The 72,089-nt window shown below is 39.6% G+C and overlaps 1 protein-coding gene across 2 annotated transcripts; it reads right to left on the bottom strand.

The window, feature by feature from the left end:
• Window positions 1-20,720: 20,720 nt before the first annotated feature.
• Window positions 20,721-57,617, bottom strand: SFSWAP (splicing factor SWAP). Of its 2 annotated transcripts, XM_066561918.1 has the most exons (19): window positions 57,268-57,617; window positions 54,633-54,802; window positions 53,975-54,112; window positions 52,489-52,574; window positions 49,506-49,731; window positions 48,946-49,061; window positions 47,959-48,094; window positions 45,902-46,124; window positions 45,406-45,537; window positions 44,937-45,030; window positions 42,557-42,731; window positions 40,485-40,718; window positions 38,771-38,961; window positions 31,631-31,896; window positions 27,504-27,659; window positions 26,524-26,649; window positions 23,679-23,849; window positions 23,034-23,106; window positions 20,721-21,135 (listed from the first exon to the last, which is right to left on the bottom strand). In XM_066561918.1, the coding sequence occupies exons 1-19, from the start codon at window positions 57,519-57,521 to the stop codon at window positions 21,070-21,072; spliced, it is 3,033 nt and encodes a 1,010-aa protein (XP_066418015.1). In that variant the 5' UTR covers window positions 57,522-57,617; the 3' UTR covers window positions 20,721-21,069. The 2 variants fall into 2 exon arrangements, with proteins under 2 accessions (XP_066418015.1, XP_066418014.1); XM_066561917.1 differs by lacking the exon at window positions 27,504-27,659 and having other exon boundaries at window positions 57,268-57,612.
• Between the last annotated feature and the right edge of the window lie 14,472 nt (window positions 57,618-72,089).

Here is a 72,089-nt window from a genome sequence, read left to right as displayed (position 1 = left end):
CCTGACACTGACAGGTTGAATTAAATCTTGTGTTTTGGGCTGAAATGTTTAAAGGAGCTGAGGAAAATGAACCATGGGAGTTAAGTGATAAGGTGAGAAATCTGCTCAGGAAAACCAACTGCCTCGGGGGTCTCCTTCACATGAAAGGACTTGAGATGGTGCCACAGCAATGGAGAAACAGTGGAGTTCCAGGAGAAATCCCAGAGAGACCTTGTTTAAACTTGGTTTACTTAAAAAAGCAATAGGAAAAGTAGTACAGAGAGCTTTGTGCCCTGGGCCTGCTGACATTCTTACAGGTCCCTATCCTCTCCTGGGGTCTGGCTACTCCCATGGAGGTTGTGTGTGTGTAAACACGTGCACGGCCTGTGCTGGGACTGGGCTGCTCTAATCTCTAAAAATGCTAAAAATGCTCAGGAACTGTTTGAAAGCTTCTGGAAAACTCCTGCCTCCATTCTGCCTGGAGTTGTGTGGTGGGTACCTGTCACTGCTGTGCTACAAAGGTTAAATGCACCTGTGGAAACCCATGCTGGGTGTGAGTTTTGGCACAGTTCTGTTAGAGGAGACATTTAGGCCTATTCTTCCCACTGCTCTCTGCAGTATCCCCAGGCTGGTGGCAAGGCTGGGACCTCGGCTGTAGGAAGCTGTCAGGCTGTGGGAAGGGGCCACCCTGGCTGGGCTGTCCCAGTTCTCCTGCCTGCTGAGCATGGGCTATGCATGTCTTTCCCATGTGCATAGTCAGTGATGCCAATGCATCCAGCTGCTATTTGGGTTTCCCACAGGATGCACACTGAGTGCTCAACATGATGTTCACAGCCAGAGATGGCACAATAATCTGAGTAAGAGGTGTTTGGGGCTCTTGGAAATGTCAGCCTTTTACAGCTCAGGCATGCTGGGGCTGCTTTTTCCTGTCTCAGAGCAAGTAGGGAGTTAAAGGTCAGTACTTGTAAGCCTTCCTTGGCAAGCATCCAGACCTTTCAGTGCATGGATACCCACCTATTCTTCCCCAAAGGTGGACACTGCAGTCTCCATGCTAAGGAAGAAGGAGGTGACCTGAAGGTTTCCAGGATGCTGGAGGCACCTGGGCGGCCATTCTAGGCTTCTTGTCTCTGTAAGCAGCTCAAATCTAGCTGGATGTGCCTAAGTGTTTAGTCAAGATTTGTCCTGCAAGGGATGTGCCCTGGCCTTTGAGAAGCATCCCCCTGCCATGGGACAGGCAGTTCCAAGGAAGTGAGCGATGGCAGGTACATCATGCTGGTACTTGGCTCCTCACCTCCCACCCAGCATCCCACTATGTCCCACTGAAACCAGTCCCCAGCTGCCCTGACCATCACGGTAAGTTTGGCCTCGCTGCCGGAGGTCCATAAGGATGGGAATAACCCTTCGTGGAGCATGGGCTGCCAGAGCCTGTAGGGTAGCACAGCAAATGTCCCAACCCCCAGCACCACTGCCTCTCCAGGCAGTTCTAAGAAGCTTCAAGTTTGTGTCAAATACCAGGCTAGAGGTCTGAGGATCACATCTTCTGACAGCTCATTCTCCTGCAGGCTGGAGATCGGTGCAAACACAAGGAAAGGCGCTGATCCCCATTATAATGCTAATTTCCTCCAACTCCCAGTAGGAGCCGAGCAGCATCCTGTTAATGAAATTATAACCATGGCTCACACGGTGCATTTCTGCTGAACACATCTGAAATCTCTTTCCCTCAGAGGCTACATAACCAACGCCTGGGAGTTATCTTGCTGCTGTTATAGTAGCAACACGATTAGAGTGCTGAAGCTAATTTAAATCCTGTTGAATGATAATATAATGCAGTGAGTAAAGCTGGTATGTGACATGTTTAGATATCCTTAGAGTGGGCACATCAGGCTGGTCCCCAAAAAGTTTAAGGGCTACATTCAGAGACTTCAACATAAATTGAAAATCCCTCATGAGCAGGTTCTATTTGATGAGACTTACAGGTGCTTAAGGAACAAGTCTCATTTAATTGTGTGATGACTCCAGGACTCTTAGCTGGCCCCATACTGAAGTACCTTCTTCTATCTTCAGTTATCCTGAGCATCTTCCATTACTGCAATATCTCTGCTGCCAATGTGAGCAATGTGGGAAACTACTGTGCTAAACTTGAGCACTGGCAGTGAGGCAAAAGTGGAGCTTAACTGTATAGGTCAGTTGTGTTGGGGGTTCTTCTAGTCTTGCTTTATGGGCTTAGGTGGGATTTGGGGTGACTGTGGGGGTTTTTAAGAGCTGCTGCGTTTTGTACCTCTGAAAAAAATGTCTGTGCACCTCTGCCCTGTCAAACAGCAATGCAGCTCCCACGCACAGCCAGGACATCACCCTGGGAGTTACACAGAGGCCCCCGTGCCCCGTGCAGGGCAGCCCTGGCAGCCTAGCTAGTAACAAGCAAACCAAACACAGGGCTGAGAGATTTTGTCTTGACCTTTACAAGCTTCCGCAACACCCCAGAGCTCCAGCAATTGCCACCTTGCAGAGCCTGAGCAAACAACTCTGCAGTGCAGCAGGGAGTGGAATTGGTCCCTATCCCAGCATGACAGCAGACGGCAGCCTCAAGCTGCTCTCCTGAGCCCGACACAGGGAGAAGTATTCCTGACAATCATTTTATCATTGTTCTGGTGATATGGAGTAGGGTTGAGTTGTGCCTTTTCTCCTGTCTTCTCCAGCATACACGAGGGCAGATCACAGGGATGCAGTGGAGCAGAGGGCTCCGGATTTTACCAGCCCCCAGACAGTCACCAGAACCTTTTGTCCCAGTTCAAGTCAGCCCTACCTCTGGCTCTTGGCCATGCCAGACACGGATTTCACATCCCACTCCATTCTCTCCCTTCACCTGTTGCTGTCAGGATGTTCTCTTAAGGCCAGCAGGCAGCATTGCATTGGTTTCAGCCCTTTGTGGGAGCTTTGTCCTGATGTTGCTGCCCCAGCCACACCATGATTTTCTTCTACCTAATTTAGCATCCTACCCCACAAAAATATAAGTGTGTGGAGGGGAAGAGGAAAGAGAAATATCTACAAGGAGCAGCAAGGGAGGGATCCCAAACTCTGTGAGGAGATCATCTGTCACCTGTCTTTATGGCAGTTTTAGAAGAAGATATGGCAAATTTAGTAGCAGCAGCTGTATCTTTACCAAGGTAAAGCAGCTCAGCTCTTTGCCCCAGCACAGGTGTCCTGCAGCCTTTGCAGCCCCAGACTTGTCTCGGCTGCCCACACAGCAGGGTCAGCTCTGGGAGTCTCTGTGTTCCTCTGAGCCAGATGTTCCCTTCCTGGGGCCATTGCCTGCAGAACACAAGACTCCTCCAGACCAAGGTATCAGCCCAGGGTTGTGTGGCAGAGCTGGAAACTCAGTTCTCCTGATCTTTAGAGCCTCTCCATTGCTCTCCATCTTGGCCATCAACATCACCCTGCTCTCTGAGGCCTGCTGTAATTAGAAACAGATAGTGAAGTATTTCAGGAGGGGAGGTAACATCCCCAAATGAACTCATCCTTTCAGTTCATGTGCTAGCAGCACAGGCTGTCACAGCTTTATTTTTAAATGGCCTTTCCCTTTATCACCAGAAAAATTTCTTCCTATTGACCTGAAGAGCACCAGCAAAGTCAAGTGGAATATATATATTCTTTCCTACCCACTGAACACGGTCATTGTTAATCTGAGCATGTTGAAACCAAAAGGGGCAAGATGTGGAAGTTGTTTAACACTAACTTGATGGGAGCAAAGGGGAAGGGGTGAAGACCAACCTTGCTGAAGGTAGAATTAGATGTTTAAAATGGAAGTGAAGAGAGTACCCATCTTAGACATGTGGTACCTGCCTCCATATCCCAGAACACAACTGCAGCACAAAGACACTTGACTGAGAGCACACAGACAGCCACCGGTCTGGTGGAGTTAACAGCAGTCTGAGAAACATGGCAACATGGGTAAAACTGGGAGATTCAGAGTAAAAACCCAGCAAAAGCAGCTTGAACAGTACTGCCAGGTCACTGGGAAAACTCTTTGAAGCCACTTTGAGTCAAGGTAATAGTCAGCTGGGGACTCTTAGCATCTTTTTAAGTTAGACTTCAAGGATAAATTCAAGGCCGGGGAAGGCAATACAGTTTTAATAAGTGGTGACTTATTTTGGCTAGGTTAGCATTAATAAATAGCTATTAGCTATGCAATGGAGCATTTGCATAAGCAGCATTTGAGGGTCAGGTTATGGCAAGACCGTCTCAAGTGAGGATGAAGGGTGGACCAGCCTGGTGCTCATGCCAAGGTTCTTGAAAGAAACAAATTCACCTGAAGCCCCTTCTCTGAAGTGTGCTGGAAATGATCCTACAATGTCCTACATCCTGGAAACAAGGATCTCCCTTTCCAAGGGGAGGGGGAAGAAAAGCCCAGAGGAAGAGTTGGAGCATTCAGCAAACAGAGGCAGGAGTGTTTGAGTAGCTGAGAGAGGACAAGCACACTGTTCCTTCCATACTGAGCACTTTATAGGGATGAAATGTATCTGTATAATGCATTCAAGGCTGGACAGCACTTACATCAGCCTGTGGTAACTGCTAGGAGGGAGAAGGAGGAGTAGGAACTTACAGAGCAGAAAGAATTGAACCCTTCTGCAGGACCCAGAAGGCAGGCAAGTCCTCCCCAAAATCAGTCTCCTCCTATTGGTGTTTATGTGGAAAAATTCAAAAGCAGGGACTAAGGTTGTGCCTTGGAATGATTTCTAACACAGTAAACCCCAATTTTAACAGCGAACTTCATCTACAGGGAAGAAAAAAAACCAAGTGGCAAATCACACCAATCCATCAGTCATAATTGTCTTTGCTGGTACAAACGTGTCTCTCTAGAGGCACACAATGCTAGAGGTTTAGAGCAGAGCAGAAAATCTCTTACAGAGTTTTTTTGTTTTGGTTGTTTTGTTTCGGTTTTTTAATAGTATTTTAAGTATACCACAAAATGTGAGTCTAATTAATCCCTAAAATTGGTAACATTACACTTGATCCCATCCTTATGGAATGAGTGCAAAATGCCACAGGACTGCTACCACTTCCCAGGCCCACAGCCAACTCCCCATCAGACAGTAAGTCTGACCCTGACCCTGCCTCCTACTCGCAGAGAGGGCTCCTTTCCCTTTGGGCATCGCTCCTCCAGACAGAGACTGGGAGATGTTTTAGTGCATTTTCCATCTGCCACCCCAAAACAGAGCACACTTGCGTTTCTTTCAGGATCTATTTCTTCAAGGATTTCAGCTTGATTGATTTCAGTCACAGGTTATGTAGAGAGCAGCAGCCAGCCAGGCCCCTGTGCCTCCACAGTCCTCCTCCTGTGGATGCTGCCCAGCCCCATAGCTCCAGCCACTTCCCAGACACAGCTCCAGCACCCAGCTAAGTCCAGAGACACCTACTTACCTGCTCTGCCAGCTAAGCTGCCTTTGACAGTCACTACCTCTGATCAGGTATCACTAATGATTTTAATAACATGATATGTGATGGCAAGAAAAACCAATAACCTAAACCCTGATGTAAGATGCTTTTGTCACAATCTTGAGACTCCTGCTTGGAGCAGATGCCTTATTAGCCATTTAATTCTCAGCTCCATAGTGAGGCACTGTAATGAGAGGAAATATAAAATCAACAAGGCAGCTGCAACCTAGCTTCATGTTCTCTCTCAAATTTAATAGAGATTCATGAGGCTTTACACTAATGTGCTGAGAGAAAAGGATTACAACAGGCTTCTTGCACCTCGCTTGGGTCTAAGGGAGGTGAATATCAGCAATCACACACAGATGATAAATGTCTGGCAGAAGTTATTCCAAGACCCAACTGTATTAATATCAAACAAGGCACTTCAGCTCACGTGGTGTGTCCAGTCCAGGCCAACCTGTCTCAAAACCACGAGCCCAGAAGTAAAGGAGCAGATTGGTAACAGAGGACAGTGGTATCTGCTCTCTCCAGACTGTGCAGGATCCACGCTGGCTCTTGTTCCACCCTGAGGCTTTCAGCCCTTGTGCACTGGTCCCCCTATGCTCTGAAGCCACTGTGCTGGCAGGCTGCGCCCATCCCACTGCCTCCCTGTCTCCTGCACATCAGCACAGGGCTCAGGGCAATGTCCCCAAGGGCATGATCAGACCCATGTTTCTTCCCCTTCCCTTTCCCCAGCACGCAGCTGATGGCTCCACCAGTTGTGCCCAAAAACCACTGACACAACCGATTTCACTGTGCCAGTACCACTCAGTCACCATTTAGTTCCTTTAACTCCCATCTCTTGGGTATTTCATGCAAGACAAAAAGCAGCTGAGCATTAATCCTGTGGCTGCTGCACTGTGATACTGAGCCCTCCACCTTCCATGTGTCCTCCTCTTCTTCTGCCCCTCTCTCCAAATGCATTTTCCCATGGGGTTCCCAGGCTCCCATCCAGGCCCTGCCAGCAGCATTGCTGCCTGGGGGCAGCAGGAGCAGCTTGGGGTGTGCTGGGCACATTAACAGGTCTGGCTACTGAACTCAGGTCTGAGTCAGTGAGCTGTCAGGCCCAGCAGTGACACAGCAGCAGATGAGAGAGTCCCCTCATGCTACAAAACAGAGCCTCTCTGGGAGGTAATGCCTCTGGAACAGGGTCCCCAGGTAAGTGGCCAAAGCACCAAGCCTGAGTTCAAGAAACATTTGGACAATGCTCTCAGGCACATGGTGGGATTTTTGAGGTATCCCGTGTAAGCCCAGGAGTAGGACTCAGTGATCCTGATGGGTCCCTTCCAACACAGATATCCTCTGATTCTCTGTGCTTTCCAGCACATAAGGAAAATTGACAACATTTTTACTTCAAAATGCAGTTCACTCTGATGAAAAGGAATGTACCTTAAGAAAGACATGCCACTTGCATTCTATCTGTAGCCTCAGTAAGTCAAAACTTGCTGCTATATATTTTCTTTACCAGGCAGGAAAACTTGGCTGCCTTTCAGGAGTGTGACTGGGATGTAATGGTAGCATCCAGCCCCAAAGCAACCTGGACTGTACTCACTGGTACAAAAACAGCCCTGAAAGGGCTTGACTGAGACCAGACTGTACCGTAGCAGTTACAGGACAGCTACTAAGAAAGAATCCTGACCTTCAAAACCTTATTCAGGTAGCTAGCAGGCAGGAGACGGGTTATTTTGGCTCTGGTTTGTTGGTGTGGAAGCTGTTTGACAAAGGATGACATCAATTGCACAAACCTTGAGCTGAGCCAAGAGAGGAGCCTGAGGAATGATTCCGATTTCCTGTCGAACCTGCGATTCTCCTGTCGCAGTGTGAGCAGGTCAGGGCCACTGGCCATGCTGCATTTGTTAAATGTGGGGACATATGTTACATGAGCACACATCCAGAGCTGCTGTAAATAAGGCAGAGCATTACACAGGAGTTAATCCAGCGCTGTTCTGCTGCTCATGTCAAAGATACTGACCTGTTTATGCTCTGCATATCTCTTATTGAAAATAGTGGAGCAGATTTCACCTCAGCAGTATCCCCCCACAGAGCCAGCCTCTGTGCCCTCAGTGAATGATAATAGCTGCACTGCCACTGTCATTCCCATGCAGTAAAGCATGTTGGAAGCTGTTCCTCCTTGTTTGTTCTCAACATGGATCATTGCTCCTTCCAGCACTGCGAAAGCCAGACCAAAAGAAAAGCCAGTGGTTTCCCAGCAGAGGTGTTTCATAAATTTATCACTCTGCTGTGAGGAGATGCAGTCACAAACTGGCACCAGAGGCTCTCAAAGGCTTCAGGACTTCCTGTTGCTGGTGTGGAACAGATGCCCAGCAGGAAGAGGCCACCCCAAATAGCAACAGAAAGCACAGAACATTGGGCATGTTCAGCGCCAGCCAGGGCTGAGGGCACAACAAAAGCTTCTCTTCACTTACTTCTCCGATTTATCAGAGAACGAAGGGGTGCATTGTTGGTTTTCTACATCTGAGGTACTGTCAGCCTTAAGCCAACAAGATATCATGCAAGAATTATTTTGAGCAATTCAAGGTTAGTTTTTGTTGCTTTTTTCTTTAAGTTTCCAGCAGCAATCCATTTTCATTTTGCACATGGACACATTCAATAGCGCAGGCACTGAGTGCTCTTAGGCAAAGCACAGGCAAGAATTCTGATAAAGAAAAAAAAATCTGGGTTTTTGTCCAGTCTTTCAATTAACTTTGTTGGCAATCTGTAACAAAGAATTCATAAAAATCTTGAGGCACTTTTTACAAGCAAGATGGAAAGTAGCTGGTTGGGTTTTTTTCCACCTTGCAGGAAATTCCCTTTTCTGTCTCTGAAGCAAGAGAAAACACATCAATAAAGAATGAATTTCCAAAAACTTTCTTTGACTCAAAGACAACCTGAAATTATACAGCCTAATTCACTTCAAGCACCCCAGCTCAGCCGTGCAAGTGTCATTCCCAGAGGCAAATGCTACGTTTCTGAACGACAATCCATTAGGCACCACCACAGTTCCTCTCCCTGCCTTCCCACACTGGGCTAGACTGCACATCCACTCAGTCTTCTTGCCCCCTTGGCATGCCAACTCCCTTACCTCAGCTCTGACTGCTGGCACGAGCAGCAGAGTTGCCCATGAGCATCACCATCCCTTGATTTCTCTCCTACACACCCAAAATCTCATAATACAGAAAGAAAACCAACCATTCCTGCTGCAAAATACCTGCAGAAAAAGAGCTGGGGACTTTGCTCCCTCCCTGCCCTCCATCAGTGTCTTTCTCTGGGCCTCAACACAAATGTTGTGATGGATGTTACTGGGTAGCCCAGCAGGGACTGCAGTCACACCACCACCAGCTACCACTCTCCAAACATTTCAGTCTCATGAAAACCCGCCAGCAATTACAGTGAATCCCTGGAGCTGAATGCTGAGCCATATTCCAACAAGCTCCAAGCACTAACCAGTTTACTACCAAGGAGATGGAGATTCCATCACACCATCCATATGCAGCCGTGTCTCTCCCTGGAAAAAACTGTTGTTTTCCTCAGTGAGTAGCTCAGAATAAAAAGAAAAGCATATGTTTAACGCCCAGCCTGCTGATTATCAAATTCATTGCTGGTTTGAGAGAACACAAGTTGAACAGAATTAATGAATTGTGCCAGCTGCAAAACTTCTGGCAGATGGAGTAGAAAAATTGCAGCCTGGGATGCTGGGAATGATCTTTACCTCTTTTGAAGGAGATGTTTCTACAATGAATATATTTAGGTGACCAAAAAAACTCTTGTGCAAAGACAATCTTGCTTTGAAATAATTATTTCAAACACAACAGCTCTTCAGAAGATCAAGAGGTAGGATTATAAAAATATCCCAGCACAGATCAATTGCTGCTGAAGAAAGAATGATTACTAAGGCTCAGCTTTCACTTTTTTTTTTTTGTATTAGATAGACACTATTTACAGCCCTGAAAACTCCATGTTTCAAGATCTGAGATGACATTTTTAGCTATGCATTCATCTTTTTGGTTCACATCAACCACGATCATCTGTTGAGCCAATAGTTATCTTCCCTACCTATCTCCGAGATGTCCTGAATGAACCCATCAGTCAAGGAAGTCTTCAGCACTCGTGATGTTGGGAAGAAGAAAAGGCACACACAGATCAGAAGGAATCAGGTGGGAAAAGTTTCTTCATCCATCATCACTGAGCTTGTTTTGTTAATCAAAATATAAACTTATCTCCTTATCTATGTGAAGGTATTTAGGATGCAGAGCCAAAGAAAACTGCTGTGCCATATTATGTGCATTTACTGTTCAGATTTCAAAAGCCAAGCATTTAATCTATCCAAAAGTAAGCCCAAAGGCAATTTTAGCAGTAGGATACAGCTGAAAATTGGGTAAGCTAAGTTCTAGAAAAGGTTAGAGAAGTCTTATGCAGAATCTCTGGCACTAGGAAACATCAGTCCACATCTGCACTACCTGAAGTGCATTTCTTATCAAATGCTGTGATCACACAACAGGGGTGCAGACACCTTGGTGTAGGATTGTACCTGCATTCCAGTGCAGTCTACAGTTTTTAACCTCATTGCAAAGTAAAACAAATATATGACCTCAGAAGTAGAGAGTAGCAATCTGCAACCATACATTACAACCCAGCATCACACTACTATCTCTCTTGGTCTCGGTTTAAGCTTTTCTTTCTTGTCACCTCTGAGATATGCTGAAAGGTTTCAGAAAAAACACACTGTCCTTAAGCCCTTGGTTCTGCACCACTGAACAAAGCCAAGAAGTGAAACTACCTTGATTTTTCTTACATAGAACCAAAGTGATCCATACATCACATAAGGACACAGCTGGAGAGCTGAGATCAGTACATGCTCCCACCTAGAGCCAGCCAAGTGTTCTGGCTATGCCATGGTTCTGCTTTACTTCTAGAGTTCCAAAATCTTCAGCTTCATTTTTCCCTCTTTCAGTTGCCCGGCTTGTCATGTTACTATGCTGTTATAAGGAATAACACTTCAATCTCCTGGTCAGGAAACATGCAGTCTGAGAGTATAGTGACAGATGACAAGCACATTTTGTGAACAGTTGCTAACTATCAAAGCCTTTTGATAATATTTATCCAAATAAACTAACAGGTAGAAAGCTCGGTGCAATTAGCAGAAGTGCCCAAGGCTTGATGCTGTGCACTTGGACAGAGTTTAATTAGTGACACAGCAACATTTTTGTACAAATCCTGACAATTAAAGCCAGCAGCTAATAACATTTACAATGTTAGGCTAAACTGTGCCCAGATAAAAATTGTAATGAATATAAATTAAAACTTAAGCCATAACACAGATTTCTAAAGGCAGTTGCAAATCTCTTTGACCAGCAGCATTTGAGAACAGCAGAGCTGTGTGCTGACAGAGTTCAGGTTATATTTTGGTTGTGGGAGGATTGTTTTGTTATTTTTCTTTTTGCTTTATCTCAAAAAGCTGAAATACCTCTATATTTTGTAGCGGCCAACACAGGAGAAACAGCACACCAATAAAGAACCCTTCTTCATTCCTTTACTTGTAATTTCTGCACTCCTGTTGTTGCCTGTGGCCTCACAAGAATCCTTCCAGCCAGGAGCAGCACGCCCACAAGGACACACTAAAGTAATGTCCTCCTTCACCCATAGAGGATGTAGGCTGAAGGACAAGACAGATGAACTCTCCCTGCAAGCCAACAAGGCAGTGACAACCTGCAGGGAGAGGGGGGAAGCACTCACAGGATCCTCCAGTCCTTGACAGCAGCAACCCCCTTGAGCCTGCTAGTGGGAACCTGTGTCCCTCTCCAATCAAGCTTTTGTTATGAACATGGGTCGATAAAGATAACAGTAGATTCTGAAATTTGGAGCTCCTCTTTCTCACTGAGTTTTGTTACAAAAACTTCGAGCAATGTAATTTAAAATATTACATAGAAAAGGCAAATCCCTCCACTTTTTCTGCAGCAGCAGAGAACTTTTGCCTTCCCTTTGGTGAGGGTAAGCATTTCTGCAGAACATCTTTCAGAACTACTCCAAGGGAATGAGATGGTTATTTTCAAGGACAGCACTAGCCCCTCTCCCTGTTTCCCACTCCATGCAGCATGTAACAAACTACACATGTAAAAATAAAAAATAACATTTTACAGCAAGGAATTAGCCTGTTATGGTTTCTGTTGATAGGGAGAATCAAAAGGGCAGACTGGCACCATGCTACAAATTAGCTGCTTAGTATATTAATTTTCTCCCTTTTGAGTTTTCATGGGCACTTCCAGACACTGCAGAGGCTCATCCTTCAGACAGCCCGATTAAAAAGAAAGATTCAGTGAATCAGTGTTCAATACAGCACTGTTTACAGCATTTTTCCTTGTTATTTCAGGACATAAATGGTGGATAGAATAAAACCCAATCAATTTCATTTTCTGGTCATGGGGCTCACTTTCTCTCCATATGCAGGCTGTTGACCTTTTTGAGAGAAAAACTTTTGTATCGCAATATGTTTCATCTTCTTCATAAAACCAGGATTCCAGGTAGCTGTGGTTACAGTCACACTTGAACCAGGCCTATGCACTTTAAGATTTAACCCATAGCTGTCCCTCCTCTCTTAAAAGAATTGAAGTCTCCTGAATCTTTCAGTTGTCAGCAGTGCTTTCTGAAAGCAGTCCTGAAGTTATTTGTCCCATAAGTCAGTAAGAGCTCATTGCCAGTGTGAAGAGCAGATGTGCAGAGCAGTGCAGCAAACAGAGGCAAGATCTTGTACAATTTATCTTTACAGTGGGACAGGACCACATCCTCTCCTCCCCAGCCCTGGGCAGGCAGTGAATGGCCTCATCCCCAACAGGCATTTCCTTAACCTTTATTTTCATACTGCTTTGACTGGTAAATAAGGAAGACTTCCCTGTTTTCCTGCCATTGTCTCAAGCTCTGCCTAACAAACCCACATATGGAAGTCAAATTACAGCTGCCTTCCAGAAAGCAGCTACCTCTACACAACATCATCTGATAAGTCAAATGATCATCTGGAATGCTTTCCTGAGAGTTGAGCTACGCGCTGAACACTGTAATACCCCTCTAGGAAGGTGGAGGAAAGGAAGTGTGATTCACGTCATTATTATTTATTGGCAGATCATTCACAGTCCTGGGCACCGTGGTATAGACAGAAGGATTTGGAAGGCTTCTTAGAAAGAGCCCCTTCTGCAAAGATCAGGCATTTTCAAGGAGGTTCTGCACAACTTCCCCACTATTAATTTCTGCTGAGGCACTAGACAGTGTATGAAGCGATTTGTACAACAGACTGAACAAGATTTTGGCTGAACTCAAACTATGTGATATGAACAGAAAAGTAACTATGTAAGAATAAGTAATGGGAAGCTGTTTCTTAAGGTAACAGGTCATTTATAGAAGACTGTTGAGAAGATGCTTTTGTGCTGCTGACAATGCCCGAATGAAATCAGAGACTCTTCAGTGACTTTACAGAAACTGCAGATAGAGCCTGCTTTGCTGAAGCATTTATTAAGGTGTAAAACTCATTACTAGCAAAGGGCTAAAAGCTGTAAAACTTTGGTCTTGAAAGTTCTAGTGTTCAGATGATGAAAGACCTTGAAGAACTGCATTTTGAAAGAGCTGTCAGGTTCAGAGTTAGAACGGAGCTTTGAGGTACTCATTAGAAACACAGAAATCCAGGATAGGGTACTACTTTAAACAGAACAAGCTGGACCAGTCATAAGTGAGTCAGTAACCAAGCAGAATGCACATACCACAAGCAAAAAAATACTTAGAGGCTTCTGGGGACTTGCTGGCTTTATCCATGAGAGCTCCACTCACAAACAGAACAACAAATCAGAGACTGCATGGAGATCAACATGTTAAAGGACCAAGAATGTATTTTCCTGAGCATCAAATCAATTGCTGGCTGCCCAAACTTGTTGCTTTTTCCAGATTTGGCAAGATATTTTGAGAATATTCAGCAAGGTGACATGGGAAGGGATAACTTCAAAGCATGAAAAACAGCAGGCAAGTGCATTACCTTGAGGCACGGCTACAGAACACTGGCAAACAGGACCAGTGCAGGCAGGCCACTTACAGAAGGAAATTTTCCACATCGTAAATCTTATTTATGGATAAATAGTAATATTTACTGTATGCATATTCTTAAAGCATAAAGGCAAAGAATATTCTTTCTTTATAAAATAGTTCATATCTTCTGTTCGCTTGTGGCTTGAATAAGACCACCACATTGGTGCTCTTCTGCACTGTCACAAGGGAATACTGAGGTTAGCAAGACAGAAAGCCTAAATTTCAGGGACATTTCAGCACACTGGACACAGTTAAGAGAGTAAGTTGAAACTGTGCACCTGGGGAATCTAAGTATTGCCCTGTCTCCTGGTGAGCAGCCAGTCCAGAGAGCAGAGGTCTCTTACCCATACACATCCTCAATAGCTGTTTCTATTTCTCTCTCTCTGTGAGATGGCACCACTTACCCACAGCAAGGCTAAGCTTGCTTGATTCACCCTTGCCAAAAAAAAAAATCTACCTAAATCAGATGTTACAGAAAGCATATTCCTAGCTTGCCTAAATCAGAACCTCTGCCTTAGGCTGGGAGGACTGTCAGAAAGAGGAAGCAAGTGCAGTGACTCTGAAGGCCAGTAGTTCCATCATTTCCATAAAGAAAGTCTGATTGCATACTGCCTATTATCCACAGCTCCACATAAAGTAGTCATTATTCTGGGAAGAAAACACAGAATTGCTTCTGCCTCTGAAGAAATAAGACTTCATTTGTTGGCAAAGTTGCACTGGCCTTAAAATCCAGCAAATTTTCACTGGTGCAGTATGAGAACAACAGCTTTTCAGCACCCATTATTGTGCCCAAGTTCAAAAAACTATCATGGTATCATCAAAACCATTAGGTTGTCAGACTCCAGTGAACAACTTTTTGCCAGTGAAGAAACACTGGACGACCTCCATCAGATTTGCCAGCATAGCTCACTCAATTTTACAGTATTGTCTTAAATTCAGCACATAAAATCACTCTTTGTCCAATTTGTCTCCTTGTCTACAATGCTTTAAAACAGAAATAGCTTTAGGAAAGGATGAAAGATGTGTTTAATTTCTGCCAAGTGTGATACCATTAAAGTCATTAGCCAATATTGGTTCCAACAGGAGATTATAAACAGCGGAACTTTAACGTGCTCCTTCTGTAGAATTAATAGTTACATGTCTCAGTGTTTCTGTGTGCAGTATAAGCTTAAGGCTGTCAATTTACACCATTTCCTAATTAAAAAGCATCAGACAAGCTTACACCTATTTCAGAAGTACAAATAGAAGATGCAACTGAAGACAAATTTTTATGTGATGTACAAAGGTTTAAAGCATAAGAAATTTTTTGCAACGGGATATGTGGATTCAGGGAGTGTTTTAATTGGATCACAAAGCTGCCAGTGTTCAGCTAAGAGATTCCCCAGATTATACTGGATATTATTTTTAAATATAACTTTTATGAAGGGGAATGAGTTCAATAAAAGCTAATTAAGTTTACTGGCTTTGACCAGACAATTTCTATTGCCTGTTGTGGTAACACACAGGGCATTCAGCTTGGGACTTAACATATCCCTGCACAGCTAGTCCAAAAACATGGGGACAGCTTCACTCAGGATATGCAAGTGGAGGCAAACAGACCCTCTGTGGACAATGACAGCAGCTAGTGAATTAGACTCAAGCGACAAGGGTCATGGAGCATGAGGTCCCTGGAGGAGGGCACTGGGAGCTCAACTCAGCAACACAGGTGGCAGGGCAGGGACGTCTCCAGCCTGAGCACAGCCCTGTGAGCCCGGGAACAGCACCTGGCATCAGTGGTGAAGGTCTCACACAGTCTGCTCAGGACTATTAAGGTCTATTCCCACATCCAGGGCCCTGACAGTGAGAACACAGATGAGCTGGAAATATCTCCCTGCTGATAAACAGCAGCACAACTCTCAGGGCCACTGTGAATCCAAACAGAGAAGGGAACCACACAAGATCATCTATTGCTTGCAATGGCAATTCCAAGAAAACTATTGACTTACTAACTCACAGGTTTTCACAACTCATGACTACACTGAGTAAACTGGTGCCTTCTTATGATGCAACTACATTAAGTGTTTTGTTCCGGGAATATAAAACAATGCACTGGGGTACCAAAAGGACTTCTATTCCTCTGTCATTATTACACCTTTACACTTAAATCCTGCACATCTTACCATAAGAATCCAGGGGAATAAGAGGTTTACAGCTGCAACTGTATCTCTCGAGTAGATCAGAGAAAAGTCCTAGCACATCTTTTCACTCCGTGTTGAGTGTCCACTATGAGAAGGTTTCCAGTTGAGGTCAAGGTGATAAAGCTCTCTAATTCCTCTTGAAGCACAGACATCTTACTGAAAAAGGTCTGCAACGATACCATTGTAACACAGGCTTCACCTAGCCCACCATTTTCTTAAAGCAAAGCCTTATGATTTTGATAAAAATCTTTTAATTGTTGCACTTGGTGATTTATAATCTTCACCGTGCATAAGCTAAAAAGCTCAAAGACCTGCAGAGAGTGTACTTTTAATTGCCTCAACAGCTTAAGGCAGAAATATCACCTATCACTTACTTGACCCAAAGTGGAAAAATAGTCATATTTTCATCGGTGCTTAAAATATAAATTTTTCCTTTCCATTTTATCTTAGAAAATGAATTAGAATTTCAGAAAGGAGGAGCCAAGATTACAGATTTTGTTTCCTTTCTTGTTATAGCAAACCCTCTCGCCTGTTTCTTGATCAATTATGGGTAGTTTTTTTTCAAGCTTTAGCATTTTTGGAGGAGTAAAGCTGTTATAACAAACCAGAGCAGTAATTTAACTGAGAGTGCCCACAATCACCCCAGGTGCCATATCCTAATAAATAATGTTGCAGATACTCATCTTTGGATTGCATTTTAATGAGAAGCCCCATATCCTCCTACATTTGAAGAGAGGAAATATAAGCATATACAGAACTTCTCTCTGGAAAAAGACATCCTTAGGATTATTTTACAGGGAACAGGAAAAGAAACCTCTGAGATCCACAGACAACGCCAGTTTCCCTGCAGTGAGGCATCACATCCGTCACTCTGTGCAGTCTGGGAGATCAGCACCTGCCCTCCTCCAGCCTTGCATACTGGGATTGCTTTTACCCAAGCAGGCAGCTGTATCTGTAACACTGTCAAGTGTCAACAAGAACTCATCTTACTTCCTATGCAGAGATCATCATTTGAACACTCAGTGTAAAGAGAAAAATGAGTTTGTCAGCAGGCAACCATTGCACGTGAAGCCATTTCTTCCTTATCGGAGAAAAGTCCTACGACATCTCCCGAGGAAAGCGTGGCAGCAAGCCAGAGAGCAGATTATCACCATCACTTTTAAAATGGTCTGGCAGAGCTTTTATGTTTGCCATGCTATGTGTTCAGGATTAATTGTTGCCAAGAGATTATCATCTTCATCCAAATTAAAGATATTAAGTTAATACCACGGAAGTTTCAAGTACCCTGAAAGTAAAAATGGATTTTTTATAAATGCTCACAACTTACTTTAGGATTTCAGAAAATGCAGTAGGGTGAATATACCTCCTCTGTAATCCAGAGCAGGGAAAATTAAGGCAAAAAGCAAAGACATGTTTTGCATCAAGATTTCTCAGGAATCCTTCGATGGTTCAAACAGAGTAACAACAGCAATACCACTCCAGCTGCTACCAGAAAGACCAAAAGCTCATCAGTGTGCAGGCAGATTTTAGTTTCCAACCAAATGCTCCAATAAAGCCTTTCCTTTTACATGTAATATTTCACTGAACTACACTTCTGTGCTGAAAGGATCTGTCTAAAAGCAAAACAAGATATTCAGACCGTATTTGCATTTAAATCACAAATAGAAAAATAAAGACACACTGAACTTTTAAAATCTGCATTTATAGAATTTCAGACAAATTTTCATGATATAGCCAAGTTATTTTCATCTTGTAAATTAACAATGTTGAATTAGTGCAATGATGTATTTTATGCTTTCAGATCATAATGGCAAAAGGAAAACTAGCAAAGAAGATGCCTTAGCAGTTTACTAACCTCTATCTACAAGTCGTTTATTTCTTTGCTTAATATAATTAGTTGTTGGCTAGGGGTGGAAGAAGAATAGGTAAGAAATGCCATTTATTAAGTAGAAATTTAATTAAATAGGATTTCCTAATAAAATGTCTTCACAAAAGATAATAGCCATTGCCTTAAATCCAAGAAAACATTTCTTCTAAATGGCATCATTTGTTGCCCCACTGAAAAATGTAGAATATAATTTTGATGTTTCTAATGCAAGAAGCTTACAAGTGAGTACATGTATGTTCCTTCTAAGAGAAAGAGAAAAAATAGGCTATCACATTACAGACAAAAAAGCCCTTCCAAAGTTGTTTGGAAATCCAATATGAACATTCCAAGTCCTAGTTCATTACACTTATGCAGAGGACATTAATAACTCAAAGTACCTAAAACTCAAGAGTTGCCTGAATTATTGTATTTAACTGAATTTAAAGCAAAGCAATCTCACCATATGTAGTTTTCAGACAACTGAGAAACTTGGAAAACCAAAACTAATTACTGACAACTCAAGAGCTGCCACAGCGCTTTCCTCATGGCTACTCAGAGCCTGCTTTCCTCCGTCCAAAGTGCTCCTGATTTTTTAATTCCCTGTTACAGCAATCTTGTGTATTTCTCACCAGAAAAAAGATTCTGGCAATAGAGCCAGGTGATCCAGGACCTTTTTAGGCCTGTTGGTGCATGGAAACACAGCAAGGAATTGAGTACATACAGTTTTGTAGACGGGAGGTGGGCTGCGAGGCGCCATCTGATCCAGAACCGGACCCGTGGTCCCAGACCCTTGGGGATCATGCTGCAAATTCATACCTGGAAAACAGACATGTGAAAATTTCCTAATTTGAAGTTTTTAAGACACTTTCCTGATACTGGTCACACATTCTCCTGATATACCAGACACCTGACATCGCACTCACCGTATCACAAGCTCCGTGCTGTATTTGCAAGTAGCTACAATACAGCCAGTGCCTGTGGTAAGACCAAAAAAAGCTGCATTGCTTTCCAAATGTGAAATTATTCTGGTAAAGCAGTTCCAGCCCTTTTAAAGCCCCTTATTTTTTAGAAAAAAATAGCATAATGAAAACACTACTACTTTTTAGAGAATACAGCTCCCCATGAGACTGCTAGATGCAAACAAACCTCAGTAAAAAAATAAAGACTGTACAAAAATGCAGTTTAATCTAAATTTTTCTGGAGCTAAACACTCCATCTCCTGACATATCACAAAAGGGATTAAGGAAAAGAAAAAAAGACTAGAAGACTTGCTCATAGAAAGAGAAAATATTCTGAGAAGTCAGGCAGCAACCTTCCCAAAGAGAATGAATCTGCAAAGCAGCAGCCAAACAAGCTGCCCAGTCTATTTAATCAAAGATCTGGGATGCTTTCCTATTACTTGGCAAACAACTTGCATCCAAGCTACCAATTATTTAACCATGGTGGGACTTTTAACTCCATTTAGGGGAGAAAAATACAGCTGCTGTAAATTTCAACGTTGCACAACAACCTACAATAGCTGTCCTGAAATCTACTTTATGTCCTTTTTTATCTCTACTAGTACTGTTTCACCAACCGGGGCAGATGAAATGGTGCCTCTCTGGTACCGGTTGAAAGTTATTTTCCTCCTAGTCAAAACACTGCAAATAACTTTGAAATAATTAGGTAAGTGGTGGATAACGTCATTCTACGTGACCATTTAGATGGCTCGGTTTCATCACAGGTTATGAGCACAGTATTTCTTTGCATCAGACCCAGCATTTTGTGTTGTTTGCATGAGTGTGAATTCTACTAATCATTAACCAAAAATTGAAAAGAAACCTGATCAATTACCATTCCCAATGGCTTAAATACTGTGCTTGCATTCCAAGGGAGCAAGTGGCATGCCAGGGACCATTAGACCATCATGTTACTGAAAATTTGAATTATATCAACGCTGTTTCTCCTCTCCTTACTTTGAACAAGAAAATTTTTGCATTAGGGTTGTTTATTTGTGTCATTCTATTGAAATAATTTACCAACTGGTCTACGAGGAAGTGTGAACTTTAATTTCTATAATCTGTTTCCAACCTCCACCTACTCAGATAAAATCTGAGAAAATCAGGACAGTGAGTCACTAAACCCAGAATCTTTCTGACTATAGATTACAGACTTTTTCAGGGATCAGTAAAAGCCATGATCCCATTCTTTATGGAATTAGACAATTGCTAATAATGGCACCTTTTGAATATAACCAACCATTACAAAGCAGGCTTTGGTAAAAATCCACTCATTTTTTTGGTATTAATTTTAAGAGCATTTAAATTAAAACATTAAAAGAGTCTCAGTGTGGAAAAAAGAATGCATAATAAACAAATGTGCAGTTTTACTGAAGACACAAACTTCCTGAAAAAAGTTAGTAAGTCTATGTCAATAAAATACAAGTTAGTAAATATCATTTTCAACAGTATGTTAAATCAGAAAAATGCTGGATTTCTATACAGGATGCCTGATGAATGTCCCAAAATATCCTCTTTTCTGTACCTAAGTAGAGAGAACAAGGTACACTAAGACAATGCAGCTACTGACTGTTGCCATCTTATTACAAATCTCCCTTACCTTCTCACTGATTCCTCATGTGCAGCTCTCCTCACAGCACAGCCAACAAACCCCAACTCTCTCCTCACCGCCCTAACCCCCTCTTTTGTAGCACTCGGCTTCTTATTGGACACAGCTGTGGCCTATTAAGGGCAGGCCTGTTCCTATTCTTTGATGATTGGTACAGCTGCAACTCCTCAGGTGTGAGACCACCTTCTGCACTATCTTTATTTTCTTACATTCTATCCCTCCACAACTGACCATTAGTTACTGACTTTAAAGGGCCAAGCCCTCATATGGAGGCTCCAAGATCTTTCTAACTCATGGACAGAAAATCATGAGTTTTGCCTCAATTCAAAATCATGAATTTTGCCTTGTTCAAAAACTGTCTGCTACTGACATCCAAGTATACAAGCATTTTTCTGAGATCATCCTGTGCATGAAGGAAGATAAACAGAATTTCTCAGCTTAAGGTGGTCAGCAGGCAAGACAGTTGTCAAATAAAAAGCAGAAAATAACAAAAAACCAATTAATTTGTAACAAAATTAACTGCAAACAATTAAGGACTCCACAAAAACTCTAGCTAATGAAAGATGTTTCCTTCTTTATTATTGTGTAATACTTTTCACAGAAACATAGTATTTACAAATATACACATACAGACTGCTGATCATAAAATGTTATTGAAGAATTAGTCAAAAAAATCAATTTACAAAACCCAAAAACTTTTCAAAGATATTCTGGCTGAAAAAATTTAATGAAATTTCAAGGAGATGCTTCTGTACAGAAAGATAGGTTTTAGCTTCTTGAGTTCTGGTAAATTAGGCGAGTTGTGAACCAAGTGAGCCAAGCTCAGCTGTACATTTGAGATGAGGCAGTTCTTTTCCAATTGTTCTTTTCACACAATTTCTTGATGGTCAGTTCCGACAGGTCTCAGGAGGCACTGGTTTGGATGTTTTTGGAAGCTGCAAGCATTGCTCTCACTTTGGCCATAAGATCCTGTAGACAATAAAATGAAAATGATCAGACACGTCTGAGCTTTGAACAGAGCTAAAACACATGACTGCAGAACTCCACCTGAAAGGGTCAGTGTGCATTCCAGTCACGTGGGATACTTGGAGTCATGACTATCAAATGTTTAGCTCCTAGGCGAAATGAGTCCAAAAATTTGGAGAAAGTTCCTATGACAGCAACTGAATTCTGGTTTTACCTGAATGCAACAGTGCTCTGCATAAATATATCAAGCAGTTTCTATACAACAAAGCACAGAAATCACATCAATTGGAATAGAAAAACGATGACCATTATCTTCAAAGAAACCCTGTAATGAACACACAATTACTAACCACTGGAGGTTTAAAATGGGAAAAAAGAAAAGAGAAAAAGAGAGAGAACTGGTAAGAAAAGAATCTAACAATTACTCTAAACCAGAAAGTTTTTTTCCTTGCTTTGTAAATCTGAACCAAAAATTTACACAGCAGAGGCATTTTCTCATATGACAGTAACTGTGAAAGCAAACACTCAGTCTTATCTGAGCATCCAGTTGGAACAGCATTAGAAAAAGAATTGAAATTTCATGTAAACGGCATTGAATAACTGGGTTGCAAAAAATGATGACAAAATAAAAAGTGTGTATCAGTAACAAATCTGAGTTACTTAAACATTTGTTCACAAAGGCAGCATAAATAAATTCCTTAGTGCTTTTAAAGCATTTTGCATCTGAAGTTCTCAAAACACACCAGAGGGGAATTTAGCATCATTATTCCTTCTGCTTTACAGATGGAAGGATCTGAATGAGAAAAAATACTGACTTGGTTAGGATCAGGCAGGACAATGGCAGCACAACAATTTAATAATTAGTTAAATTCCATTTTTTGGAGCCCTTAATGATAAAGAGATGCTTAACTCATCTCTATTGGGAAATATCTTGCAAATTCATCTAAGTTTCATTCCTATTTTTTACTTTTTGCAAATAGCAACCAAGAACTGTATTTTGTTTCAGTAATCATTCCTTCTCTTCCAGCTGTACTTCAAACAAGCAGTCTAATACTAAAATAGGAAATGCTATGCCATAAGGAACATTTAACCCAAAAATGCATAAACCAATGATCTTTGCAGAGTATATGTGTTTGAAGGGTGGGATGTTTACTCTCCTTTGAAGACCATGCTGTAGTTTGTATCTCATTTCTCATGCATTTGTTTGGTAGCAGGAATTCCCATGCATTTGTTTGGTAGCATAAGAAATGCTGTGATATTAACACTCCTTTTTCTTTCTCTGCTGCCTATACTTGTTATTTTTCCTGAATAATCTTGTTTAGGGTTTGTCATAAGAAATGGATCAAATTTTGTATGTAAGGTACTAGACCACTAGTATCAATTTCCAACTAACACTATTTCCATAGCAGAACTAAATTTTTGAACAATATTTATTTCTTGAAAGAGTAACTTATCCACTGAAAAACCATCAGAATATAAAAAGCAGCTCTGATTTTCTACTATAAATTTTTCAAAGCATAATTAAGACAACTTTTCCTTTAAAGTTGGCTTATCCAATTGAAAAAAGTTAAGTATTTCCTTCTTCCATGAAACTTGTAAAGAGCTCTACATGGTAAGATGGGCTGTTGATAAAGGGAGTATTGCAGCATAACATGGACTTTAGCATCTTTACAGTGGATACAACTGCAGCCTAATGAATTTAGCTTGGTCAATGAAAATTGAAAGGACAGCACCTAGGGAAGCAACAAAACTGTTGCTCCCATAAGCAAACAGATTAAAAGACAGTGAACATGTCTCTACATCATACGTGAAGTTCAGAATTGCCCAAGGTGGTAAGAGAAAAAAACAGTATGTTGGACATACTTAATTAGACAATATACTCTGAATTTGCCTGTTTGTACCTGAGTGATTTTACTCTGCACTGATGACACAATTGCTGAAGAGATTTGGCCATCTTTTTCCTGAGAAACTCCCCTAAAAAATAAAATCAGAAATTTATAGTAAGAGTTTTGAAAATGCATTTCAATCACCATCTTGATTTGGGTTTTATTGTACATGTTTCTCCTATGTTAGTCAACAGCTCTCTCAGTCAACCAGAGAATGTAAGTCAGGGTCAGAACAATCACTTGTACAATTGCTCCGACAAATCTGAACAGCAGCTTGAGAATTTTTAACAGGGCTGTTCTATATTCTAGAAATAATTTAATCATGAATCTTGACACATGTTATAATTCAAACCACTCTATTAAAGTTCTACTTCAAAGAGTAATCCCATTTCATGAAAGCTTCCAATTTCCAAGTTAGAAATAGTCTGCAGAATTTTCTGCACCATTTTCCCGTAAGGGTGAGAAATTTACTCCAGAAAGCAAAAGAGATCCAACACGTTTATCAGACTGATTCAGACAGTGCTGTGCTCCCAGTGACTTTTACTTTTGATAAGCACACATTGCACACACACAGAGCTCTCCCCCCACGACTCTGGTCACAGACACCCTGCCAGTCACGAGGCAGCAGCACTGCAGTAAGACAGTACCAGAGCACGGTACCTGGAGCGTTCCTGGCTGGATTCCCTGCTCTCCACAGGAGAGACACTGGTTGAATGTACAGAATTTTTGTGTGTGGATGGTTTGCCTGGTGACATGGATGGGGAGGGAGACCTTGCTCTGGATTTAGTACGTGATCTAGACCGCCTTTTCTTCTTCTTTTCATGGGGACTTCTGTGAGAAGAGAATATTTTAGTGAAGAATATTTAAAGCAATATTACACTAGCTACGCTGAAGTTACTTTGCACACTTCGGTTTCTCTTGCACTCAGCAAGCATTAGTCTTACCCAATACCGCGCAGTTATGGTTGTACAAAATACTTTATCAGAAGCTCTTTTTAATATACTACATTAGGTGACTACCGGTTCCTGAGGTTCTCACTTGGAATGCAGGACAACAACAAAAAGCCTTTCACTGGACATTTGCAGAATAATTTTGCTAGAGGGAAGTTCCTTCCCAAACAACACCAGACACTAAGGATGCAATAAGAAATGTAAGAGTTTATATCCTTTACAATTTTCCTAGCTCATAAAATAAACAAAACATGGAATTATGGCTATGTGAAATATCTACAAGGCAAATCCAGTTTGTTTGGTTTTTAAAACCGAAAAAAATCCCCTTTCTTTGTGATCCAACCGCAATGCAACAAACCACAGGATCAAAATTTTAAATGAGATGGTGTATTGCACTCAGACTAATCTGGACCTAACAGTGTGCCTAAGTGAGAACTGTTTCAGACCTGGAAATTAGATCCACAAATGTTTGTCAGTATGAAAGCTGAAACAAAGGACTTATGGGTACCTGGTGTGTTCATTACTGACAGAAGGGAACAGAGATAGTCACCTCACAAGCCAATATTAAGTTCAAAGAGAATTCAATTAGTAATATATTAAAGATGAAACTATTGAATCTTTTTACCTGGCTATGAACTTATGTCTGTATGATTTACACACTACTATTGATATTACTATAATTAGAGTGATGCCTTAATTAGAGGTAGGCAATATCTCACTATAAGCATCCCTCTCTAGTATGCACTCCTAGAAGTCTATTCAGAGAAATGTTCTTGAAGCTTCTAGAACATCTTAGAACACTAAAACTTTTAGCCACCTTTTAAATATATTATTTATTCCTTTACTTTGAATTTTTGTGGGAATTTTCTACTTTAAAAGGTGCTATACTGTAACGCATTGAATTTCCATATAAACAGCGTACAACTTCCATATAAACTCAGAATTTACTCCACAATTTTTTATACAGAGATCTATTATATTTTATATAGAGACATAATACATATATTTTTATATAGAGAAAACACTCAAGATTTAAAATTGCAAAACCTCCTTACACTTTTCTTGAATGAAAAATGATTAAGTGGCAGACAAAAAACCCCACAGCCTCTAACATTTTCATGACTACACAAAACCATCAACTACAAAGTCAGTTATTCCTTGACTAGCTATGTACTTTACTCGCTTTGTTTCTTAAAACATCCTCACGTAACCAAGCTGTGAACAGATCTCATATTTGACTCTTGAAAATCTTGGCAAACATTTGTCATGCAAGAAAAGTATTTTACTGTAAGCTTTTTCAGTATTTTTCATCTCAGACTACAATGAACAAATAGAACAGCTGAATGATGAAGAAATCTGTTCCATAATTCAACATGGAAACTGGTCCATCACATTTTTACTTGAAAATTTAACATGTCAGGGCTGAAACAGTTTCTGATTTAATTTCTGCAATCAGAGCTGCAAAATATCCTTATCTATGTTTAACTACATTACTCCTTCTTCAGTCTACATCTTCTCTACTTACTGCCATATTTTATTGTGCCACTTTCTGGTTTCCTGTTTGAGGCCTAACAGAAGTTTAAAATTTTGACCTATATAGCAATATTATTCACAATTACCAACTTATAATTTACAAATTGGAGTAGCAAAATTCTAAAAATCCTTTATAGTTTTAAATGCTGAATGCATTTAAAGCAGCAGACACACCAACAGAGCATTAAGAACAGCATGGAGATGTGAAAAAAGCGTCTTTTGTGCATTTATAGGAAAACAAATATTTTCCACTTAACCAAATTTGCATGAATTCCACAGGAGTCTCTATTATCTTCATTTGATGAATGTCAAAAAGTAAATCATTTGAAGTATACTTAGGAAGTTCTCAATTATACCTACCACACATCAATTAATTACAGGCTATCAAGAGATGTTGTCGTAAGAAACAATAGCATTTTTTAAATGAAGCTGAAAGTGATCTCTTTCTTTCTTATTCCACAAGACATATGGAGAAAGAAGTTGAAGGCTAAATGCCATTTTGATTATAATAGTTTAAGAGTGACTGTATGCAGGATGCTCTCAAAATGGCACCATGATTCATACTTCACATTCCAGTCTGCCAGTAAAATAACTGTTAAATAACTGTTTGCTAAATCAGTGTTGCCCTTATGCAGATATGATGTGATGTCAAGAAAGCTGACATCATAGTTGTGCTATGACCTGTACAGAGGTCATAGAGATTGCACAATCACAGCATGAGAAAATGACCCAAAAAGAGGAAAATACGAAACTCCCAGTGAAATCTGAACTCTCATGGCCAGCAAACAGCAGTGTATTAACATCCACCAATTTGACTGTATGGCTGCTGTTCAAACATATGCAAGAACAGGGAAGAACAACAAGTGTGTCCATATTTCTTTTCTCCCGAAAAAGTATTTTTCTATCAAAATAAATCTCCATAACATACAAAGGATACAGTGGTTAAGTTCTAGCTAAGGAGTCTACAAGACATGAGGCTGTTAGGATGCAAGACCCCACTGTCCAGGAGCAGGAGCCCTTACTTGGAGCGGGGCCGTTTCCTGGTGTTCCCAGGACTATTGCTGATGCGATACGCTGTGGGAACGCTTCTCTCGTCTCTCCGCCGTTCTGGTGTGTGAGCCCTTCTCCGGGGTGACCTTGATCGTGACCTGAGGAGAGAAAAAACATTCAAAAGTTTGCTTTTTGTTAATTATTTCAAAACTTTTACTTCAGCGGAATTGTGCTTCATCAAATGCAAACAGCTATTTTATACCAACATGGTGCATTTAGTCTCCAAGACTTGTCAGCTACATAAAAATTTATTGCCTATCCAAGACATTTGAGATGAAGTTATCCATTGCTTTTCATGCCCAACAGGGAGCTAAAAAAAGGAATTATTTTTTGGTCTTTTAAAACTTTCTTTTAGTCTAGCCACCTTTTGTGGCAACACATTTTGCTAAAACTGGTATGTAGAAATCCAACTTGCACAAAGCCTGGGATTGGCAGACCTGACCTCGTCTTCTTAAATTGGTGGTGTGCTTCTAGAACTGATGTCTCACAGAGATAAATGCACATTCTTGATGCAGTGGCCGTCTAACACTGACAAGTCCAGGAAATGTCCCGGATGCTGCAGAACAATCCTAGCACAGCCAATATTTTCACCAGTGCAAGTGACCAACAACCCATTATCAGTGTTGTTTGGCACTAGCACTTTGACTTGAAATATTTTTCCTAGAAAAGTGAGGAGATCAAGAAGGGAAAATAGAAAGCATGCCCAGTTAAGATCAGAGAGCTTTAGGTTCACACAATATAGATAATATATACACGCCTACAAGGTCCTGAGCCATTTCTGTTACTCCTACAACAAAAAAGCCCAACTGAAAAGAAATAATCTCAATGGCAGATAACTGTTGCAAATGAACTGCTTTGACACTTCTAAAATCTGATCTTTACCAAGCCATTCAGAAGGATTGAAAAAAAGGAAAAAAACAACAGATTAAAAAACTTGGGTTCAGTCAGACACCTTGACATTTTACCAGGATCTCCCTCAAAAGAGCTCCAGCAGTCAAATCTTTTCATTGCCCAAGTTGCCTGATAATTTTTCCACTCTGCTGCTGCTGCCACTGATGAGCTGCTCAGACTCGGCTCCATGCTCAGTGTCGCTGTGGATGCTGAGAGTCTGTGATATGGAGGCACACACTTCACATCCAGACTAAAATGTCCTAGTTTTGGTATTAACTAGAATCCTGAAAAGGCTTAGTCCCTTAACCAAAAGCTGAACTTTAGTGAAACACGCCTGTATGGACCAGCCTAAAAAAGTCCAAACAATCAGAAAGAAAAAGACATTAGCTTTATTTTTATGAACTGACATTTGTTGTTCTACAGCATTCTTCCAATCACCAAATAGTAAGAACTTTGGCCACTTGCTCCAAACAATTAGAAGACAGCTAATCAGTTTTACTGCAATATGTAAATTGTAACTTTCATTAGACTGTAATTCCAGAAGGCACTTTGTTCCTTTATGACTTATGCTTAGAAGGGTCCCAAAAGTTCAAAGGGTTATGAAGCTTGGCATGTCTCATTACAAAACTGGAATTAAAATTATGTGACTAGACACCGCCTCAGCAATAAGAAAATCACTTTTGTAGGAGAAAAAAACCCAACACCAAACAATCTTTTTTAACAAAGAACAGCTACTTCCAAGCTACTGAGTTCCTAATACTGAGGGTAAAAAGTCTCACACAAACTCCCACACAGGTGCACCCCATCCAAACTTACCACAAAGTAACCTGTTAACAAAATATACAACCAATTACTGCTAATATTCATTAACTGGATATATTATGTGCTTTAGTACTACTCTATTACTAAACAGTATAAAGTAAAGCAGCAATACTGAAAAGAAGTTTAGACTTTCCATCTCTAGTTCAAAATGAACATCCAAATTTCACCAAATCAAATCACTTCCCTTCATCTCCTCTCACACTCACAAAGCAGTAGATTTATCCATGGGTAGGAAACAGAGATTGAGGTGAACATCACTGTTCTTTACAGTTACAGACACGAGCTGGAAGAGCCCACTGCCAACCCAAGCTCTGACACCCTGCATCACCGCCAGAAACAGCTCAGACCCAATTCTTTAACGGTGCTTTGAAGCCCATGAGAAATAAAAACAGTGATTTAGTATTTACTACACTTAATACTAAGATACCAAAACCTTTGTTTTCCAAGACAGATTTAATAAATACGCCCATCTTTGATATCAAGCACTTACTTGTAATAACTAATTACTTCTCTGGGAATGACAGGTCTGTTCTGCAGTACCTTACAGAACTCTGGGACACTGTTTACTGTGTAAATGGCTTGTTTAATCTGTCATGTAAGTCTAGAATTAAAATTGCATGATACCAAGCTTTATAGGACTAATTTTGTTCCAGAAAATAACAAGCATTTATACAGAGAATTGCTGTTAGCACACCACATGCCACAATTAAGCTAGTATTATCTGGGTTCTCTATATAGCTATGATTTTTTTAAACTTGTTACTGTAAAATAGGTTTGGCTGTTAACCAGAGAAATGAATATGGAAAACATGCTCTGAATCAACTTCATGTTATTGGAACAGAATTTTTCAACTTTATTACGGCTGAAGATGCATAAGAAAATATAAAAAATGCAACAGTTTCGAAATTGTATCTTATCACCAAAGACTATTCTTAAATGCAGCAGAGCCTCTAAGCCTCTAACAACGCAAAAATAAATGATAAGCAAGTGATGTAACATGCTATACAAAGAAGTATACTGCAAAGTTCATTTGTGGAATTTCTAAGCACAATATGCATTTTGGAAAAAAAGAATAAGATGATAAACCAAAAAGGAAGAGCTTGCAAAGTATCCTGAATATTCCTCAAATAAAAAGCAAAGAATGTTATTGCAAATTTTGATGTTTATCTACACCTCCCACATTTTACCCCCATTAACTTATTGTGACAAGTTGTATCATAAAGATGATTTTTAATCTGTATTTTGAACAGATTAAAATAAGGCAACATCATTAGACTGGGGCATTCAAATACCACACAGATACTCAAAATAGGGCTGTTTCAAAGTAATTCAGTATCACTGTCCACACAGTAATGACTGTCTCCAAGTGCCATCCACTTAACACACGATGAACACATTAACATCGAGAAACAGTTTACACTTTATTCTAGGAGAGGATGGCTCTTTACGAGACTATTCATTCGGCTGAAAGCTGTAATAATATCCAGTGCTTTGGGAAGCTAGGGAAGAAAACTGCTCTAGGTGAAGCTGAAGAATACTATTCTAAGGAAAACTGATGAGCAAAGATATGTGAAACATGCCGAGCTTTGAATGAAGCAACGCAATGCACTGAACTTATTTTATCTGAAACAACAGTAAAATAAAAACAAATAATAGTAATGGTAAAAAAGTACAAAACCTAGTAATATCTTCTATCTAGGCAACAACACGAGCCTTTTTGTGGCAATTACTAAGACAAGGTACTATTTTTGCCTAAACATTTGAGAATCAAAACTGTATCTGACAGGGTTATGAATCAGCCTCTTGCTCTTGATTATTCAACAGTTTTTCTTTTTCAGGAGCAAGAGCTCTAACTCTGGAAATACAGTATATTAAGGCATAGCACACGCCTTCAATAAAGCACAGTTTTGATCATCGCCATTTCTTCTACGAGGCCTTTCCTGTTCAGCTCTAACTTTTATGAAGTTAAAATATGCAAAATGTTTTCAGTGCAAAATCTGGTGCTGTTTTTCTAAATAATTTTAAAATTCAGCCAGCCAGCATCAAGTTTATTGGAATTCTGAGATTTCAGAATTCAACAGCTCATCAAGGAAATATCTAACCAAATTTAATCAGGTGTTGTGGTGATTCATGATTTTCATGCTGTTGTGTGTGCTTGCAATTTGATTTGTCCCAGGAGGCAAAAACAAGATTAACTCCTACAGATTACCTATTCTTGATGACTTTTGGTTAAGACACAGCATGTCATGACAACATACTGTCAAAGTTTGTCCAATAAGCACCATGTCAGACTGATCATTTCAGTCCAAGTTGTGCTCATTTAATTCCTGGCATCTCTGAATAGCAGAGATTTCTGCAGCAAAGTATTGCTCTTAAACTCAAAAATTGAGTATAAACCAGTAAGTTGTAACATGTTAAAATTCCTGCTAGTGTAGTTAAGACACTTCATTAAACAAAAAAGCACAAGAAAACTACGAAGTTTTGGCACATTGTCATCAGAGGCTAGCAGCTTTTTTCAGGCATGAGCCACAGACAGAGACAAAAAGAGGAAGTACTGTATGGTTTCATATGCATCACATACTTACACAGCTGTGGCAGTATTAATTATGCAATTTGCTTGAACTACAAGCTACATAAGTAGCTACACTGTTCTGTACACTGATCCACAGAATGTACCCTCAAAGCCCTTCCTACTGACCATAGTAACTTCACTGTGGAAAAGCATTCAGATATGACAAATTTTACAGACAGTAAACTCTGAAGGTGCCTAGACCCAAATATCTTTGACGGAATTAACAGTATGAGTAAAACACAATATACATCATATTATAGCTGGATAATTAGCATAGTGTATTTAATCTCATTAATGATTAAGCACAGAGTTAACAGCACTGGGTTACACTCTTCCGTACTATCTCTCTCCTTCACCTCTGTTCACACTCTTCTTGGATTCCTGCCATGTATCTCCATCATATTTTTTCACTTGTTACTCAACTGCTTTGTTTTCTTCTGAGCTTTGCTGCTCAACCACCTAGTACTCTACCTCTATTTCTTGTCTGAATATTGTCTAAGTTACTTTGCTCCAGTAACAGCCACAGATTTATTAGCAAGCTCTCTTCCTGCTATCATAACATTTCTACGTACTATCCCCAGGTATTTCAAAGATCAGGAAAAAGCATTTACTGGTAAAAGTTTTGTAGTATGTAATAAGAGATAATGATTCATTATTTCACTAAAAGGATTTTCAAAAGACCTTCAAGGTGACTGTGACCTTTGCAATGGGTATAAAAACACCTATGCAATGGAAGAAGTGCAAAGACGTTAACCCACAGAACGCTAAAGAATATGTTTGGTTTCCAAACCCACCTTGAATGCCTGACAGTCCTATAGGCAGTGGGAAGTGAGTGTTTTGCTTTTGAATGTGATCTAGACCTGGACTTAGATGATGAATGATACTTGAATGGTGATCGAGATCTTGACCGAGATCTTTTCTTGTGTTTTTTCCTTTTCTTTTCCTTTTCTTCATCCCTAGGAGGATCTCTGCTTCTGCTTGAAGGCCTTTCTGCTTGTTTAACTTCTAAGGTGGGTAAAGTTCTGACTGCAGTCACAGGACATGGTATACTACCGACGCTCTAAAATCAAAGATAAACAAAGAACAGTGATCAGTTTCCAAAATTAGTCAAAGTTAGCTAGTGCTGCACTGGGATTATATAAAATGTGCAGAAGTAAGGCTCACATCTTCAAACACATGCATCCAGAAAAATTTAATGGAGGCCTGTACAGTTTCCCAAAGATACACATGCAAGTTGGTATATGCATCCTAAGACTGTCAGCTTAATCAGGACATAGTTCTGAACTTTTCATCTTTAGTTTTTAGAAGAAATGTGTTCTAAAAGAATGAGTACTATCGGGTATCTTTTAGTCTATTTATATGTTTTACTTAAAACACGATAAACCTGGAAATACAATCAGGAGCTAGTGACATTCAAAGCTAAGTTTTAGTGTCACTTTCCTCCATGAACTGTGCTGTTTGGATGACAATTTCAACAGCAAAATGAACCAGTACTGATAGAAATTACGTCTGAACTTCTCAAAATAAATGTTTTAAATGTAAAGGATTGGGAAGATCACAAGATTTATAAATCTCAAAGACAGAACAGGTCCATGCACAGTTAATGTTCAGTGAGTAATTCCAGCTGAAGGAGATTAAGCAAAATCATACCACAACATTTTCAAATTATCAGCTTGAACCCCAGAGAATTCGGCTCAATGCCTTCTTTAGAACAATTCAAGTCAGGCACCATAGATATGCTCCTCATTTCAAAGCCTGTCATTTCCCCAGCTGCCATTTCAAGGCAACTGGAGAAATCCATTTTCCTGTCATAATTTCTGCTCCACCTTATCTGAGTTTCACTGTTTGATACAAGGATACTTACCATGACTGGAATAAAAAGTAATACATTAAAACCTGAAATAACCAGATTAGAAACAGGTGATCTTTTTCTTTCTTTTTGCTCTTCTCCTACCATGAATACATAAAGACAGTAACTGAACAATCACATTTGAATAATCAAAAAGGCAGCTCTGCTTCAAGTTAGAGACATGACACTTTTTCATGCTTTAACTGATAACTGCTATCACAATATTTACAAACTAGCAACAAAGCAGTACTAAAGAAGCTTGCTTCAAAGATTATAAACATTTTACAGCATGATCATTTGCGTGGTTTACCAGAGGCCTATTTCCAATTTCACAAACTCCCATGTGTAACTGCAGGCACCTCACAGACACCTCATCTCCAGTTTCCTAAGAGGCCACCAGAGTTGACTTTCATTCCTTTGACAACATTATTCACCTCTTGATATGGTACCTGAGCCTTTGCTTTGAACACTACTGAATACGGAATAGCCCAGTCTGCCTTGAAGTAGACACCTCCAGTAGCTTCAAATGAAAAAACTGTAGGCAAAGTAGCATTAAGAGGAAAACGAGACAGGAGAAAAACCCAACGGTTTTCACTGCTCAGGTTTGTTTGGCCACATAAAATACAAGCTCTCCTACCACTGCCAAGAAGGAAGTTCATAAATGAATGACACTGATCAGGCTCTGCCAATATGCAGGCCAGCAGAGCAGTTTCAGAGAGCATGGAAACAAACCTGTTACCTGATGAAATTTATTACGCATCTCAAGGGATGAGAGATTTACATTGTCTGAGAGCTCTTCTAAGAAGTTAAACCGCAACATTCAGATAGCATTCACTGAATCTCACTTCTTTGTCTATTTTTTGGCCTACTAAACAGTACGGGTTTTTTGGCCTTTATTAAATGCTACGCTGTCAGACGAATTCTCTGGCAGAGTTGTTCTTCAGCATTTTATTTGCATGACTGAAGCAAATCTGACAAAAGTAATGCCAAAACATGATTTGACAACTCTTGTTTAGCAGGAATGGATTAGGAAAGAGCTCTGTAAATAGGGAGAATTTATAGCCATATGAGAACAGAAATCAGTACTTCAGTGCATTTGCATATTTGCAGTATTCATAAGCCCAGAACACACATTAGTTATTCTGGGGTTACACTACTTAATCAATACTTAAAGTCAAAATTAGAAATTAACCAGAACGTGCTTATTTCAACAGAAAAAATCCCCTAGCACTGTGTCTGGTTCAACTAGCAAAGGACATCAATAATATTACAAACAGCTTATATGCATTTTACAGCAACTGGAATCCTATGTTAGATCAAAACTGCAAAGAGTGAAGAATGTCAGAACTGTAAAAAGTTAATCAACAATTCTTTCAGTTCACTAAAATCCAAAAGTACTCCAGATTCTTTTCTATCATTGTATCTTTTTTACTCCAGGTTCCTCAAAGCTTATAGTGAAGTATTCCCTGACTGAGAATTAAAAAGCAGCTGTCTACCAGCAATGGAAGTGTATTATTTCTGTATTCATTGATTTGTGGAACAAAGCAAGCTGTTACTTCTATTTAGAAGCTTGTCAGTCCCAGTATTCATGAACTGGCCCAAAATGGTAATCTGAAGAGATTAAAGTATTTCTTATAGAATACGCTCCTACAGAATTTGTTCTATAGGAACTCAAAGACTCAACAGTTTTATCAGGGTTACTCTGCTGCACCAAAAAACACCTTTTAACAGTACACTGACCATGGTAAGGTCTTCAAAAACAGAGATTTTGACAGGGCCAACTGCAAGGAGATTAGTGGCTGTGAATCTGTTTGCTGTGTGGATCAATATACCCTTTTATTTTGAGCACTCTGAAAACTAAAAATCAACGCATATATATTCTTACCTCCTCACCTATCTTAATTAAAATGGCAGTTCCTAATATTTACCCTGGTTCCCCCATTTAATAATGACTTAAGTATTTATGCTATAAGGAATTGCAGCCCTCATGTAGTTTTTTAAAGCAGGGTTATTGCAATAAAAAAGTTCCAAATGCTAGCAAGTTATCTACCCCCTAAATGCCACATTAGTATGTGACATTTATGTTTTTTCTTTATCTTGCTTTTTCAAAAGGACAGATAAATGTACAAGCAAACCCAACCACCCCTCCCATGCTAATCAGAAGATGTAGATACCTAAAGTCTGCAAAAAAAGTAAAGAAAGAAGTGAATGGCTCCAAAATATTCTAAAAAAAATTTATCTTTAAATACTTATGGGATGGGTTTTATTAGTCAATTATATTTTGCTCAAAAATTAACAAAGAAAATACACAAAACCTAAAATGATGTTATACATCATTATTATTATTCCAAAAATTCATGCAGGAATATCTACAGTCCATTGCTAAAAAAGTAGGATAAACTACAGTACTGTGAAAGACATACACTATCTACAGCTGTTGATAACCCTGTTATGCTTGACAAAACTAGAAGATCATCTCATTTTTCAAACACAGCACACTTCTATTTCACTCATAAATAAGACCACTTTCCACAAGAAAAAAATAATTTTTACATACAGGACAAAAGTAAGGACAAGTCATCTAAAGAAACAAATGATAAAACAGAGGTTCAAAACCTGGGAAGATGAAAGAGCCAAAAGAAGGAAAGTTCTGCTTTGTGCCACAGAATCTATATATTCAGAGGCATAACACCAGATGACATTTGGGACAAGCCATTAAAAAAGCATCACTTTCAAATCATGTGCTTGTCTGATTTTGCAACATAATGACTGTGGATTTCTCTTCTATTTAAATCAGATACTAAGGTTTATACAGGTAACAGTTTGGGTATAGCCAACTGGCTTTTGCATGGCTATCAAAGCACTATCACCACTAAAACATTTCTGACACAGAGTAAAATATGACATTTGAACATGCAGAATAAAACATGCCATATCCCACTACCGAGGATATATAATCCTATTTCTTAAAATTTGAATTGAGTTAAATACTTTTGGAATGAGATTTGCATTTCAGATCATGAAACACCTTACTTTATTTGTTCTGAAGTAAAAAAGGCAGTTCAGTGAAGCACTACATATAACCTGGCTCAGCATGGAAGAACTGCAGTTGTTTGCTGTTCCAGGACGAGGAACCTACATTCATTGCAGAATGAAGACAACTTCTCAGGGACACTGACAGATGTGCCAAAGAGTCTATGTGTACCAAGACCAAGAGTCTATATGAATTATACATGTAAGCACAAGAAGAGAATCATCAACCTTTTACTGTTTGTCCATGTCCTGAACAAGGGCACAGACTTCACTGGCTACAGCATCACTGGAAGTTCATCAGTTTTGCAAACTAAAATAAGCTCCATGCTTTCCAAGTACTGGTCTGAGGAAATACTATGCATAACTGTGCTGTTCTAATGCATGCAAGGATGGTAAGGAGCCATTTGTGAAAAGCTGTGCTGCTTCACTGCTCAAGCTTTTTCAGTCTTTTGTTTCTTGCTTGATTTCACTTTAAAGAAAAACAGGAAGCCATATAAAAGAAATAATTCAGCTATGGAAAACACAGAACAGACTATTTTTAAAATTCAGCTGAAGCCAAAACAGCTTAGAAGTGCTCTGTTCTGAGGTACTGACTGTCCTTTACCTGCGGTGAGTAGAATCGATTTCATTCAAAGATGTAATGTACACTCGGTACCAGTGATCCTTCCAATAAATACAAGGTATCAGGAAAATCTGACAGAGGTCACAAATGCTTCGTGCGTTTCATTTATTTCTGCACATCGTGATCAACAGATTTTCAGCGCAAATGTACGCTGTATGTACACATAAATAGCATTACGGGTTTTTTTATATACTTATTAGGCTGGGGCAATGTAATGGAGATTCTGCATCTCCCATAGATATTCTCAACTCCTCTCCATGCTTTATTATGCAACTCAGTCATTCCTCCACTTTTGAGACAAATTTTAAGCTACAAAAATCATGTCACTAAATTAACTCTGATCAGTGTATATCAGTCTTTGTTTCCTGGACTCCTCATTGGATGTTCCTACCCCCAAAACAAGAAATGAAATACATTTAGTGATGTTTTTGGTGGACACAAGTATTTAATTTTTTCTTTCTTTTCTAATTTAATTACCCCAATTAGTTCCATTTACCAAACAACAAAATTTTACATATCTTTCTCGCTCATCTTTTTAACATACTTTATATTACAGCCACTGTAGTTATCTCCTGTTACATTTGCAATCAGTATCTTTAGATGCATCTTTAGTCTGAAACATGGCTAAAAGTCTGAAACACTACTGAAAAAGCTTAAAAAACCAAACCAGTGCTACATATTTATTTACAAGCTGGTTTAGACATCATAATGCAGCATACTGGGTTCTCAGGGTAAATAGAACAGAGGTTAACAAATCACTCATCTTTCTTCAATACGATTTCTTGACTCAAATGGGCTGTTACAAATAGGAAAAACAGGCAAGGAGAATAAAAGGCAGATTATTTGAAATGAATGGAAATGGATGCTTTTTTGAATATGGCAAATGAAAAAAACAAGCTTGAAAAACGTTTATGTTTCAAAATAAGCTTTTATCTGCAGAAGTCTATATACATGTATCTATGCAAGTGTGTCACTAAGCAAACCACATTTAGCAGGAATACTACTTCCAAAGACATTATGGCATTGTTGACTGTTCATTAAAACAGTACAAGCACTCCCAATACAATAGCCAATTTATTTTTAAAAAGCAAGGTCACATCAGAAAACATTTAAATACACATCTGAAATTCTAAATAAACCGTTTAATAATAAACAATTTCTACTGGTAAGAAACAGTGAAACTGATTACTTTAAAATTCTCAAATACACTGGAATTTTTTGTGTAAGAAAAAATAGATGCCTTCTCTGAGACTGTACTTCTGTGGAAGAAGAAAAAGAAGTTTCTAGAAATTCAATTTACTGAGAAGTGGGATAGGGTGTAGTTTTTTGTTGAGAAGTTCACTAGCAAGTTCAGCTTAGAACTTCAGTAAGTTCAGATATGAGCAAGAACATTCGTTTGCTCTTCTGAAAAAGAGTCAGCTCTCACTGGTTATTTCAGGCATTCTCTTAAAGAAAAACATCAAAGGATCCTTAGCTTAGAAATGTCCGTGTCCTTGACAAAGTCCCTTGGGAAAAAGAGCAGAACTGCAAATATGGGGAGTTTTGCATTGTCATTGTCTCTTTGCATTCACTCTTCAGTATATAACTGAAAAGAGAAGTACTGAACACTTGTGTCAGGGAAAATTTGTTAGCAGTAGCAATGAAAAAACCAAACAGGATCTCTTTTGGGATGTGACCAAACTTAATTCACATATCTGCTACTCTCTGCTGGTATGGATCACCTTAACTGCAGGAACGTCTCTTTCAACTGTTCTCTTGAAAGTGTTTGGATGGGTAATCCATGATTTATTTGGAAAAATCGAGAAGTGGGCAATGAACTACTTACTGGAATTCTTTTGAGGGAAAGGAAACAATTGAAAGCCATGTCATTATTTCTTGTAGCCAGTCTGTCACAATCAATAGTTTAAATTTTCCATCGGTATCCAGAGATTACCTTTTGCTTGACTAGTGCAACCAAGAGTGACTTTACTGGCTTTTCTGAAAGCAATGTAATTCCAAACCCAGGAACCCGAGATTCTACTCCAACAATATTTATATTTATAATGTAATGTACAGCAAAACCATCAATATACACATCAAATAAGAAAGTTTCACAGCTTAAGTAAGCCCTCCCAATACTCTTGCAAGATGAGCATTCCAACACTTGGTTCACTAGTACATAGTTAAAACATGGAAGCTTCTTTTCCTTTCTGTACCTGTCTAAATCATCTAGGAATTGTGCAGCCTACTTCTCTACCAGTTCTTTAATGACAGATGAGAGACATACATAAGATAATGGAAAAAACTTAACAGTGTTTAAACTTCAAATTTCTCTCCATTTAGAAAAGCTTCTATTTCATCAGTCAAGTTCATAACACACTGTCAGAGTCACATTCTAGAGGTAAGTCTTCTACCAGCTTTATGGGAAAGAGTAATTTATTTCTTGCTTACCTCACTACTGAAGGAATTCTCCTCTATCTTCTCAGTTTCTGCCTCTGCCAAAGGGTTTTTCAGGGTCTGCAAGAACAAGGCAGCTTTCCTTTTGCGTTCTGCTTGCAGCTGCTTCTCCTTGGATTCTTTGGAGGCCTGTGCAAGTTTCTCCCTTGCTGCAGCTGCTAATCTATCCTCTAGTTTCTGCTTTGCTGAAAAAGACAATTAAGCATTAGGTTTAGAGTGAGTCATGCTTGGGGAACTCAGGCTTCCTTAAAACAAACACCCATCCCCATCACCAACAGCTCCTCCAGCCATTCTCAAGCCTTCCCAATATAGCCATTCAATGACATGATAAGAACATCAGCTTGAAATTAAGAAACTCCAAGCATCTTAATTAATAGATACATCATCTGCTTAATGTAAAGCAGATGTAAAGCAGTGAAGGTGAAGTAAAAACTTCTAACTTAAAATTACAAGAAAATCCAATCCTGATTATTCAGGATACTTGTCCTTTTCTATTTATAAAAGCTATCTAAAGAAACTAGCTCCATAAAATCAGAAGCTTTTTAAGTCTTAAAGTGATGCTAACTCTCCAGTTTGCTCTTTCCACTGATGTGATCTTCACAATTTCCATCCCTATTTATATGTTAATGTTTCTAGAAAGAGCTACTCCAGAAATTTTCAGAAACTGTTTCATCATTGTTACAACCAGCAGATTTTGTTGTGTGTACTTACATGTTGTATGCGATTACATGAAGAGAATAAGCGAATTGATTTAACTATGCACCTAACAGCTACTTTGTGTAATGTTTTTCACCTTTCACTTTCATTTTTGTGCTTGGTATATGTACAAAGCAACCAGATTGTTTTGTTCACAGGTTTTTCAACACACAGATCTTCCTAAGTGTGTTTTACACTTCATTTTTATTATCATACAAAAAACTTCATATTTGCTTTAGATATGTAACACCACAGCATACTTCGTGCTACTGCAGTTTACAAAGCAACTGCTACTTGGAAGCAAAAAACCACCATTTTGAAAATGAAAAACTAAATACCTGTGGCATACTCATAGTTGTAAAATACTGAACTTTTAAGCTGGTAAATACTGACAGAAAATCCACTTTAATAAGCACACTCTGCTATGAAACAGCCTTGGGGAGGAATGGGTGAAACTGGCTTCTTTTAAAGCATTATTTCATTGAAATTCACACAGCATGCCCTTCTGCCCTAATGCACATTAACACGGTAACAGGAAAAACCCATACAAAGATTTAATGGCATTGCATTATAACAGCAACAAAACACCAACAAGGCAGTATCAGTCTATACGGGCGTGCTATATAAATGAAAAATAGCTTGCAGCAATTCACTGCTCGCTGAAGAAAAGGACAAACAGGTATGTCTTTGCTGGGCTTTGTTCATGCAATCTGGAAACTACACAGTCAGTGCTTTACTAGAAGGTTGTAATTAAAAACCCAAACAAAATTCAGAAAGATCAGGCATTAGGAGAAAGCATTCAACCACCCCTGTGTGCTCTAAGTTTGACTTTGTCTGAGCAACCAATGAAGATTTCATTGTTAAAAATAAGGAGGAAATTGTGGGAACAAAATTCTGGTTCTTATAAACATGACACATAAAATATTCAAAACACCTAGAATGTCACACATGGCTGTTTTGCAGTTTGTGTGAAGGACTCAATCCATTTTGTTTTCAGTGCTGCATGGAATACCTTGTTTAGCTTCCAACTCCTCCTGTGTAAGTTGAGGCTTTTTCTCTTCAGGAGCAGTACAAGGAGCGGTAATTGCTGGAGTATGGTTTGATGCACTGTTAGCACTCTCTTGGCCTTCCTTTCCCTCCTCTTCCTCCTCATCACTGTCATCATCTAATTTAACACGGTTTTTCTCCAAAGGAAGAAGGTCATTTTCTTTGGCCTTGATTGCAAAGCTTATTGGAGCAAAGGATGCTGTGAATGAATGGGTAAGATTCCAGGCATCATTAGACTACAGGAGAAGGCAGGTTCAATTTCCTGACTTTACCCATTACTCCTGCAGACTATGCCACAAAAAAAGTCATCATCCTATAACGCTAATTATTTTGGTGGAAAGGACAACATAATCCATTTTTTCTCTTTCTGTGTTTTTAAACAAACATGGGAAACTTCATTTGCAGTGTAAAGATCTCAAAAAAAAAAAAAAACAAACAAAAACCCGGCACTAATCTCTAACCCATTTATCAAAAATAACACTTTTAAGAAAAAAGAATAGAAGAATTTAATTTCTCACTACCTAGTACCATACGGTCTGCTGCAGCACTTATGTTCCTCAAGATGCTTTTTGCATAAATGCCCTATAAGATTGCAATTAGGGAAATTTAAATACAGTAATTAAATTACATACCACAGTTTATAAAAGATAAGCTTTGATTCTGGTAATAATAGGGTAAGGAAATAGGCTCAAAACCAAAGAACTCCAGAATTCCAGGAGAAGAGGTAACTGTGATTACCAATTTTACCCCAATTGTTTGGGATTGAACAAATCCTAAAATGAGATTTTATTTCCTCAGAGGCAGAAGAAAAGTCTAGTATGGATGCCACGTCTGTCTTGGAGGCAAGTACTGCATTTAGGTTATAATATAGTGGGATTTGTACCATATTAAAGGAAATGAAAATAAGTTTATAGGAATCAGATTGCCACAAAATGACTCATTGGTTATATTCCATTATGTAAATTTGAGCAGATTACTACTGTTAAAGTACAGGCTCCAGTTTGCCACTTATTAATAGCAGGACAACAAAACCAATACATATTTCTTGGTGTACATTGCAGCTCTTAATAAGGCATCTTTGAAGGCAGGGAAGATTGTTCCTTCTGCAGGGAAGCTACTCAGGCTTCTCAGAGAAGAAACTGCAGAGTCTGGAGAGTCAGCCAGCCACAGCAAAGAGCCCAGTGTTTGCTGGTTGTGGAGGAAATGTGAGCACAGTGAGAAGCGGGAAGAGAGAATTCCAAGGAACCACAGGGAGTAGATAAAATTATCAGTAATTAGGTAAGCCACTCAGGTGGCAGGAAGGAAGTTTCCATTCATGGAAGCCCAGTTAAAGAGTGCTTTTTCTGTTTTGGTTTTTTTTTTTAGTGGCTTTCAGTTCCAGTAAAAAGATGCACATTTTTAAGTTTTACTGAAAATAAGAATTTTTAACAAATCTTCTCCTGACAGGTCAATAAATTGGCTCCCAGATATAAACAATAATTTCTTCAACTCAAGACACTAATAGTGTGCTAGCTAGCTTTGAGTGGCATCCAGAGAGATCTACCCATTCTTGTCCCTCTGCTGCCATGACTGCAAGAGTAAAAACATTTCATTTAGAAATGAAAAGGGCCTTTTCCTCCAGCATAACTAATGCATAACAACACGGGAAGAATGAGCAACAATGCATCCGCCACATGTATCCTTTCAAATAAGACCACTGCTTTTCTTCAGAATGAATTATTCCACTCTTCCACAAAACTTTTAACTGTCAAGTTGAAAATGACAAAAAAAGATTTTACTGGCATCACTGCTGAAAGCCTTCAACTTTGCACAAAACTGAAGTAAAACAATTTATTGTGTCAGACTATAAATACCTGATAGTCTGATAAGAAATATGAAAGCAATCAAATTACTCATTGCAGACATTTTTTGATGCCTTCAGTGAAAATGTATTTTTCACATGATGAAATTATCTTCCCTACCTTCCCCTGCCTTCTTTTCTTTTTTTATGTATATGTTATGAAATATTTTCATGCCCAATAAATCATGTTTCCATACCTTTCACCAGTTTACCATCACTGACAGCTTTAGAAGGAATATCCTTTTTAGTTCCTGGAACTCCCTTAGCACTCGGCTCAGATGCATCTTCAGGTGCATGTTCATCTGCAAATTGAGTCTCACTCGGTGTATCATTGGCAGCGTCTGCTGGAACATCTTCAGAAGAAGAAACTCCCTTTTCAAAAGAAATGAGCAGAATTACTAACAGGATACTTATGAAATCATTAATACAATGTCTGTGGAGCTGCAGCTTTGTCAGCCATTTGAAAAATCACATAATCACACTACAGGTGATTTTATATCACTCAGCACTCATGACCATAATTGGGCCCCACGTCAACCCACAGGTTGTAAAACCTCCAGACCTACAGTAAGAACATGTTATTTTACAGAAAGAAAATAATGTTCTTCAGCTGATACACTTTTGCCAAAACTGCTTTAAAATTATATTTTTAAAATTAGACCCTAAAAACATGTACTTCTTCTGTATATTTATTTAGGTCTTGATTTCCAGGGTCCCAAACCAAATCCATAAAGTCAATTCCAAGGGAGAGGGTGAAAGCTTGTGACATTTTTTCCTCATGTACAACTGCACATAAATTTTTCGCAGAATCAGATTTCACGGGAATAATGTTTGATTTGTTCCAACATTCTGCTGAAGAACACTGGGCCTAGCAAGGCTTTTTTGTTGCAACAGATATGCTGAGATTTTCAAGGAAGTAAAGAATTACTGGTTCTACCATTACACGACTGAATCATTCAGCATGATTTCTGAACTCACAGCAAAAAAATTTCAAGAAGGATATTATAGAACATTCAAAGCATTTACACAGTGAGTCGTGTGATAACATTAAGTAATTTAACATAGTCAACCAAGAGTTTGGTTGCTCTGGCTGTTAAGCATACATGACATTGAAATTGAGACATTTAGCAGATCTTCCCTGCAGCCATTCCCTGACCAACAGAACTGATTTCTGAAGGTCCTCAAAGGGGAAAGCACAATGAAATCAAGCACTTCACCCTGTATTTACTGAAGTCAGTAGTACGGTTTCTTATTAATTTTAATGGCCAAAAGGAAAAGCATCAGTTGCATTAGTTGCCTATACATATATTACTAGAGCATAAAGATATCAAAATCATTATTTTAAGAAACTGAAGAGAATGGCATTATCTACAAAGCCATGCAGTACAAAAATACATATTGCTATGCTTGACCTCAAGGGACTTAAACCAGTTTCAGTTTCTTTTTAGCTGTACTCATTTGAACATTTAAAATGAATCCTTTACTATTATGCTTTGGTTAGTGTACAATTTCCCCCCAACTACATGTTAACAAGTCCTTATTAATTATGTAAGTATTATGAATTCAACCCACTGGTTTGCAAATAACACTTTGTAGAACAACAGTCAGCATTGTGGCACAGGACAATTTTGGTTGTAATTTATCAGCTGAATATGATCATATTTACCACGGCTTATCTTTATAAACAGTGTTTCCAAAACATTTTTTCACTATTAAAACAAAACATCAGACACAAGTGTTCCAAACAGCAACCATTATTGAATTTCTTCATTTTCCACAAAGCAATTCCGAGGAGTTTACCCACAGGCCTACCTTCTTCAGTTTAAGGCTCCCCAATCTAAGCCTTGAGATGACAAATGACATAGGGCCTAAAAAAAAAATAGCTCTTTCCCATGAAAAGTTAACATCAGATAATGTAGTTCTGATATTATTTGCAAATTTCTTTTCAGTAAGAGAACAATCTAATTATCTAACATGAGAATAGTTAAAAACATGGATGCCAAGTCTGGCTACCACTTTCTAATAACATGGACTAGAAGAAGCAAAGCAAGTAGGAAACGGCTGTGAGATTCTGAAGCTCCAGTATTGCTGCAGTCATGACTGGACTCTAAGAAAACCTTCCTCAGAAGAAAGCATGTCAGAAAGCTCCTCCAGCCTCTGTGCTACTGTTGTACACAGAAGGACAAGGCATATGGGAAGGTATGGGGGTTAAAAGCCATAGTTAACCCTTCTGACAGCAGAACACTAATCACAATCCTACAAAGCTCTAAACCTACACAAAGCATATTTTCCCTTGTATAGAAAGCCAGAAGATTTTCAGGTTGTCATTTTATATTACAGCCACAGTGGAGTGGCATATAGTAAAAAGCAAGAATTAAATATCACACCACCTCACAGATCCTTACTTTAATGCTGTACAAAACTAAAAAACAAAAAAAAGCATTCACATCCTTTGCTGATCAATTTCTTCCTAACTCAGTGTTCCACTTTTAAAATATCTCATGGTAAGACAACTGATAAGTCCTTTTCTCACATTTACTGCATTTTTAAAAGAAGCATATATAAAAATACACATACCTGGCAATTGTCACCACTCTCTTTTTGAAGGAAGAACTGTTTTTTAAATTCATAATATGCATTATACTGGTGCCATGGTTGCAGGAATTCAAACCTGTTGAAAGAAAACTGAGCATGTGAAAATGCACATGAACATAGCTAATACTAACAATTCCTTACCATCTAGTCTTCTCTAGCAAATGGATTGTTATTTGATGTTTGGAAGCACTCTTACTTAATCCTAAACTTCAGATGATAGAAATTCAGAGCATGCTTACTAGAGACATTTTTTACAGATTGGTTGTTTTGATAATTTGAGCAATAAAGCTTTCCCATTGCCATTAAGTATGTCCCTAAATTTCAATTAAACAAACAAGCAAACAAACAATAATACTTCTCTTCTCAAAACCTGCATGTCCTGCAATTTAATATCTTAAAAAATTAAAACCTTAGTTTTTGAAATAGCAGTTTAAATAACTTTTTCTCTTACCTGAGATCATTCTTGGCACGAACACTAGTTTCAAATTTTACCCCATTCCTAGCAACATACTCAGCTAGCTTGTCAATGACAGGCTGGATATCTGGAGGTGGAGGTATAATGGCAACCACTGGAGCAATTGTGCTGAAAACATCACAAGTAAATGTTTTTTAAAAATAGAACAAAAACCTTTCAGACTCTTGCTTTAACAAAAAAAAAAAAAAAAAAAAAAAAAAAAAGAAAAAAAAAGAAAAAGAAAACAAATAAAACCCAAAAGACCCACCCAAAACCAACCAACCAAATGCAATACAAACAAAACCCCAAACAAACAAAAACCAAAACAAAACCAAGAAAAAATCCCTGAACACACAATACAGAGATGTTTGTTCTCTGTGTTCATCGTACAGTTAAGACAGCTTGATTCAATAAGAGAACCCTTGCTAAACACTCCATATCGAAGTGCAGGAACAGGACTCCCCCAGTCCACAAGCAAATCTGCCTGAGGTACCTGGTGGATGCTGTGGCGCTGTCAGCTGCGTCCGGGGGCGGCGGGGGAGTGGTGCCGGGAGGGGGAGGAACTGTCGCTGCCGCCCCTGTGGCGCTGGACACCGTCACCCCCGGGGGCAGGGCGCTGTAGTAGGCAGCAACGTCGATTCCCGGCGGTGGAGGCGCCAGGCAGTAGGTCCCGTCGGGGAGCATGTAGTAGCTGTAATACATGGCTGCCACAGTCGCTACAAAGACACGTTTAAGGACAAAATGCTAATTAGACGAAAAGCACCCGACGCAACGCATTATTACATGAACACAAACACACTGAGAATCCGGATTCACACAACACACTATGAAATGCCATCTCATTTCTTGTGTAAAAAAAAACCAAACAACCAAACACAAGGCAAAAAAGGAAAGGCTCACATTAACAAATTCAGGATGAGTAAGAAATATGTAGATTAAGTGACAGAATGCAAATGTACTGAAGGTCATAGATGTGAATACAGAAGTGAACTAGAGTAGGCATATTTAAAAAGGAGCTCGTATGAAATCACACTTCCTAATCTAATTCATGTCCAGCAATTTAACTCCATTAAAACTATGTTTTCATTAAGAAGGAAATGCGCATATATTCAAAATTAGCATTAACAAACTAAACCACTAGAATCACTATACACATATTAAACCCCTATATTACTATATATAGGAGACACACCTACTTGCTTAAACCTCAAAAAGTAGACAGGTTTTGCAAATCAACAGCAACAAAATGAACCAGGCATTTGAACACGTTCTTCACATTAAAGGCTTCTCTGATTCTAAGTATTTCTTGAGAGTGCAAAAGCTTATTATGTCTTTCTATCTTCCTTTAAGGACAGTATTTTATAATGCTCTAATCAGATTAATAGATTTACAAGAAGTATCCACCATATAAATGTAAGTGATAAATGTGTTTTCTGCAGAAGAACTATGTATAAAAAAAAAAATTAATGTAAAATATTTCAAATTAATTACAGTAAGAGTTTGCATTTCTAGAAGGAAGGTTAATCAATGCACTAGATTTCAATGAATTATTATCTTAAAAGTTTCATAAACATTCTCATGTGGCAGTATTTACTTTCTCCAAAGAATAAATTGTAATGAGAACAGAATAAAGTTCTGTTAAGTTTTAAAAGCAGGGAGAGGAGTTGCAAACTGACCTAGTTTTGGTACTAAATTATAATCTCCCAGTTTCTATCATATACGTTCAGGTTCAAACCTGACATGAAAGTAATCAAAAAGCTGACTAGCTCTGTTCTCTTAAGATACTTATTCTGATTTTTTCTTTCTTGAAATAACCAGTGATTTTCAATTTCTTCACAGAAATCTTACTTTGATTTTAAGATTCCCTTATGGTATAGTTTTAAATACAAATTACTTCCTTGCATATAGACATTACACTGACAACACCTGTAATCCTTTGGGGGTTCTGAATCTATAATGCATAAAAATCAACTCAGTTATTATGGTGATAACTGATCTGCAGCAACGCTACTGAAAAACCAAGAACTCAATCAGCACCACACTACTCATTACTTACAAATGTATAATAACGTGAAACTCTACTGTAGCGAAGGCTTCACTACAAGTTTTCTTATATCTCAGTAGTGTTATATTGTCAGTCCCATAAATTAAAGGGTAAGTGGCATTTCTATATTTAAGGAATCAAGGACTTTCAGAATTCTGAAAGCTGAAAAGAATTAAGAGGCACATAAACTCATTTGACTATCTTTTTAAGTATCAGAATTTACAAAATCTGCAAGAACAAAATAATATAATATAAGGATATTGTACGAAACGTACCCACAGACTGGAGACTTGGTCTCCTGCCTGCTCACCCCCCCCCCCCACCATTCCTGGTTTTCCTGAGCTGCCACTCAACAGATACTCAGAATAGAACTTCAAAAATTCAGGAGATTGCAAAAGAACAAATACACAGGATGAAGCACGAAGCCAAACTTATTCTCTTCCCACCAGCATCCACACACGATTCATCAAAACACACCACCAGCTGCCTCCTCACAAAGCACTTACAATCAGAGGAATATTCTGCCTGTGATGTCTGCACAGCTGCCCCGTCTGTTGACTGTGGCGTAGATGAATTATTATCTGATTGTGCTTTGCGCACCAGTGCTGCAAGGGGGTGATCAGGGTCTACCACCTTCAAAGGCTGAAAATATTTTGAAGTAGGAAAAAAGATTAAAATTGGAAGTACATATTTTAAGAACAGTAGCATCAACATATTTGGGAAAGCAAATTTATCTATGTTAATAGACATCAGCAATTGTGTGCAAACACTGAAGTTACTGTTTTTGTAGCTCACATCCGAATCAATGTATTTGAAAATAAGTGAAAAACAAGACAAAATCATTTTCATGTAAACAGAAATTAATGACAGAAAAAAAAAAATTGGTTATTACTGTTAGCCAATGACTGCTATGTCTGGGATAAGGCACAAAACCTGCCTTGTCTAAATATCAGACAGCATCACAGCCATTCCTCTGAAAGCCTCAGATACATACAACTGTCTGTCACTCCCGTTATTCCATCGCTGCTCAGTCTCAGAAAAAAAACAACTAACACATCTAGCAAAATTTACATTTAATGAGTAGCAAATTCTGGTGAACTATTTATTTGCTGGAACTGTTATTTCATGTCAACATTTTATCTACTAAAATCTAAGAAGAAAAAGATATCTCTCTCAGCCTATATTCAGAAGGCATTAAATACCTTAATCTCTTTGCTTCAACACAGGTTCTGTAGTATAAATCCTTGAGTGGTGCCCTCAATACCAGAGGGCATCAGAAACAGAAATCTAATTCCTTGGAAATGTAAAAATAACAATTTGTGTACTAGAGAAAAGGTAACTCAAAAGTTTACCAAAACAGACTTAAATTACAGTCTGAAAAGAACCCCAGCCCTCTATCCATAAAAGACCTGAGCACCTGCATATTAGAATTTTTGTGTCCATGAATCAGGTGGTTTACAAGATAAAAAGGTAATTTTAATAACGTCAAGTACCTTCATAAGCTCTTCAAGCCTACTGCATTTTTTAGATGCAAAAAGACTTGGATGAAGATAATTTCCGTCATCGTCATCATCATCATCATCATCTTCCTCAGATTTGACTCTCGACTCTAAATAAAAGCAATGTCTGAATTTTATTTGGGTTTGCTACGATCTTGCTTTGGGGGAGAATGATGATACAGGACAAGCATGAATTCTTAGGAAAGCATCATTCATATACATCAGCTTAGTCACAAAAGCATAGATCCAAGATATTGCCAAGATATTATCCAACATCACTAAAACTGAACCCTAAATAGACAGACCAACCTTCTGTTGGACTTGAGCTATATGACTGTTTCGAAAACTTCCACATCATAGCAGCTCCTGTAGCTGAAAGTTTCCACAAACAATATTTTTTCTTTTAAATCTCCAATTTAATCAAAATTTTGAATCATCACATCAATCTCAGCTCCAGTGGAATTCCAGAAAAACGTGGCTATTTTAACAAAATGACCAGCATCTGTTTCACTGATTCCCATCCTGAAGCCAGCATTTCCCAAGGAACAACTCACGTTTTTTCTCGTCAGCTTTACTTTCCGAAGGAGCTGCATAGCGTCCTTCCTTCATGGCCTTCTGGATGAACTTGTAGTAGGGATTGAGGTAGTGATCAAACCGCAGAAAGTCAAACTGGGAGTTGCGTGCTTGCTTGGCTTTCAGCATGATCTCAAACTGGGCTCCCTGCTTGCACACAAAGTTTGCAGTTCGCTCAATGATCGCATGCATTTTTGCCGTTGGTGGCTGTGAAAGTAAAATAAGACATATTTGTATTTTCATAAGCAGCTTGTACAGTGTTTTAGAACTCCAAAGGGAATCAGAAAGTAGTTCCCTGTCCTTCTCGGCTTCCTTTAGCAACTTCCGTTTCATAATCACTTAAAACTAGTGATAGTCCATCAGCCCTAAAAAAATAACCAAAACAGTCCCCAACTTCCTCAGCTGCTCAATCCATTCCTTTTGCAAGATCCTCTTCTTTTACCAGCACAGCTGTTTCTGCATTGAACACCAAACTGAAGATGGCAACAGATCCTGGATGACCTTGGTGTTACAATATCTCAAGGTGCTCTGAAGACTCAACATGTATGGTTTCCTTCCCACAAGCTGTCCTTAAGTCTGTTATCTCTGAATGCACAAATATTGCTCCCTAACTAGAAATTTCTTACTTCATATTTGCTTGGGAAGAACATGTTGCCTCTCAAGACCAACATACAAACTACAATTCCCATGTCCATTCCCTTGAAGAGTCATTGAAAGCTGCAGCAATAAAGCAAAAGATAAAGTAAATAAAGTTTAGCAGCATCCTTGCTTTTTCACTCCAGAAATCCCTAGGGAGCAGTGTGATATGAAAGCCAAGATGTGAAGAGAACAAGAGTACACTTAAAGAATGAATGAACATTAGTCACTGCTTTTAATCTCATATTCAGCTGTTTCGTCTTGTACTCAGTAAACTGTAAAAAAACCATCTGTGTGCCTATGAAGACTGGAGTGTCACATTAATTTGGTTTAGCTCTGCATTTTTACTGCACAGATACATAGCTACGTTGCAAACCTCAAAAAATGTTTCTCAGAAGATTGGAAACACTTGAGACAATGGTGCTCCACATAGGGAAAAAAGTCTGAATACTATCAAACAGTCCTATTTTAAAAGCTGTTTTCTGCCAATTGGATCCTTTACCAGGACATGTTCAATATGAAAAATAACTAGCTGTTTCAAGTTTTATTTGTCCTGCTAAAACCACAGCAAATATTATTTTAATGAGAGGCAAAGAGGTTCTTAACAAACTTGTAACATTTTGTGCATTATCAGCTTCACATCATGTATCAAGTTTTTCTCTATCTCTCCTCAGAAGTTATTAAGCAAAAATTTCTTCTAACAGCCCACTTCAAGAGCATCCACAGACTTCTTAAAGTGCCCTGCTGAAGAACAATCATCTTTGCCCATAATCAGTTTTAAGCAGTGGAAGACTTTTGGCCTGCTTCTCACAATTCTTCCATTCTAAATTCCAGAATGACATAACTGCTGCAATTAGAGCTCCCATACACTGAACATTCCATAGTTCTTTTTTTGTGCTGCCTGGCTTGTCTTCACCAAATATTTCCACTTTGCATTCATCTCTATTACAGGAGATATAAAGTATGTGTCTTTATTAAACTGCACCTTGCAGACTGGGAGCAAAGTCTCCCAGTCTAGCAAGCTGATTCTCCAATTTCCTGAATTTAAACAGAATAAATATCTTCCAAAAAGCTGAATGACTTGAATAGAAAAACAACAACAAATCAAGGCTTACAAAAAAAATTCTCACAATTCCCAATCCAAGGTTAAGTATACATTGCTTTCAGAGCTGTTGTCTAGACATTTTGATGCTTGTTTATTTTTATTTTAATCAAAATCAAATACACCTCTATTTGCTTTCTGTTTCTGTGAATATACTGGAGTCCAACAGCTGACTGAGAAATTACTTCAGTAAGCCCCACACTGCACTAGGCAATGTACACAGGGAATACAGCCTAAATTTCAGAAAAAAACTCAAGCCAGGCAGCTATCTAAACCAACACTTTCACCAGCAGGTACGTTTTGGAAACAGTTTCAAAATGCAAAATAAGAACCTTTACTCTGAAAACTCAAGGTTCTTTAAATAAAAGCTAATGAAAAATAGAAACACACAAATACTCTGTGCTCAATATTAGTTATTCTAAAGGAATGTTCTGAATCGTCATTGGCCAATGTTACCAAGGTGAGAATACCAAGTTGAGCCCACAACTAAATTAACACTTTCATGACCACAGTTATACAAGAAAGAATATGACCTGATTTTCCAGCATCTTTTATGAAACTTGAAATACATTGAAAACCCTTATAGTTAGACCTGTACTCAAGCAGCTGTCTGTTCAGCTCCCTTCAAGAACAATACACAAGTCCAATTAAGTCTACAGAACACTTAGCAAATTCTAGCAACACCACATGAAGGAAGGCGCTTCCAGGTACTAATACTTCCAAGGTATTTCAGACTTTGCTAGAAATAAATTACTGCTTTTCTCCTTGAATATGCTAGTTTTATATACAGCATTAACACTTGATCAGTTCCCATCCCCTTCAGACTGGGACCCAATTAAAAAGATTCTAGAAAAGAATTCTTGAACAGAAGCAAACTTTTAGTTTAATGGTCCTTTATGTTTGGAATGTTGAATCTTACATCTCAGCAAGTATCCATTCCAAGAACTGCCTCTTCTCTGCATTAGCTAAAATAATACCACGAGTTATACCAAATGCACTTAGCATAAGCACAGCAATAATTTCAGTGTGAAAAAGAAGATTCAAGGGTGTTCATGGAACTCAAGAGTTCACAATAGAACATCTGAAATTAACTTACTACATTAGAATAATTTAAAATGTACCACACTAAAAGTTAATTGAAAAAAAACGAACCCAACCACCAAACAGAGCACCATCAACTACTCAAAAGCTGGCAGAAGTGTAGGCTGCATTACATGTACACATACCAGTTCCACATCAGAAGGTACATTCAGTCCTGGAGGGGCAACAAAAGGTTCCTCATTTTCCTCTGTATTTTCTGTCTGAGCCATTTCTGCAAGAAATGCCAGAACAAAGTATTTAGGAAAAAAAACCCAAGTAGACAAACGCTTAAAAAATTTTTGAAATAAAGTATTTCTAAAATGATGTGCAATCAAGGAATTAATCAAATGCAGCTATATAAACAGCATTTATACTGAAGACATTTAAATATGGTTTAAAAGAATAACATGTACTACATTCCACTATTTGCTACAGCAGAAATATTCCTCTGAAAATACTTTGCTTTACAGATTTTTATAATAATTGAAGTAAAAAGTTTACTTCCTAAAGTATCTTGTAATATTATCTATTCCACTAGCCTTAACAGAAATTGTATTCCCCTTTTCCCCTGACAGATTAGAACAAGTGCAGAAACACCTGACCACGGCAGCTGTGGAAACAGAACAACCTTGTAAGGAATGAGATGTCCCAGTGATTACTGAGAGCAAACCATGCAACAAGGGGAATTCACTTGTTTGGTTACTTTCTGGTGGGTTTGTTTTTGTTTTGTTTTTTGTGATGAACTCAAATAGTTTAACTCCACAAAGGTACAGAGAAATTTTAGCAGCAAAGAAAGAAGGAAAGAGCAGCAGACAAGAAGAATAGACTCTTTCTTTTGGCAGCAGCTCCAGCTAACAGTATTTACTTATAGGGTCTTAAACAAATTAATTAAACCCCAGAAAAGACAATCAATTCTGCTTCGGTACCAAAGTACACAATCTCTCAGACACAGCAAAAAACACTAAATAAACTCTAGCACCTAAAATGATCTTGCACTGCAACTTGGAGGAAAAAAAACACATATCACAGTAACCCACCAAGATATAGTTGGGCAACCCAACTGTTAATTAAACAATCCTCACTTTACTAAGACATAGTTCAACAACATTTGAAACCTTCCTAAAGAATGTATGATAAAAATATGAAGTTACTGGAATTATAGATGACAACATGACAACTGAATTCTGTATTTTTGAGGTCATAGATCAGGGCACACTAAGCTGAAGACAGACTCATTTATAGCAATTAAGATGACAAAATCAAAACTTAAAATTATATATTCTTATAAATTGTTATTTTATGCTTACAGTGACTTTTTCAAGTGCTTTTTCATCTTGACTGAGAAAGACAGTGTTAGCAGACAGCCAATGTAAGGAATTACTATTTTTTTCTGTTAAGAATCAGCATGACAGCAGAATTAAATTCCCTGACTACTGCAGTATTGACTGTGCCATAGCAGGAAAACATTCTTAAGCTCAAAGAGAACAAAGTCTTCAAAAACTCAGTAACAGATGAAATGTTCTCAGAATTTTTACCCGCTTTTTAATAGCACATATATTTTAAACCCTCGACTGCAAGACAGAAATGCTATGTCCCCCCTTTCAATTAACCCCTGTTATTTTAACCCCATACCTCTTTGTCTTGCAGGCTGATGCTCCTCCTCTTCAGTGGGTTCTGAAGGGTCATAATAATCACTGCCATAACGGAATCCCACTGCATTATAGGTGCCATCCTCTGCCAAAGCTTCACTCAGTCTTTTATATTCCTCCTCTTGAACAAAAATGCGATTACCAACATTAGAACACGTTCAGAAGCTAATTTATTTAAAAAAAAATAATATTTCTTACTTTAGTTTTTAAATAAGAACTTTTCTCCTGATCATTTTAGCTGTCATTAAAAATGGAACAGAAAAACACAGTATGTACACATGCTGACCATTTATTTCTTCTCGAAGAGACACAGACTGTGGATTAAGACATTCTAATGCAATTATGCATATAAAAGCACAGAATTTCCTTTAAACAACACTAAAAATGAATAAGAATGTGTTTATTTTGGGGGGTCTGAAATCCCAGTCTGCCCTCAGAATCTGGGCAATTTCTCTGTGGATCTACAGTTAAAATATCCTAGGGTCCTCTCACATACGCAAAGACTCCTGCTCTTTGAATCCACTGGGTACTGTCAAGATAACATCAGAAAAAGAGGGTATAAAATTAGGAGTAAATTTGGTTTCATAATAATTTATTTAAACCTGCTTTTTTAAATAACCATGTTATTCCTTGAGCAATACCTTGCCTTGCCTCCTCCTCAAGCAAGTCCGTATGCAAGGCTAAATACCTCTCTTCATCACAGAGGGCTTCTATTCTAGCCTCCTCTTCGGACAATTGATAATCTCTGTTCCAGGTGGAATACTCAGCATCATATTCAGAAAGGTCATGCAGGTGACCACGCCCATCATACCTGCAGGATGAAACAGCTGGTCAATGCAAAGAACTTAGGGCTTGGGTTTATGCGACTACTTAAATACTTACCCAATAAAAATGAAAAAAAAGCAACTTATATGTTAATGCATACTCCCTTTTAGAAGTTACAATTAATTTTGCTAATCATTTGTCACCAACTATCGAAAATTTGTTTAATAGTCTAAATTCCTCTCAAAGAAACTAATAAATTATTACAATTAAAGGCAAAGGTATCCTTTAATAGTTTAAGTGGGATCCACTTCCTTAAGAGCTCTTACCGTACGTGCTTCAACCAACCAATCAATGCCACTTGCAAAATACGTTTTTCTGGAAAGTCAAATAGCTTACATTCACACAAACCCGAGTACATAAATACCTATCCGTAAGAACCAAACGGTCGAAATTTCCTCGCTTCTTTCTGCTAGTCCCGAACTCTCAGGAGAAATCTTCACCATAGAAACTTGCGTCCATTGGAGGTAAAATCATGGCTAGGCTCGGCCCCTAGCCATTTGGCTGAGGAAATAAGTTCTGGGTTATGTGATAGAGAGACACACATACATAGGAACAGTAACATAAACATGCAATTTAAGGAGGTTCACCGCAAAATCGGCAAAGATCAAAGATGCACAGTTCCTTTCTACTAAGAAATCACTTTATTTGCAGGAAAAGCACTGCATTGGGATAATGTTTACGCAGCAGTAAGAGAAACTGATTGGAAAGTAAAGTGACAGTAAGCTTGACTCCGCTGAGGTGTCTTCCCATACACAACTCTTGACTTGTGCCAACTTGCTAGACCAAAAACAAAGAAAGTAAATATTCTTATAGCAAAAAGCAAATGAAACATAGGTCTGGTTAATCAAGCTCTGTCCACAGGCAAACTTGAACTCAAGTCTTCTCATAGCAATGTGTTTTCTCAAAATGGTGAAAATGAAGACTTCCTGCTGCTGGAGATAAAAGGAATCTAAGCTTCCAAAGGAGTTTATAAGATTAGCAATTGCAAGCTGCCTTAACTCACAAATGTACGTTATTTGGTATTTCAGTATGTGTGCACAGACATGCACATACTTAGTGTTTGCTCCCTACAATTTCTGTAACACCTGTGAACAGGGCTCTGCTGCAGAGCACCCCAAAACCCGCCTCTACCTATGAATGAGATCAATCACAGTAATTATTTTAATTATTATTTTTTTATTTTTTAGAAGTGTGCAACACAACACTTCCACTGCTGTGTAAGTGAGAAATGAAACAAAACTACAAATATTTATGGTTGCTTTGTCCTGCCTTCGTGTCTATTTCAATTTAACAAATTTATTTCAATGACAACGATCATTAATGGTGTAAGCACCAAAACAGTGCAAGGGCACATTCTTTTTTCTCCAGTCCTATGGAAGGCAATCAAAAGACCTTCCCCCACTGACATTTTTCCAAAACAAATGTGGCTTTTAAGTCAAATAAGAAAATCCTGTCTAGCACCAAAGCAGTGATGAAACTGAGGGAACAAATATCTATAGTATGTTATGTGACCCTTTTCAAACCAAAATCCTTCCATCTTTCCCACTGAGGTTTTCAGGGTCAGCCACAACTTATAATTATTCTTTCAGTGCTCCACTCAAACATAACCAACCTGATCTCTCATCTTCACTTTGTCCAACAAAACACTCAGGTAACCCTTTCTGAATGAGTTTATTTCCAAATCCCACCCTGCAATGCTGAAACAACTCAAGAGACCAGAAGAAACATCAAAGCAGATTCTATTACTCTCTGTGACCACGAACCTGGACCTATGGCAGAACAACCAAGAAGCCAGCCCTGACATAGAATTTCAAGAGCAAGCACCCAAAATCAAATCCATTCTGTCTGATACAGTAAATCATGGCACCAGGAAAAGTAAAGAGACCAAGAACTACTTTTGGGGTGTCCCATCAACAGCCTGCAGCCAGGTTATGTAGGAGAAACAGGAAATCCCCATTTTCTTTAAGATGGATGAACACCTTTGCACTCTCAACACTGCCCCATTCTCACCTACAGAACATACAATGTACCTAATAAATACTCCGGCAATCAGGCTCCCTTGTTTTCCAAGTGAAAAAAAAGGATGTTTGTGGTTTGCACTGAAAAGGAACAGATCATTCCCACTCTCCACCCTGCCCAACCTGCCTTCACAAGCGGAGCAGAAAGACCCATCGCACGCTGACTGCCAGGAGGAGAGGGACCTCCCAGCGCTGCGAGAGCGGGAAACCCCAAGTTCCCGCAGACGGGGGGGCCTGCAGCGTTCCCAGAGCACCCTCGGAGCGCTGTGCCGGGAGCAGCTGCCTCCAGCCTCGCCACGGAAGATCCCGACGCACCTGCCAGAGCGAGCCGTCTGCTCAACCCCCGCCCTCACTGCCCACAGCACAAGGGGGGGAACAGAAAGAGGCTATCACAGGAGATCTCGCAGCAGTCTGGGGGTTGTGTTACACCGACCTATCGATCATGATCTTGGGGTCTCCCATCCAAGGAATAAGGTGTCGCCCCTGCTCCTGGTACTGAGCCTTCTCATCATCCCGAAACAGCTTGCAGGCATAGCCGAACACCAGCAGCTCCACACGGCTACTCCCGCCTCCACCTCCACCTCCTCCGGGGGGGCCGGGCACCGTTCCCCCGCCTGACAACAACATTAGGGGCGGCGGGCCTGCTTCTTCTGCAGTCCGTCGAGACCCTCCGAGCCCTCCGTACATCACCGGGGAGCGCAGCGAGGCGGAGGCGGCTCGCAGGAGCACCGACTGTCCGAGCAGCAAGTCCCCGCACGGCCAGGCCCGTGCTAAAGCCCCCGGCCGCAGAGCACCACAGCCGCCATCACCCGAAACAAAATGGCGACACTTCCGGTTCCGCTAGCGGCGCAGGGACGGGCTGGTTTTTGGCGACGGCAGATTCGAGTCAAGTTCCGGCAGCCCGAATGTTAAATCCGAGGATAACGTGACTCCGCCGTACCGGCGAGGACACTACGCGCTTAGTGACAACAGTCGAGGCCCGACGGGGCGGTGGAGCCATGGGCGCGGCCGTGACGAAAGTGCAGCACGGCGGAGGGTGGGGCAGTGCCGCCGGGCGCGCTGAGGGCCTGAGGCGGGCGGCGAGCGGCGGGCTCGGCCGGAGCGGGCTCGAGGAGCTTAAAAACAACACCGAAACGTATCCTGGTGTCCGCCGCGCCGCTTTGGAACCCCAGGGGAGGTTGAGGGGCTCAAGGCAGTGCAAGGAGCTGCGGCACAAAGCGGGCATCAACCTCAGGCTGCGCCCGTGAAGCTCGAGGGGAAAGCCTCGAAGGCAGGGTGGGAATCACAGAATCTATGCGGTTGGGAAAAGAGCTCTGAGACCACCGAATCCAATGTATGACCGAACGCCACCTTATCAAGCAGACCAGGGCACCGAGTGCCACGTCCAGTCTTTGAAAGGGGAGAGGCAGGACTTGGGGCACTGACTAAAAATATTTTAACAAAGTTTATAAACTAGAGAATTTTTTTACTAAAATTGTGTGAAATTTGGACTGAAATTTTCAAAGTTGTCTACTTTGCGGTTATTACTTTCATACCTCTTCAAGAAGTATGAAGAAACATGTTGTTTTGTATAATAAAATTCTGTAAGGAAGCACATGGTGTTCTGTGGTTCAGAGTGGGAATTATTCCATATCCTTAGTTTCTGAGTGCCCATAAATGCTGGCAGAGCTGGTGGAATGTGTGAAAAAACTCTTGGCATCATTGTGCAGAAAGGGTTAAAATATGTAAAATAGCGAGGGAAGAAATGCATGAGCACTGGAAGAGAGGTGGATATTTGTATCCGCATTTAGAAATCCTACCATGTGAACTTATCAGAGGATACCAAGTGTACAGATGAGAACCCACTTGATCATTGTAGAACAATTTGATACCAGCTTGAAAACACTTGGAGTCAAAAGAGTAGGAGAAAAACATAAAATGAACAAAACAAACAAAAAGTTTTTGATGGGGACTATAAGAAAGCAATGTGTGGTGATGATTTTGTGACTTCCCTAAGTCCTTTGGTAATGCAAAGGATTCAGCAGGAAGATAGTACAGCACAAAAAGGGCTCTGTGCAGTAGAAGTAGCAGCATTATAAGATAGCTTCAGACCATTTTCCTGGGATATTAGCATTTGAGACAAGGACCTGAACAGTGCATAGGTCAGATAAGGGACAAAAATGGAAGACTTAGTTAAAAGAATGTAATTACAAAAAGATGGAGAGAGTATTTTTATCCAGTAAAGTAGTAAGGCATTTTCCAGACAGCTGAGCCATTTCTAGAAGAACAAAAAGCTGACCAGAACACCCAGGAACAATAAAGCACCAGGTGTTGATAATGTTCCCACTGAACTATTATGAATGGAAGGGGATAATGCCTTAAAAATAAATTTGTGTTAATTTGGTAGCTTGAAAACAACATAAAGAAATGGTAAAGGGGAATCGTGTCAGTTTTTGAGAAAAGGGACAAAACGAAGCTTGAGGGCTGGAGCAGTATCTTTCTGTATATTGCAGCACGTGATGTTCTCAGCTCTCTGTTCACATATTATCATTAGCCTGTCATCAAAAGAGGGATTCAAAAAGGTTTCTGAAATAACAGGACAACTGCGCCACAGTTCTTTTCTGATTATTGTGTACCCGAGGGAAAGAAGAGAAACAAACAGACTGCATACAGATTTTCAATATGTTTAAGCAAGTTGGTCATAATGCATTATGAATTTGCATTGGAATAAAAAAGCACCCATCCATTCCTTTTTTTCCCAGCATGAGTAAAAAATTAAACTTTTTTCCTCTTTTTCTACTCTACACCAACACTGAGAAGAAAATGTGGTGCTGATCATAGCACATGGTATGCCTTTTTACTGCATTTAACAGTACAACCAGTTTTAATATCTACGAGTAAGAAAAAAAATACACTGAGCTTACTATAGACTTGTGAAGTCTTTATATGATAGGATGACCATGTTGTTTCATTCAGACCCTTGATTAATCCCAGCTGTTCTGGCTGCATTGCAGAGAGGGAAAGTGTAATGAGGAAAATTTACACAAACTCTATCCCACTCACTGTATTTATTTTCGTTTTGCTATAGGTAGAGAAACACCTACAGCAAAATGAAGACAAGCTGTTCTTTCCTAGGCTAATAATAGTAATTTCCTCTATCTTAATGGAAGTGTAGTCATTTAGTATCCGTTTGCAGTTTAGCTAAAAGCGGATAATATTTATTCTCTAGTTCTGAAATTTGAAAAAAAAGTGTGCTGTGCTGATTCTGAAAAAAAAGTCCCATTTTCATAATGATAATCAATATAAAGGAATTTTCAGCATACCAGAAGAGTGCATCAAATGTTATGCCAAGCACAGGGGAGATATGTTCTGCTGCTCTGGGCAGCAAGCTAAGGTTTCATTTATACCATTTGGCAAATGGCTTGTCAGCACTCAAACTGAATTAATATATACCTTTTCACTCCTCTTTTCAAAGTAAAGAAGGTCAGAAGTCAGATATTTGGGAAGAGGGAAAAGCATATGGAATTTGAAAACTAATCTGTAAGCTTGGATCTCTAAAGTGCCTCTCAAAATTTCCCTATATTTATCACAATGCAATGCATCCTTTTTAAAATTCACTGTGAATCTGCTCAGTAATTAGGAAAAAAAAAATTTAAACTTCCATATTTGACATTTCCCATCAGAAACAAATACTTAGTTTTGCTTCTGCTTAGCATAGAAACCCTAAGATTATTTCTATTTGTATTCTAGCATGATCGCTTTAATCCCCTGCATTGAAGGGAGGAAAACTTGGCTGTTTTTCCTGAAAAATTGGAAGCTGTGTACAGTAGCTGCCAACTCTTACAGATTTTTGTCCCTCTTAAACCATCTTGTTACAGAAACATGGCTGAAATTTATCATTACTTTATGGAGGACTGCTTAAGGAAGAAGTGAGTTATTTCTTCATTTTGGCCTTGGTCAAAGAGGCAAAAATTGTATACTAAACTCCACCATTTAAAACTATTCAACCTATTGTCATATTTTGATAACTTTCCTTGCTACATCTAAATTGTTCCACTCAGCTGCTTTGCCAAAAGCCAAGGTCTGCAAAGTGTTTTGTCAGCTTTAATAGAAGAAGAAGACTCCAGATACATTTTGGTTTTCATCTCAGAAGAAAGGCAAAAGCCATAGCCAAAATGAAACATTAGGGTTCCTCCCCCAGCCATTCTTTGTTTCCTACATGAAAGTTTTTCAGGTTTAATAACAGACAGTTTCTGTGCAATGAAGGGTAACACTGTAGCCTTGCGTATAAAGAAATTACTTCTAGCAGAGGTTTCTCTGTACCACACAATAGGTTACTGCTTAGATTTCTTTTCAGCTGTTAAAAAAACAAAACTCTAAAGCAGAAGCCATTTGCCTTTCTAAAATTTGTTGGTAACTTTTACTCCAGGAGTAGGAAATCATTAAAGAAGCACTTCTTCTGTGTCACAAGGTTAAGTATTAAGAGCTTGCCATTGTTTTTCTGCTTTGGTGGAGTTTTGAGCAGCCTGTTTGATTTCTGGACTAGGTAGGTTCTTTATGCCCTCTTCACCAGACCTTAGACACCTAGAAATGTCCAAAACCGTTTTCAGAGGTGGAGAAAGCTGCTGACTTAGAGGGTTAATTTAGCTTGCCTTGACTATTGGCTGATCATTGATGCTTAAAGGGTCAAAAAAAAACATTGGTTTGATCCAACATCCCCCTGCTTGGAGCATGCAGCTCTTGGGATTGCATCAAGAGTTAAATAAAACAACCAACCGAATGAAAACTTCCCAAAATGACATCCTTCCCCCAAACAAACAAAAAACAACCCAAGAAATGCACAGAAAATACCAGGAAATTAACTTAATTTGCATAATTGTATTGTTCATTTAAAAGATCCTGTGTCTCTCTGCAGAGCTCTGTTAGCTATTCGGGTAGGTCCCATATAAACATGTGTCCCTATGAGTAATTACTTCACTGTTTTTTTTTCCATTAAATGTATATTTAAGGACAGAATCAACTGTGTTTTCAAACAAATTAGCATTTGTATAGTGAAAGTTTTCATGATTATGCTTCAATGTATACATTTGTAGAGTCAAATTTCAGCTTAAATTTTTTAAAACACCAGATAAAAGTTCCCAACTAGGAAGAAGTAGCTTATTAGCCTGACATGGCCTCTTTTGATTTTGGATGAATAGAACTGGATTTCATCCTTAACATATTATTTTAGTAATGTCCTGTAATTAAATGCTTCTTCATGTTTGAGCAATAAAAAAGCCTTTACTAAAAAGGCAGAACCTCTCTCCTGACAACGTAATGTAAAAAGCTTCTGTTGTTGAGAAGCAGTTCCTTTTAAAAGTAATTTGTGAGAATTATTCTTCCTTGTCTCTCTGAAAGCCTTTTTTTTACTGTCAGCTGGCAATGGGAGTGGTGGTCATTATGCACAAACCCACAATACAGAGCTTTTGGACAGAAGTGGGAGGAGTGGCCAATACCCCCTCGGTGCTGGGCAGCCCTTTAGATGGATCTCAACAGGTCAGAGTGATGGGCAGAGAGGAACGGTCTGGAATTCTACAATGGCAGATGCACGGTCCTGCATCTGGGGAGGAACAACCCCGGGCACCAGCACAGGCTGGGGATGGCCTGCTGGAGAGCAGCTCTGCAGAGCAGGACCTGGGGGTGCTGGTCCCTTCCAACGGGATCCAGTCTGTGAGCAGGGGGTTCCTATGTTCCACACTGGAGCTGATGCTTACAGCCTGGGACCTGACCTCACGCAAATGCTGGTGTTCAGCACTTACCACATTGCTGAAAGTGGCCCTGTCTGTCCAGTGGTCTGCAGTAATCTACCCCCTTCTCTCCATGGGAATCTGTAGGACAAAATATCTCCCTTCAAAATACTTTTAATGTTCTCTTACCCTGGATGTTTGTCACTGAAAAAGAGTGAAATGATCAGTGGTTATTTTGCAACTACTCTGTCTCTGGATGGCTTTAAACATACAAAATTTCCCTGAAATTTCCAGCAGTGTCTGCCAGAGGGGATTACAATCACAAGACACCTGCTGCAGGGTTGCTGTGAATGCTGCTAGGCATCAGTTGGAAACTTGTTGTTTGAGGGAATTAAAGCAAAACAAAAACACATTTGCCTAATCCCAGTTTGGATCAGGAGTATAGTTTGGAAATGTGAACAGCCAAGATTGCAAGCGTAATATGAAATGGGCTGAGCTTTTTGATTTTTAGTGTATGTACTTACTAAAAATATTGAAAGAGGTTTCAATTGCAATGAAGTAGTGTTTTCATGGAAAAAGAAGCATTGTGTCCTAAATAGTATTTTTGTAAGGATCAGCAGATGGAAACTGAAGCAAGACATATGCTAGTTCAGAAAGATTGAACATACATAACAACTGCTGCAATAAATCTATATTTCTATGCCCTGAAATGCCTTTGAGCTAAGCTTAAGTATCTTTTTGGAAGATTAACTTCGGCAAATTATGTGTTAAGCTTTAGTCAAATGTAAATAATTGCACTAAGTCAGTGATACTTACCCATTAAGCCATTTGATTAGACCTTCTGTGTAGCTGGCTCCAGAAGGAGTGTGTCTGCCTCCAAGAGGGCCAGAGAGGTGTTAGGCAGCTGCACGATTCTGAATGGAAAGCATGTTTCTTATTAGATTTTAGTAAAGTATAAGTGGAAGCTCTGATGGGCCCCAAGACAATATTATGTGTATGGAAGTAGCTAATCAATGAAAATTTTGGGGAGGCTGAGCAATGTACATATTGCATGCCATGCAGAAATAGTGTGAGCACAGCTACCAGGCTAATAACCTGCTGTGAAAACAACTTGAAGATGATGGAAACATTGCAGCTTCACATTTGTGTAAACTAATGCAGTCTCCAAAACAGGATGCTTCCCCATCAGCCATTAATGGTGAAGAGGAATCGTACTGTTCCAGAGACTCCTTTTCCCTTTACAAGTGTCAGCAATTGAATGGCAGGCATTCAGAAGACACAGAAGGAATTTTTATGGGTTTATGTGTGATCCAGAGCATTTGTTCAACTATTAACTTCTGCTGGTGTTGTGTTCAGGCTGACTCCGAGTATATAGATGACTCACCTTTGAAATAGGGCATAACCTCTGCTGCCTCCTCAGAACCCTTGATTTGACTTTCATGTGCATGGATCCAAACACATTAAATATATCACTGAACACCATTCGCTGATGATTTATTGGGCTGTGTTCTCAAAGCTGTACTCAAGAAGCCAACAGCGTAAATGTAATAAAGGATCTTAAGGTGTCCACTGGGGCAATCCAAATGCTTCCATACTCACACAGAGCATATAAGGCACTGTGCCAACACCCATGGTTTCATTTTTATAAAAATGCGTTTTTGTGCTCTGAGCTACTCTTTATTGTCTTCAGTGGTGATAGCACAGGGAAAGGATGGCACATTTCCTATGAATTGGCACGTGGTCCTGGCTTTCTGTTGAGAGAAATATTGTTTATTAGAGGAACAGTTGGCCACACTTACTGGCAACTTTTCTCATCTATTTAAGTGACACATAGAAGCAGCCTTACTGCATGAACACATACATCTGTGCTTGTGTGCTGTTTTGTTCTTCATGTAGGAATAATGTATCATTTGAATCACTTAAGAATGTGTTGTGGCCATCTACAACCCCCAAATTTCCCAATAGTTGAAGCATATAATTTCTTTTAAGGTTTGTTTCATTTATACTGCACAACTTGTGGAAATTAGGCCCTTGTTAAAATGTACTGATGATTTCTACCAAGAAATGTGATTGTGCCATGAAAATACAAGGCAAATGTACTATTTTGGATAACTCCTACCTTCTTTGTAGGAAAAGAAGAAAATGGGCAGGGTGTAACAAGGACAAGGGGGACTTTTGTTGTCTTCCTTGGTCAGATGATTATGTTCAGTAGTGTATGAAGTATGTAGTAAAACTAGAGAGGAGCTACAGATTTTAAGGCCTAGTCTAGTCTTTTGCGCCCAGGCATAAATTTTTAAGCTACTTAAAGCTAGCTGTCCCTCTGTGAAGTCCACATAAAAGTTTTATTCTAGGAAGATTTTGAGCTACATTGATTACTACTAAATTTAAGAATATGTCAAACACTGAATTTGCTGAAGAAAAAGCACAGAAATTAATGTAATTAATTCTGCACCCAGTGCTCCCTGATGAAGTAGGTGAATTAAAATTTAGATGCAAGGCTCAAAAAAGTTCCAGTGTGTCAAAATAAATGTAACTGTGAGCTGAAGGTGAGTGATAGAACTTGGCTTCTGGTCAAGATTAAATTATACAAAAATACAAAAAATATTTTGTGATCATTTTGTCTTGATCCTTTTTTTTGCAGTGAAAAGCTAATGTCACACAAAAAGGGAAGATTTCTTGACACGTAGTATTTAATTTGTGTGTCAGCACTGAGGTATCAAATTATCTATTTGCTGTACTGCCTCAGCTCAAACAAGAACACAAAACCAGCTCTTGACTGCAGCAAGTGTAGTGTCATAAGAAAAAAAAGAGCACAGAATTTTGCATCAAACCAGAATAACATTTTGCTTAAATGAGATAAAAAATAAGAAGGAAGCTTATTATTCTACCAGCAAGCAGCTTCTGTGATTGTTAATTGGGGAAAGAAATGAGAAGCTGTCAGTTCATTTTGGCACTTTGTTTCTAATGCACCAGCAGAGGAGCAGACACACCAGAGCTTGTGAGAGGTTTTTCATTTGAACTTCAAAGAGCAGGGGAGTTCTCCACTGAGGTAATGCTGCTTCTAATAACAGGTGTGAACAATACAAATCTATTGAGAACCTGCTTATTTCCTTTTTTAATTATCTAGTTTTAGGATAACAAAACAAATAAGTGTAAAAGCTAATCTACTCACTCTAGGCTCCTTCATTCTTGCCACACACACATGTGGCATTACTGTGAGCTTACTTAAAATGAAGCACACGTCAGTGACTTGTAGGACTGTGTTTACAGGGCTCTTCTGATGAACAAAGTAACAACCTCTGTAGCCACAAATGCAAGCACCGATACCCACTTCCATTAGTCTGTACTGCTGAGGAGCTCTATAGAGGCTTACATGGCCAATAAAAGGATAGCCTGACCTGTGACCAAATCACAGGACTGGAGGTCAAAATCGGGTACTGTCACCCACCTGTGCCATCGCTGCTGTTTGTCACTGTGCCTTGCTGTGCCTGTGCTGTGCCATCGCTGCTGTTTGTCACTGTGCCATCACTGCTCTTTGTCACTGTGCCTGTGCTGTGCCATCACTGCTGTTTGTCACTGTGCCTTGCTGTGCCTGTGCTGTGCCATCGCTGCTGTTTGTCACTGTGCCTTGCTGTGCCTGTGCTGTGCCATTGCTGCTCTTTGTCACTGTGCCATCACTGCTCTTTGTCACTGTGCCTTGCTGTGCCTGTGCTGTGCCATTGCTGCTCTTTGTCACTGTGCCTTGCTGTGCCATCACTGCTCTTTGTCACTGTGCCTTGCTGTGCCTGTGCTGTGCCATCGCTGCTGTTTGTCACTGTGCCATCACTGCTCTTTGTCACTGTGCCTGTGCTGTGCCATCACTGCTGTTTGTCACTGTGCCTTGCTGTGCCTGTGCTGTGCCATCACTGCTCTTTGTCACTGTGCCATCACTGCTCTTTGTCACTGTGCCTTGCTGTGCCTGTGCTGTGCCATCGCTGCTGTTTGTCACTGTGCCTTGCTGTGCCATCACTGCTCTTTGTCACTGTGCCTTGCTGTGCCTGTGCTGTGCCATCGCTGCTGTTTGTCACTGTGCCATCACTGCTGTTTGTCACTGTGCCTTGCTGTGCCATCACTGCTCTTTGTCACTGTGCCTTGCTGTGCCTGTGCTGTGCCATTGCTGCTGTTTGTCACTGTGCCATCACTGCTCTTTGTCACTGTGCCTTCCTGTGCCATCACTGCTCTTTGTCACTGTGCCTTGCTGTGCCTGTGCTGTGCCATCACTGCTCTTTGTCACTGTGCCATCACCACTCTTTGTCACTGTGCCTTGCTGTGCCTGTGCTGTGCCATTGCTGCTGTTTGTGCCTGTGCCATCACTGCTCTTTGTCACTGTGCCTGTGCTGTGCCATCACTGCTCTTTGTCACTGTGCCTTGCTGTGCCTGTGCTGTGCCATTGCTGCTCTTTGTCACTGTGCCGTGCTGTGCCTGTGCTGTGCCATCGCTGCTGTTTGTCACTGTGCCTTGCTGTGCCTGTGCTGTGCCATCACTGCTCTTTGTCACTGTGCCTTGCTGTGCCTGTGCTGTGCCATTACTGCTGTTTGTCACTGTGCCTTGCTGTGCCTGTGCTGTGCCATTGCTGCTGTTTGTCACTGTGCCATCACTGCTCTTTGTCACTGTGCCTTGCTGTGCCTGTGCTGTGCCATCGCTGCTGTTTGTCACTGTGCCATCACTGCTCTTTGTCACTGTGCCTTGCTGTGCCTGTGCTGTGCCATCACTGCTCTTTGTCACTGTGCCTTGCTGTGCCTGTGCTGTGCCATTACTGCTGTTTGTCACTGTGCCTTGCTGTGCCTGTGCTGTGCCATTACTGCTCTTTGTCACTGTGCCTTGCTGTGCCTGTGCTGTGCCATCGCTGCTGTTTGTCACTGTGCCTTGCTGTGCCATCACTGCTGTTTGTCACTGTGCCTTGCTGTGCCTGTGCTGTGCCATCACTGCTCTTTGTCACTGTGCCTTGCTGTGCCTGTGCTGTGCCATCGCTGCTGTTTGTCACTGTGCCTTGCTGTGCCATCACTGCTGTTTGTCACTGTGCCTTGCTGTGCCTGTGCTGTGCCATCACTGCTCTTTGTCACTGTGCCATCGCTGCTCTTTGTCACTGTGCCTTGTCTGCCAATCGGTGCAGCGGCTTCTGGAGGCGTCCATGGCTGAACAAGACTGGCTCCACAGGCTTGCTTGCAGAACCTCTGGCTTTGTAGAGTTTCAGCAGAGCCTGAAATGCTTGAGCTATGGGAAACAGCATTGAATGAGGCAATTAGTGTGAGTCTGCATCAGCCACACACAACTCCTTGGAAACAGGAGCTTGAGAGTCTTTGCTGGCTGGTGGAACCTTTTCAGAGGGAGAAGCTGTTACTGGACATTGAATTGCTTACTAGCTATGGGTTTTTTCTTTAAAATGATGTTTTATTTGTGCCTCTTGTACAATCTTCCAGCCAGATGAATTATGATCATGTCAAAGTCTCAATCATAAGCATTATAGAAGTAGAGGACTAGCAGAAATTTGCATAATTGCTTTATGCAGTGGATCAGGAAAAGATTTCATTATTTTAAGTACCAGGTGAGGTACAGAATTTTATGCTTAGAAAAAAGCTTTTGCAATAGGTATAATCTCCTTCTGTGTATACATTATACATTCATCCAACACTGACATTTCTTATGCATGAATTGCCTGAAAATATGCTGATTATAGCAGTATGTTTGCCTGCAACAAAGTATTGTTCTATGCCTGTGGATTACATATTAAACAACTTTAATTAGAGAAGATGGATTAATCTGGAAACTCATGCCAATTTACACCACAACATGGGTGACACAGTGTTTACATGGTATGGTGCAGCTGTGACCCTCCTCCACAATTCTAGTCTCTCTCTCTCTCGCTACTTTTACACCTCCAGCCTGATTATTGTGTTTGCAATTCTACAACAGGGTCAGAAGTCAGTGATAGTTCATGCCAGCATGTTGGAGTAGTTTGAAGCTGAGTTGTAAATAGTAGGAACAAAACTCTGATTTCATTAAAGTTGATGGCAAAATTCACACTGAATTGAAAGTGGGACCTGAATTCCAATTCCAAGTAGGAAATAAGTTGTCCTAAGTGAGCATATTATAAGCACCTCTGGATAACTCAAATGGCATAGGATTTCAATTAAAATACCTTTTTAATATCGCACAAAAATTATTTGAGTAATATACTTTCTAAATAGTATCAGTTGGTGACCTCTCTTTCAGAAGTGTATTGGTTGTTTTTTGACTTGGAGTGTATATTAGGATAACCTTGATGTGATAACAATCCAATCACAATCCCTTCCAAATAAACAGCTTGAAAATACAAAGTGTAGTTAATTGCATTAAGGGTAACCACATGGGAAAAAAATTATCATTCCTTGTAATGAAGCTATTGGTGACATCATATGGAGGGTCCATACTGCAAATTAATGCAAGTTTTTCCTGTCAGCATTCAGAAAACAAGAATGTTAAAATCTGGCAGTGAAATCTTAAAATCTAGACAGAAATTAATTAAATTTTCAAACTATTAATTTTGCTGTCTTATAGTAACTCAATTTAGCTAGATTTGTACCAAGCCTATCACTAACTGCAGAGGAGAGAGCTACTGAACAGGCACACAGTGTCACAGACTAACACAAATAGGAACAAACCTGAAATTTCATTAAGGCACTTGAACTTCACAGTTCCCCACTTCTTTGCTGCAGCATTTGTAACTGAATTCCTGTGAACAAAATATACAGACAAGTTCCAGTTGTTGCTGTATTAATGCCAAGAGGAGAGGTGGGGATATGTTCTCACTCTATACACTGACAGCTACACAAACTTACAAACAGTAGAACAGACTTGGAAAAGCACAGCCCTCATCACTGCTAGGAGGTTAATCTTTCACATGCTCTGTACCAGCCTGCTTTCTTCCTGAGGATTTGCAAAACACTTTGTGCACTTTAAGAATATGGTGGTGATGACTTTGATATCAAACTGCTCTCATCTGTCAAGCAAAGCTTGACAGCTGCTTAGCTACTATTAGCAGTACTATAAAAGTGCTATGTAGCAGCCAACACAGCTTCTTATACTCAAAGGAAAAGTGGGCAGATAAATAGCAGATAATTCTTAATTAGAAATTTAAGATCTTGTTAGAATGCAGTTGTATATTATGATGAACTTAAGTGTATGAGCTGTAGCATACAACTATTTAAATCTTTTCATGGAGTACTTGGCTTGATAGATCTACTATTTATTAAAGTAATATAAGATCTTCAATGGGCATCTCAAATATCCCATTCAATGGGAAACAGCATCATTAGCACAACATGCAAAAACATGCAGATAACCAGTGAGTTAACAGCTCCAGAAAGTTTTATTGTTTAGACCCTTAGATTCATATTGTGTTCAATAGCAGATGAAATGGAAGGAGAGGCACTAAAACTGAGTATAGCAGCTCAGCATGGATTAACTTGGATCAAGAAGCATACAACCCTTCAGCCCACATCAGTTATGATTTTGGGTTTCTTTCTCTGGGATATAAGAAACTATTTTGTCTCCAAAACTACTATACTAAGTTTCCCTAAACCCTCTGATTCCTGCTCCTTTTATATTTGTGAATACAACTCTCTCATAATGCTGGAACTATGCAGCTGAAGAGCCCTTAGTAAATGCCAAGCATCTTTGTTTCAGCTGCCTTGGAGAGGACATCAGACAAGAATATGGTCTGGTGGTAACACCACCAATGCTCAGTCCCTGTCCTGTGAGCATTAAAGTCTTCCTTCCTTTCCTCTTCCCCCCTCAAGGCCATGGAGGGAAATCACATTCCTGTTTCTGTCATGTCCTAGGCAGCTTGCAGAGCTTGGGATGGACCCAGATTTCCTAATGCCAAGCGTGGTATTCTCCCTGCTGTGCTGTGTTTTGCACAGGATGTGGGTGGAACAGGCCCTTGGTTTACTCCAGGCAGTTGTTGCCTCTGCAGTCAACTCAGGGAGTGGAACACGCTTGCTGAATTTGCATATATGCTTTTTTCAGTCTTCTGTAGATACGTCTGTGTAATGAAAACTCAATAAAATTTTAATGGTGAAAAAAACCCCCAGACAGCAAACCAACCCTTTCATCATTATCTCATTGCAGGCAGGTCACGCCAAGGTGCCACTAGTCCAGAATCTAAACAGCATCTAACCAGCAGAAGTCATTCTTCAAACATGAATCCCAGAATGAGCCACTGCATTATGTAACATTTATGAATTATTCATTAGCTCTGGTTTAGCATTCGTCCTGCCGCTTAAGCTAAAGCCAGCCCTGTATTTGCAGGTAAAAATAACAGTTTCCATTACAGTGGATAATAATGCAAATAGTTACTTTATCCTTAGCTGGCAATATTGTTACCATGATAAAGTTGCATACAGATAGAAGTTGTATCACTTCATACTTTGAAGTCCTCTGACACCCAATATCCATTCTTGTAAAGTTATTTTACGTGTGTACATGTATGTATGTTTTAATATGTATACACAGCAGAAACTCTACCTTTGGACTGTGAGTAATACCAGAGAGGCAATCTAAAAGGGCTGTGCAAATAAGTATATATTCAAGTTGTCAGTATCCCATTATACTTTGGGCTGTGTGCTAAGCAATCCTTCATGTCTGCTTCTCTTTCTTTCTCCATTCATTTTTCAGCATGACTTTTCCTTGTGCAGTACACACAATGCATTCAGCATCTCCTTTTTTCAGCTGCAAATGTTACAAATTATATTCTTTGACTTTTCCCTTTGTTTGTGCACAGCAGTTGAATACATTGATTCACAAGGATAATAACCTGCAGTGGTTGGCTCTGTCTGGAGTACCGACTGTATAAATCAATATAATGACTGGTGATATTAATTATTTCAGCAAATTTTCGAGCCCAGTGTTGCAGCTTTCATTCAATTACGTATTATTTAGTACTCCATAGTTATGTAAGACAGCAGGAACATGGGTTATGTAACCTAAAGGACAAGTTCTTTTTACTTTCAAAGTAATTATAGCATTCTTCCTGCAGTGAAAGGGTCAAATCTTCCTCCCCAGGCCCATTCAGCTGACTAATGAAGGCATGAAAAATTGGGCTGCAGTTGGATGGCAGCTCTCTGAATGTTGGTCCACTGACCTCAACAGAGATTTTCCAATTTTGGTGTGTTTCATCAGCCTATGGGCAAAGGACAATAAAATTAACTCTCTGCAGTTTGCCAATCTCTCCTATTTTTGGAGGACGCAGCCTCCTTTTTATCCCAATTTCCCAGCTGCATTTCCTTTCTCTCTTTCCCCATTTCTGAGGTACTTGAGAGGTTCAGACTCTCTGATATGCCTGATACTAAAGATTCTCTTCTACTGTATAACACTCTCTTTTAATTTTTAATTTTTATGGAATTTAGGGGGTTTTTTTCCTCATTGTTTCTTTCATCTCTCAATGTCTGTGCGCCGGCAATTTATATACAGACACGAACGGGACAGGGCTACTGTGACGAGCGTCTTGAGCTATTTATTTTTCAGCATCAGT

Source organism: Molothrus aeneus, chromosome 18 (assembly GCF_037042795.1).
Source record: "Molothrus aeneus isolate 106 chromosome 18, BPBGC_Maene_1.0, whole genome shotgun sequence".
In the NCBI taxonomy this organism is placed as follows: domain Eukaryota; kingdom Metazoa; phylum Chordata; class Aves; order Passeriformes; family Icteridae; genus Molothrus; species Molothrus aeneus.
The sequence above is the reverse complement of the archived record's forward strand: the minus strand, read 5'-3'. Positions and strand labels throughout refer to the sequence as shown.

Excerpts from the sequence above, each read along its gene's own strand:
- SFSWAP (XM_066561918.1), bottom strand. The coding sequence starts at position 57,521 with ATGTACGGAGGGCTCGGAGGGTCTCGACGGACTGCAGAAGAAGCAGGC. Across the intron at positions 49,732-52,488 it reads TACCTTCTGATGTGGAACTG|CCACCAACGGCAAAAATGCA; the intron begins GTATGTGTACAT and ends TTACTTTCACAG. Across the intron at positions 46,125-47,958 it reads GGCAGAATATTCCTCTGATT|CGACTGTGGCAGCCATGTAT; the intron begins GTAAGTGCTTTG and ends GTGTCTTTGTAG.